The sequence below is a fragment of the Zingiber officinale genome, chromosome 1B (assembly GCF_018446385.1).
Source record: "Zingiber officinale cultivar Zhangliang chromosome 1B, Zo_v1.1, whole genome shotgun sequence".
Classification (NCBI taxonomy): Eukaryota; Viridiplantae; Streptophyta; class Magnoliopsida; order Zingiberales; family Zingiberaceae; genus Zingiber; species Zingiber officinale.
The window spans coordinates 39,578,612-39,650,700 of record NC_055986.1 but is presented as its reverse complement, the minus strand read 5'-3'; the positions used below and the strand labels follow the sequence as shown (position 1 = coordinate 39,650,700).

Genomic DNA, 72,089 nt, shown 5'->3' with positions numbered 1-72,089 from the left:
CAAGTCACGTCAGCCAACGGTAATCTTATCCCAGGAGACTATAAAAAGCCCCCTAGAGCTAGGAATTATGTAACAATCATTGTATTCACCTTTCTAGTAATTCCTGAGCTTAAGTGTGTAAGAGGCTTCTCCACCTTCAATGAATGAGTTTTTTTAGTGAGTTTTAAATTGCCTTAAATTAACAACCATCTAGGTTATAACCAAATAAACTCTAGACTTCTTACTTTCTATTTTTATGTTATTGTTTAACTAATATTGTATCCTAGCTTTGTTTAAATAGCAAGAGATTTGTCTAACTTCTTTTTTAGGTCCATTCACCTCCACCTCTAGCTGACCTAATGTAGACCTACAATATTAACATCATACAATTTACTGCCATGGATGTGTATGAAAGATGAATTTATGTTCCTTATTGTGCTTATTCCTGGTCCAACCAATCCCAAAGATAAAATAGATATTTTCTTGCAACCTCTGATTTCCAAGTTGAATGAATTATAGAATGTAAGGTCGGTGACTTATGATGTTACTAGTAAAACTAATTTTAGATTGCATGTTGTATTATTATAGATGATCAATAATTTTTCAGCATACTCAATGTTGTCGGGATGGAGTATGATTGATAAATTAGCATGCCCACATGACAGAGTCTAATACATTTTCATTACCTTGCAGTGGGAAGGTATCTTAGTTTGATAATCAAAAAAAAATTTGATAAGTTGATCACCTTTTAAGGTAAAATAAAAAAATTCTAAAGAATCTTATAATCAAAAAACTTCCCCCAACGATCCTTGCTTCAGGTGAAGAAATCATTGAACAAATAGATAGTTATGGATTTCTACCAGTATCTCAACTGATTTTGATGAGATAAATAAATACATTATTAGGATGTGCAAGTGTGGTTGGAAGAAAAGGAGTATTTTTTAGGAGCTATCATATTGGAAGTATCTACTCACTCAACATAACTTAGATGTGATGTATGTTGAGAAAAATTTCTTTAATAATATCTTTAACACTGTGATGAATGTGTTTGAAAGAATTAAAGACATTGCAAAATCATGTGAGGAATTAAAGGAACTAGTCAATAGATAAGAGTTGCATCAGAATGAAACAACCAATAAATTTCCAAAAGCTTGTTATACATTGAACAAAGATGATAAGCAACCTTTATGTAGTTAGTTGAAAGAAATCAAATTCCAAGATGAGTATGCATCAGATATAGTTGATGCATGAATATAAACAAGTTAAAGATGTTTGGAATGAAGAGTCATGACTGTTACGTGTTCATACAATGATGTATTCTAATAGTTTTTTATGATTTACTTCCCAATAATGTTTAGCAAACACTTACAGAATTGAGTATGTTTTTCAGATATTTGACAGTAAGGTGTATTATGACAGTCAATATGCTTCATCTAGAAACATACATTCCTCTTATACTATGTAAGTTAGAGCGTATATTTCTACATAATTTTTTTTGACTCAATGGAATATCTACCAGTATATTTACCATACGAGGCACAAATGCTGGTTCTGTGCAGTACAAATGGATGCATCCATTCAAATGATTTTTGAGAAAGTTAAAGAATAATGTTCATAACAAAGCTTGAGTTGGGGGGTCAATATGTAATGTTTATCTGGTTGAAGAAGTATTTTCTTTCTGCTCCTATTATTTTGCTAATAATGTAAAAACTAAACATCGCAAGTGTCCTAAAAATTCTAATGATGCTTAATTGATAGATCCATCGATGCTTTCTATTTTCAAGTTTCCTGGTAAGTCAATGGGTGCATATGTTTCTAGATCGTTAACTCAAGAAGAATACTATTCTACAAGAACATACTTACTCTTAAACTGTAATAAGGTCAAACACTACATAAAGTAAGTTGACTTCTCTAATCAAATATTTATCCCCCAGATAATTTATTTGTTTGATATCCCAATTATTTTAAAATTACTTCTTTTTTTCTAACTTGTATGAACAACAACTATATCTACAAAATCCATCAATGGGTGCAAGTGAGGTAGCTGAAAAGTTAGAGGCCAATTTTTTATTATGGTTTCAAATATATGTAAGTTAGAGAATTTTTAAAATTTTTTCGTTCATGTATATTAATTCCAGTTCTAATTTATATCATAACTACTTTTATAGGTGAAATACCATAGAATATCAAATATGCAAGATGATAGGATAATGAATCTTGCATCAGGGCCCTTCCGTAAAACACTAGTGTACTCTGGTTACTATGTTAATGACTTCAAATTCCACGTGGCACAATGAGATTCACGGAGATTAATCTATAATTCTGGTGTTTGAATCAAACGATCTATAGACAATAATAACATTGAGTTTGATTACTATGTAGACTTGACGAAATCATAGATGTTGAATATCTTGCATTATAAAAAAGTGTGTGTTGTTCAAATATTCAGTATGATCTGACTTTCAGAACAAGTATCAGAATATATCCAAACTATAATTTAGTTGAGGTTAATACAAATAAAAGGTTTAACAAATTTGAACCATTCATTTTCGGGGTACAAACGGGTCAAGTTTTTAATCTTGAAAAAGATCTAGTGAATGATTGTCTATTATTGTGAATTGTTTAGATTTTATTTGTTTTAAATGATTATGATGGTTTCTATTATGGATATTTAGATACTTTCTATTAGTTTGTTTCCATAACTTATTATGTTTGTTTGTATGGATGTTAGTTTATTTGTGTTTGTATGAATTATATGAAATATATGTATGGATTGTTAGGATGCCTGAAATGTATAGATTATGGATGTGATTGCTTAGATGTGATTATATGATTGTCATGGTTAGGATTTATGTGATTGTTTATATGTATGAAATGTCATCATTTGTGATGATTTCTTATATATATAGAAATTGTAAACAAGATAGATCTTGAATATAAATTGTTTCTTGTTATTCTTTTTATTACCGACGGAATATCAATGAAATCAGTATTCTGTCAATAAATATTGAAACCATTTATCGATAGAAATAGAGTTTCTGTCGTTGTTTATCGATGAAAACTGTCGATACTTTTACCGACAGAAATACTATTTATGTTGATATTCACTAAAAGGGTTCGCCGATACTGTTTCCATCGGGGTTTATTGACAGAAACAGTGTTTTCGTTAGAGTTTGCCTATAGAAACACTGTTTCCATCGATAAACCCTTTTAGTAAATACCGACAAAAATAGTGTTTCTATCTGTATACACTGACGAAATTTAAATTCCGTTGATAAAATCGTTTCCGATGAATTATCTCCCGATAAATAATTTTTCGTTATAATTTTATTACTAAATGACTATACTGATTAAATGATGAAATTTTCCGTCGTCGTGATTTTTTTTGGTAGTGTAAGATGATGAGGTTGCAAAAGTATTGAATATCAAATCAAGAATTATCTCTAATACTATTGGCAGCGGATAAAATACGAATTATTCTAATAAAACTTGACCTCTTTCAAAAAGAAATAAAATAATTTTTTAAAAGTTTCAATAAATTATAAAAATTAAAGACTTGGGCAAAATAATTCTAATAGAAATTAAATTCTTGACCGTTAATACTGATATCCTATTCAATTCAAGTTAGTTACCATTATATTGGAGGATCGTATGCATGTGTGGGGAGGGGAAGGGGAAATCATACATATTTTTAAAAATTATCTTTTTATCAAACTTTTAAAAATAAAGTGCACAACGAAAAATAATTAAACAAAATAAAAAATCGAAAATAAGGACACAATCAGTTTGACCAAGACTGAAGATTAAAAGAATTTAGATATCTCCATAATGGTATGATATTATCCACTTTGGGCCTAAGCCATCATGGTTTTGCTCTTGGGATGAGTCTTCCTCAAGTATCGAGTCGGCATGGGTCTTCCTCAAGCATCGAGTCATTTTTGACCTGCTCAGGGCCTCCCTTACTTCGTTCAAGGTTTTACCCACATGTTTTGATCTTGGATCATGACTCTGACTTGTGCTTCTTCCGAATGTTAGTCCATTGAAAAACGACCTCGCTCTAATACCAATTGAAGGATCAAAAGGAATTTAGATATCTCCACAATAGTATGATATTGTCCACTTTGGGCCTAAACCCTCATGATTTTACTCTTGGGCTCTACCTAAAAGGCCTCATGCCAATGAAGATATTTGTTTCTTATAAACCCATGATCTTTTTCATGTATTTTCAATGTGGGACTATGTTTGTAACCTTACAACCCCAATAAAGATCCCTTGGACCTATCGATAGTCAATTCACTAATATTCTCTACCGGTAAACTCTTATTAGAGTAATCGAGTTCAAAGAGAGGAATAGGAAAGTATGATAACTCTACACTTCCTTAAAAATAGAGTAAATGACTTTAAATTAAATCGTTACCCAACACGATATTGTTGAAGTGGAAGTACTTGTGTGTTGGTGTCGGTCTGCTGGCAATGGTTGGATGAAGTAGAGTAGTCACACGGCAGCAACACAGTAGTTTATACGAAGTCGAAGCAATTGGACCATCGATGAAGCACGTAGAAAAAGGATGATGAAGCCTTTGCTCGAAGCCTCCTTTTAAACAACATTGGAGGCACCTCCAATTGCCCAGGACACCTCCAATGGCTCCGAGCACTACAAGAAAAAAGCTTAACAACAACATTTTTTAACTCTTTTTAAGGGCTGTGTTGTTAAAGGGGGCACTTAAAGACAACAGTTAAAAAATATTGTCTTTGAAGTCAAAGACAACATTTTACAACGATGAAAAACTGTTGTCTTTTTTCAAATAAAAAATAAAATAAAATTTTCTACTATTATAAATCATTTAAAATATAAAATTCAAAAATAAAATTTAATATACAATTTTCCAATGTTCGAAATAATATTTTGAAAAAATTATATGCAACCAATGTATAATAACAAGTAATAACACTAATAAAACAAAGATAGAGTAATACAACAAAATGAGATTTTCTGCTTAGATATCGATGAAGAGACGACACTGTAACTCCCATTGCTCCTTAACCTACTAAAGTCTTCATTTTTTTTTTACTTTCCAACATTCTTTCTTTTATTATAATAATAATAATAATAATAATAATAATAATAATAATAATAATAATAATGTACTTGCAGCATTGACAAAAAGATAAAGTCAATTTGAATTATCATTGCATTACAGGTAGCTCGATAATCCATCTTTGAGTCCACTATGATGTGTCTTGCCATTTCCATCTTCACAAATTTATCAACATAAATATGGCAAATTTCATATATACATAGTATAATAAATCATATGACATGAATCTCCATTGCTTTGTAACTACAAGATTAAAGGAGTAACAAAAACACACGTATAGACTTAAGTACATACATATTCATAAATATAATCTTGAATGCTGATCCCGTTCAAAATCTGAGTCAGATGAAGGTCGGCAATGCTGTTGCTAGCGTTGACGGAAGGCGACGGAGACTTTCCACGAGGATAATGTTGCACGGGCCAGTTCCACGGACTGCTGATAGGGGGTGATGACGAGGGTCAAGAAGCGGGAGTTCCCCGCGCACACTCAGACAAGCACCCTCCACGTTAGGGATCAAGAACCAGGGAAAAAGTTCCCAGAGCAGACCCTCCGACGCTCAAGTCAGGTACTTTTTCCTCAGAAGAACAGTAAAATTGCAGAAAGTAGAAGACAGATGCAAAAAGGTGAGAGAGCGTACCTGCATAAGGGAGAGGACACCCCTTTTTATATGACAATGCGTACTTCTGGTTTCTGGCAAATGTCAGGGAATGTCGGGTGTCAGATCTTGTCTGGGGATAAGTGACGCATGGCATCCTATCATAGGTTACAGGAAGGTTCTTTTGGTAATGAGACACGAACCATTGGAATATACCCTGACACACAACGATTATTCTCTGACAGGCGGTTACGATTCTCTGACTTAATTGTCGTGTAGTGACCTACCGACTTGAAGGGAGAAGCTCTTGCTGACCAGTCGTCTTAGGACTTAGCTCTGGTATAACTGTGTACCCTGCGAGGAGATCTGTCCAGGAAATCCTTACCGATCTATCCAGACCAGCATATCCTGACCTTCATAGCCTGACCTAGAAGCCCTGTTCTATAAATCCTAACCAGCATAGCCTAACTGGTAAGTCCTGTTCTGTAAATCTTGACCGAGCATTCATCCTGAACTCTTGATCTGGGCCTTTTGCCCGAGTAACCCATCTTAGTTTATGGCCTAGGACCCACGACCCAAGGTTAGCTGGGTAACAACCCTTAAACACTACAACCTCTCAGTGAGGCAATACATCTCTTAACCTCTGACTACCACGTCGTCTTGTCTTCTGACTGCTACATCCCCTTGACTTCTGACTGCCACGTCTCCTTGACTTCTGACTGCCACGTCTCCTTGACTCCTGACCGCCACGTCTCCTTGACTCCTGACTGCCATGCCCCCTTGACTCCTGACTGCCATGCCCCCTTGACCAGATCCTACCTTTATGCACCATATCATAAGTCTCCCCCTCAAGTCTAGTTAAAGGAGGCTCAGGTCCTTCTAACTAGACCAGAATCCTGTTTCACTCAATCCTCTTACCAAGACATTAACCACTTCTCCTTTTCCCCTAGTCCTTGGGAATTTTATCACGCGATCAAGTGTTGTACAACTTCCTAGAAGTTTGGACTACTGCACTCATTATCATATCTGGGAATGCGTAACGTTTCCTTAAATGTGCCATCCTTTCCCGGAGGCATTTGCATGCCCCAAGGAAAATGCTTTGTGTTCGTCTTTTTAAGAAGAGCCAACCACCTTCTTACACTTATGCTTTCCTAGCGCTATTACACACCATGGAGCCTTCGATGGGGGCTGGCGAAACATCATCCTTATGTCACCAAATTACCCATCTGACTCAGTTACTTGCCCAAAAAGAGGAGGCTTTATTGGAGATGACTCGGAGTAGAGACCTTCAGTCTTCCCTTCTTCGAGAAATGGAAGAACTCTGGTTGGCTGCTAAGTCACAGACCTGGGCTGAATCAGCTTTGAAGCATAAGGTTTATGTAGATTTGAGAGCCAACCCCACTTTATCACATATATGAACATAAAACATGAGGCCTCTTTGACCTTTCTTCAAGAAGAAAATCGTATAAAAGATGAAACTATCGCCCAACAATGTCTCTCCCTTTAGCATATCAAGATAGAATTGATTCAAGTATGAGCTCAACTGGAGCAAGCCGGTCGGCACATAGCTCCGACCATTAGAACCCCCCCCCCCCCCCCGATCCTGTCATTTGAAAGAGGGTTCTGCGTAACTAGCACCCTTATTATGAGAGTGTGTATTCTGGAGAATGTCCTATGAACTTTATCCCATGAATGCTAATCAGACTAATCTATGAGCCTTTATTCATGCTTTTTTCGCTTGTGCTTTCCTTCCATCCATGTTATTTCTATTTTCGCCGAGGTGAGGGTTTGGAATCCCGACCAAGAGGTCATTGGGCGTGAAACCAAGCTCACCTATAATTCGCACTGAAACGAGAGTCTGGAGGCGTGAGAGCATGCTCACTTATAACTCGTCCGGGGGCAAGAGTCTGGGACCCGACCGGGAGGTCGTTGGGAGTGAGAGCAAGCTCACTTATAACTGGCACTGAGGCAAGAGTCTGGAGCCATGAGAGCATGTTCACTTATAACTTGCCTGGGGGCGAGAGTGTGGGACCTGACTGGTTGGTCGTTGGGCGTGAGAGCAAACTCACATATAACTCGCACTGAGGTGAGAGTCTGGAGGCGTGAGAGCATGCTCACTTATAACTCGCCTGGGGGTGAGAGTCTGGGACCCGACCGGGAGGTCGTTGGGAGTGAGAAAAAGTTCACTTATAACTCACACTGAGGTGAGAGTCTGGAGGCGTGAGAGCATGCTCACTTATAACTCGCCTGGGGGTGAGAGTCTGAGACCCGACCGGGAGGTCGTTGGGCCTAAGAGCAAGCTCACTTATAACTCGCAATAAAGCGAGAGTCCGGAGGCGTGAGAGCATGCTCACTTATAACTCGCCTAGGGGCAAGATTCTGGGACCCAACCGGGAGGTCATTGGGCGTGAGAGCAAACTCACTTATAACTCGCACCGAGGCGAGAGTCTGAGACCTGACCGGGAGGTCGTTGGGCGTGAGTGCAAGCTCACTTATAACTCGCACTGAGGTGAGAGTCTGGAGGCGTGAGAGCATGCTCACTTATAACTCGCACTGGGGCGAGAGTCTGGGACCCGACCGGGAGGTCGTTGGGCGTAAGAGCAAGCTCACTTATAACTCGCATTGAGGCGAGAGTCTGGGACCTGACTGGGAGGTTGTTGGGCGTGAGAGAAAAATCACTTATAACTCGCACTGAGGCGAGAGTCTAGAGACGTGAGAGCATGCTCACTTATAACTCGCACTCAGGTGAGAGTCTGGGACCCGACCGGGAGGTCGTTGGGCGTGAGAGCAAGCTCACTTATAACTCACACTGAGGCGAGAGTTTAGAGGCGTGAGAGCATGCTCACTTATAACTCGCTCGGTGGTGAGAGTCTGGGACCTGACTGGAGGTCGTTGGGCATGAGAGCAAACTCACTTATAACTCGTATTGAGGCGAGAGTCTGGAAGCGTGAGAGCATGCTCACTTATAACTTGCTTGGGGGCGAGAGTCTGGGACCCGGCCAGGAGGTCATTGGGTGTGAGAGCAAGCTCAATTATAACTCGCACTGAGGTGAGAGTTTGGGACCCGACTGGGAGGTCGTTGGGCATGAGAGTAAGCTCACTTATAACTCACACTGAGGTGAGAGTATGGAGGCGTGAGAGCATGCTCACTTATAACTCGCTAGGAGGCGAGAGTTTGGGACCCGACCGGGAGGTCGTTGAACGTGAGAGCAAGCTCACTTATAAATCGCACTGAGGCGAGAGTCTGGGGCCTGACCGGGAGGTAGTTGGGCATGAGAGCAAGCTCACTTATAACTCACACTGAGGCGAGAGTCTGGGACCCAATCGGGAGGTCATGGGGCATGAGAGCAAGCTCACTTATAACTCGCACTGAGGCGAGAGTCTAGAGGTGTGTGATAACCATGATTTAGCATATTATTTTGAATCATAATGCATGTTTAAATTGGTTTATTCATAGTTTAATCTCACATTAGCATCATATCTCAATATTGCATTTAATTTTGGACCTAATTGCAAATTAGCTAATTTTCATGGTATTTGGTGCTAATATTTGATTCTTATTTTGTAGGCATCAAAAGGGTCATGGACCTGATCAGATCAGACTGCATTTGGGCTCAAATCAAGGGCTAATCAAGTTGATCAACTCGGAGCATTATAGGCCGTTCATCAAATATTGAGCAGATCTGAGCCATCCGTTGAAGATCCGGCTCATCCAACCTAATGAGGGATATATCTGAGCCATAGATGAGGATCCAGAGGTTTTGATCCAGATCCGAAGTCATTATAGCCGTTGATCAAGCCAGAAATGACTTGGACCGTCCGATCAGATCTGAAGAGTTTAAAAGGCTTCGCGTGAGAAGCTACAGTTGGGCTCGGTCATGATTTTCTTCTACAGTGCTTCGTCTTCTTTGCAGCGATGGCCAAGTTCCCATTGCTCAAATCAGATCCGAATTCTTCTTCTTCTTCACCGACGACGACTTCCAGCGGCCGGCGTTCACTTTCCGACGTTCAGAGAGCGATCGAGGGAGGTCTCCAGATCGCAATTGGATTTTGTTTCATCGCCGCAAACCTGATCGAGGGAGGTTCCAGATCGACGTTGTTCGCTTCCACCAGAGCTTCGAGGGAGGTCTCCAGGAGCTACTGACCCTTTTCCGATTTCCATACCACAACAAACTTGGGTCGATTTGGCCGGTTGATCTGGTTTGCAAATTCACAGAATTCTTCTTTGTTTCTTCAGATTGTGAGGTTACCAGCTAGATGTGAGCTTTGAGGGAGGTTTCAAAGAGTTGTGATCATTTCCTGGTAATAGTTGGAAGCTCAGGATTTGGTTGTTGAATGCTTAAAGGGTTCTGAGAGCATTTCTGTTGTTTCATGGCAGAGAGGAGAATGTTTGAAGCTCGGTTGGGTTTGTGGAATGCTAGGGTTTTGTTTCTTTTTCTTTTTCTTTGAATCATGCTTGAACCTGCTCAGATCTAATGATCTGATAATTTTCTTTGCAATTTAGTTTTATTTGAATTCTCCTTCCTGCAATTTTCTGTTTGTAATTCTGATTTTGTTTGATATCTACAATCAAAAACCAGATTCAGATACTAACTTAGCTCTACAATCTATTTCCTATTTTTCATTCCTTATTTCAGTTTAACCCAGCTAATGCTTAGTTACTAACAAGTGTTTAGTTAGTGTTTTGTATTTAATTTTTTTAGTTACTAACTTGGATTTCTTTTATTAGTGTTGATTTGATGTTTGATCTTAGTGACTGTGAACTCGTTTAGATGTTGAATGAATCATGTGATGATCTTCATTATTTTCCTTTGTATAACTTTGCTGATTGTGGGAATGACTCGAAGATTTGGATTGAACATTTGAGTTTAATTGTCAAGTTGGATTCTAGTTGTTCATTGAAGATTCTGTTGATTGTTTACCTTGCTTTATTGATGCATTGAGTTTGAATTTAATTGCAGTTAAATTGATATTGAATTCTCCTTGATGGTGTAAGAGCATAATTTGAATCGAATTCTAGATTCAACACACATTTACTTACTAGTTGCCCTTGGAAAAATACGACTTGGGACTCCTTACTACATGTGATTACTTTAATTACAATGAGTTCTATTCTTTATTAATTTGGAGCGCCTTGTGACATGCAAAAAGGTTTGCACCAAATTTTGGTGTCGTTGCCGGGGAAACTAACTAGTAGTGTGTGTTTATTTTAGATTGATCATTGATTGATTTTATTTGTTAGCATATTGATTGGCTTGATTGCTTATTCTTTTTGTATTTTCATGTTGGTTTGTTCTTGAATTTTTAAGTGCTTTTACTATTCATGTTTTCATGAGATTGAAACTTTATGCTTTTGAATCTTCTAATTTTGATTTTTAGTGTTGTAGTGAAAAACAGGAGATTTCTTTAGCATGGATCCATATTTTCAGAATTTTAGAGGTGGAATGGAGAATTATCAGTGTTTTCAACCTGAGTATCAGTTTTACCCAAACATGGATCAACAAAATAGGTATGAATCATTTTCTAATGGTTTTAATGCTAATTGGGTGGATAATTCATGTTTCAGGTGTGAAGATGCACAAGGACCATTTGTTGAGTCATTTCCAACCTACCAGAGTTCATATGAGTTTCAAGAAGTTTCAACAAATTTTATGCCACAACCTTATCAACAGAATGCTTTCAGATGGATGAGACAATATGGAAACTCAAGGAGATTATGCAACAAATGAGTGAACATCAAGAGCAGCAATTTTCAAGGATACAGAACATACAGAATCAGTTAGATCAGATTGCATCATCCATCAATCAGCTGCAAGCACAAAATTCCAGAGGAGAGATGGAGAGTAGCGATTCTGTCAGGCCTGACCCTACTTCCATTACTTCACATGATTTTTCTAGTATTTTTTGTGATGATTATGTGATTATGCAAATTTCTGATCCTAATGATTTTGTTGTTGAAGATGTTGTTAGTGATTCAGGTTCTGAACATGTTTTTGAAGATGATTTAAGTGTAGGGGAATGCTTACTGGAAGCATTACCTCAAGAATCACCAAGAGTTGAAGATGTAAGTGTAGGGACTTGTGCTATGGAGCCAAGCACCCAAGAATCACTACATGAGGATGAACATTCAACAGAACTAGAGCTTGAGCATTTACATGATGAAGAGGAGGTAACAATCACCACTCCAGGTACTTTTCAACATGAAAAGGTGAGTTTTTCTTATGATTTATCAGAAAATTCAATAGAGGTACTATTTGTTGATTTTATTAGTTGTGATTCATTTTTTGACATATCTTCTATCAAAACTAATATTCTCCTATTTTCTTTTTACCCCACATGCATGTGGGAGGTCTTTTCTTTTAATGATGTTCTAGGAGAATACAAGCTCCCGAAGTGGATGCTTGAACTGAATCGCCTTCGTCCACCAGAAAAAGCTTTGAAAGGAAAAATGAAGAATAAAAAGAATTTTAGTGGAACCACAATTACACCTCTACCGGTGTGGATTTTGTTGCTAAATCTTCTTCGACCACCGGAATTTAAGGGGAGTTGGTTCTAATTTTGCTTTATCTTGCATTTTAATTCATGTTTTGTTAATAAAATTCTTTTTATGCATTTCTTTAGTTACATACTTTGCATTTTGCATTTTACTTCCACACATTTGCTTCATACTTTGCATTTTTGAATAAAAGTTTCCATGGGAGTTTTCTAGTAATATTTTTAAGATGATAAAAGTTTCTTAAATTTGATCATCAATTTAGGTCATGTGACATGATTGGATGCTCTACTTACATGATATTGGTTAATTTGGTGGTGGATTCCAATTTGATCAATTAGGCATGATTGCATAAAAATTACCTAGTGAGGACCACTTTAAGCCTAAACACTATTTTATTTTTGTGCGGCATGCACTCATAACAATTGAAACTCTAGAACTTGCTTAGTTTCTTTTCAAAATCATAATAGCATATGTATACATGGAAATGAACGATTGATCTCATTCTTCATCCCTCATAATTTTCAATTTCTTTCTCCATAATTTTCTTGAAATATTCTCATCTAGAATTCGAATTCTTTATTAACTTTGCTTGTCATAATTTTATTGAGAGTATTGGTTGAATTCTTGATGAGTTAGATTTTGCAAGATGACAAAGTTTTAAGTGTGGGGGAGATTTATAGAGCTTTTGAATGCATTGGAGTTCAATGTTAGATGCTATGGAGTTTACACAAGTTATAATCCAGGAAATGGTTTGAAGACAAGGGCTGATTTTGTAGAATTTTTGTGCTAACATGGTTAAGATTCTTCCTGTACAAGGAAGTGGTGAACTAAATGTTTGGCCGGAATCAACTTCTAGAAGGAGTCTAAAGTGTCCTGTAATTAGTAGTAGTAGAACTGAGCTTGCATATTTGAGGCAAAAGCTGAAAAACAGCCAATATACATTGAAGCTGGGCATCAGAACAGTGTTAAATGATATCTAATTTCAAGTTTAACTCTTCATAACTTGAATTGGAATTTCTGGTGATTTCAAATTCTGTAAATGAAGTTGTTAGAAAATCAGTTTCAGAGTTTAGCTTCATTTCTGGAATTCTTGGACATTGCTCCTGGACTTGGTTTCTGAATTTAATTAGAATTCTTCTCAAGATTTGCATACTTATGTTCAAACATATGGTTTCTGAAACTCAGTCCAAGAGACTGAAATCTATTGCTGCTGAAATTGAATGTCTGAATCTGATCAGTTCTGGAAAATTCAGAGAAGCTGGAAATTCAGAAATATAGAATGGTATTCAAGGTGTACAAAATCTGTAGAACAGATTTAAAGTTTGCTGAACTTTGTATCAAAAGTGTATCAAAAGATTAGAAGCAACATCTAAACAAGGAAGAAACTCGAGTTGAGTCCTATATGATGCAGAACAAATGAATCCTGAGACAATAAGCTGCGTTTTTGTTGATAGCTGCAAAGGATTGAGGAAGAATTGGAAGAATTCTAGGAAATAGTAGCTGTTGGACAGAAACTTAAGTTCCAAGTGGGAGTTTTGTATTAGATTTGAATCGGAATGAGACTGAAATCAAGCTCCTTTTATCTTAGTTAGCTTGGAAGTTGAACAATGAAGAAAAAAAAAGGGACATGTTACTGCAGGGACAGAAATGTACAGAGTGCAGATTCTGAAGAATAATGTGACAAATCTGTGTCAATTTGGGAAATTGATTATAACCAGCTATAGTTATCACAGCTACTGAGAATTTTAGTGAAACATTTAGCAAGGATTTTTGAGAGCTTGAGTTTACTTAAAGTTCCAAGTTTTAAACTGAAATTAGGAAACAGAATCAGTTGAAGTTGTTGATGCTGTGCTAATTGAAGCTGAATTCTGTGAACAAGACTGCTGAAGGTGTTCAATGATGATCAATTTGATTTTCTACCAATACAATAGAATTGCACGATTAAAATGCAGAACCTGCTGATATCAGATTTGAATGTAGAAGCTTGTGATTTTTGGAATTGGCTAGCTGCACTTAAGTTCCTAAATTAGTTCGAAAAAAACCTTGGAAAGTTTCAACTTTATGAACTCTTGCTAAATCTGATCTATGAACTTGAGTCAGTGATGCAGAATTGCAGTGTACAGTGAATGAGAAATTGAATTAGTATGTTTGGTTAATGAATTTACAGCTAGTAGAGTTCAAATTTGAATTAAATTTTTGTTCCATTATTCAGATTTGAATGCAGAGAATACCTTGAATCTGATTGCTTCACTGAATATCTATAGCTTTGAAGCTAAATCCAATTCCAATTATCAGCAGCAACAGATTTTTAAAACTGTAAATGATGTATCAACTTTGACATGTGGCGTGCCAAGTTATTGTGGCAAAATTCTGATAAGGGGAAGCACCAAGTGAAGTTCTTGCTTACTCAAGGATAAATGGCAATTCATTCTCCTTGAGTCTCATGTGATTAAAAATCTGATTATGGAATTTGGAAACCTAAATTCCTTGCTGTCCCTAGATTCAAATTTCAGAAGTTGTTTGAAATGGATTAAAGTTTAACTCTTGTATGGTTTAAAGAATGAGACCGAGGCAGTTTAACTTAGTGAGATAAGTGCAGAAATTTGTTTGTCTAATTTTCAAGCAAGTTGAAGTTGTGGAGCTGTGAATTGATTTTAAATGTTGTGTGTCAATTTATGGATGCAAGTTCCTTATTAGTAGGAAGTTTAGGTAGTCCTTTAGCTTCAATTCATCAACTCTGTTACTGAAGGCAATTGAATAACATTGTAATTCTAAACTTCTAAAGCTGAGTTACTGAACTTGGAATGTGAGTTGAGGCCATAAAATATATGATGGTATCACCCAATGATGATTTACTATAGCAACATGGGAACCATCTGATACTTGCAAAGAAAACTGCACTATAAGGAATTCAGATCTTGCAGTCGTTGGGATAAAAAAAAAATCTGTTTCTGATGAGAGTTAAAATTGTTGGGCAGTAGCAAATTGCTTTTGTACCATACCTTTGATCAATCAATGAAGAACCAATTTCAGACATGCTGGAAAGTCAGTTAGCTTTCATCCATTTTCAGAATCCAGCAGAATTCTCTAACATTTCTGCAAATCTGTTTGTTTTGTTTGAATCATGTTGGTGTACCTATTGGACACAAATGTTGTGATATATATACCATGTAAAAGTATATGAGAGGTGTGTTAAAAGTGGAAGAATGTTGTGTTTTAATTGTCCGAGACAGCCACTGTTTTAAATGTGGGGGAGGGATTTCTGATCCATTAGTTGATTTGAGTTGATTTGAGTTTCAAATGCTGGAATTGAAGTGGGAAAAGAGCAAAAACAGTGACAAAAAGAAAAAATTTTTGGCACATCAAGAGAGTATCAAGTGGAAGATAGAGTATCAAGATTCTTTGTTTGCATTCAAATTGAAGGAGAGGTTAGCTTGATACTTTGAAGTGGTAATGACAAATGGTATTCATCTCTTTTCACATCAAATGGTCAACTCATCAAGTATATTTCTCCAATACTCTCATCTTCTCAATTTCTTCATTAATGCCTTTTCTTTTACTACTTTATTCATTTTAATTGCTCTTTTTACTTCCATTTCAATTCTTGTTGATAAAATCCTTTTGATTCATGTATGCTATGTTTATAGTGGTGGAGAATTAGAGAATAAGCAAGCTTATGGTAGTGAAATGTTGTGAGTGACATTGAGTGAGCTCCACTAATACATGTTTTGAGTGTGAGAGCTAGAATAGGTAAATCCTTTGTGAGATTGCATCTTGCTTAATTTTTCAATTGGATTGAAACCACCATACCTACTGATTATTGTTTGGATTGTATTCATGATTGTTTGTGATTTTTAAGATGACTTTAGTTAATTACTTCTTACCATCTTCTAGGTATTGCTAGGGAATTTGTTTGAAGATGATTTTTAGTTTTCTTGACTTGAACGGGACGTCTAAGGCTAAGTGTGGGGGATTTGATAACCATGATTTAGCTATATTATTTTGAATCATAATGCATGCTTTTATTGGTTTATTCATAGTTTAATCTCACATTAGCATCATATCTCAATATTGCATTTGATTTTGGACCTAATGTAAATTAGCTAATTTTCATGGTATTTGGTGGTAATATTTGATTCTTATTTTGTAGGCATCAAAAGGGTCATGGACCCGATCAGATTAGGCTGCATTTGGGCTCAAATCAAGGGCTAATCAAGTCGATCAAGCCTCGGAGCATTATAGGTCGTTCATCCAAGATTGAGCAGATCTGAGCCATCCGTTGAAGATCCGGCTCATCCAACCTAATGAGGGACAGATCTGAGCCATAGATGAGGATCCAGAGGTTTTGATCCAGATCCGAAGTCATCACAACCGTTGATCAAGCCAGAAATGACCTGGACCGTCCGATCAGATCTGAGGAGTTTAAAAGGCTTCGCGTGAGAAGCTACAGTTGGGATCGGTCGTGATTTTCTTCTACAGTGCTTCGTCTTCTTTGCAGCGATGGCCGAGTTCCCATTGCTCAAATCAGATCCGAATTCTTCTTCTTCTTCACCGACGACGACTTCCAGCGGCCGACGTTCACTTTCCGGCGTTCAGAGAGCGATCGAGGGAGGTCTCCAGATCGCAATTGGATTTTGTTTCATCGCCGCAAACCCGATCGAGGGAGGTTCCAGATCGGCGTTGTTCGCTTCCACCAGAGCTTCGAGGGAGGTCTCCAGGAGCTATTGACCCTTTTCCGATTTCCATACCACAACAAACTTGGGTCGATTTGGCCGGTTGATCTGGTTTGCAAATTCAAAGAATTCTTCTTTGTTTCTTCGGATTGTGAGGTTACCAGCTAGATGTGAGCTTTGAGGGAGGTTTCAAAGAGTTGTGATCATTTCTTGGTAATAGTTGGAAGCTCGGGATTTGGTTGTTGAATGCTTAAAGGGTTCCGAGAGCATTTCTGTTGTTTCACGGCAGAGAGGAGAATGTTTGAAGCTCGGTTGGGTTTGTGGAATGCTAGGGTTTTGTTTCTTTTTCTTTTTCTTTGAATCATGCTTGAACCTGCTCAGATCTAATGATCTGATAATTTTCTTTGCAATTTAGTTTTATTTGAATTCTCCTTCCGGTAATTTTCTGTTTGCAATTCTGATTTTGTTTGATATCTACAATCAAAAACCAGATTTAGATACTAACTTAGCTCTGCAATCTATTTCCTATTTTTCATTCCTTATTTCTGTTTAACCCAGCTAATGTTTAGTTACTAACAAGTGTTTAGTTAGTGTTTTGTATTTAATTTTTTTAGTTACTAACTTGGATTTCTTTTATTAGTGTTGATTTGATGTTTGATCTTAGTGGCTGTGAACTCGTTTAGATGTTGAATGAATCATGTGATGATCTTTATTATTTTCCTTTGTATAACTTTACTGATTGTGGGAATGACTCGAAGATTTGGATTGAACATTTGAGTTTAATTGTCAAGTTGGATTCTAGTTGTTCATTGAAGATTCTGTTGATTGTTTACCTTGCTTCATTGATGCATTGAGTTTGAATTTAATTGCAGTTAAATTGATATTGAATTCTCCTTGATGGTGTAAGAGCATAATTTGAATCGAATTCTAGATTCAACACACATTTACTTACTAGTTGCCCTTGGAAAAATACGACTTGAAACTCCTTACTACATGTGATTACTTTAATTACAATGAGTTCTAATCTTTATTAATTTGGAGCACCTCGTGACATGCAAAAAGGTTAGCACCAGCGTGAGAGCATGCTTATTTATAACTCGCCCGGGGGCGAGAGTTTGGGATCCAACCAAGAGGTCATTGAAAAACCCCTTGGAGCTGGTCTGGAGATTGGATTGACGTCTGAGGGTTGGCCTGGGGATTATTCCCGGAACTCTTGCTCTGGTGCTGCCTTTAGAAGTCGAGCCAATTGTGCGCAACTTGTGATGTCCCCTGCAATCTCAAAATACCTTATGTAAACTTTAATTAAGCAAGCCATCTTTAAATCTTACTCTGCTTTCAAGGTAGGAAAACAAAATAAGAGCGCCAAATTCAAATTGATGCTTCCTTTCGTCTTCCTTCCCCTTTCTCGAGGTAGCCGCATGACCATCTAGATACCTGACGTATGGTCTTTCTTTCATTTTACCGAGGTAATCGAATGGCCATCCTGCGACCTGACATATGGTCTTCCTGTGCCGAAATGCTGCCATACACAAATCTCCTTCCATGATTTCCTTGTCACGTCCATCATTAATACCTTTCATCAGGGAATGACACGTGCCCCACGAACCTTTACCACTACTGTGATTGATCAGTGCTTTTTGGCACATGACCCTAGATAATTTATGCCTTTTGATCTAACGACTCAAGTTATTATAACCCCCCCCCCCTTTTGATGCTTCATAAGGGTTTTGCTTTATAAACCCTAAAGGCTGTCCGGCGTCATCTTCTCACTGCTTCAACTGCCTTCAACCCTTCGCCTTCTTCCTGCCTCAACTGCCTTTGCGCTTCCGACTTCCTCTTGCTTTCGCCAGCCAACCTGCCAAGCATTCTCTTCCGTATTTGTTCTTTGTAAGTGCTTTTCTCTTCTTCTTCCTCATTTCCACTTCTTTTATGGCAGAGGAGAGGGAGATACCCTGGTATTCTTATTTTATTTTAAACTTAGATAACAGCGGCATATCCTCGATTCATGTCAGTCTGCGCCTTACTGATGATTATCAACTTAGGTCTCTGAGACTGAATGAGCATCCATCCTCTCCTCCCAAATAATTTGTAACTTTTTTCAAAGACCAACTCCTCGGAGGCCTTCGCTTTCCCATTCATCCCTTTTTCTCTTCTCTGAGTCAGCACCTTAGCATCCCCCTTTCTCAGTTTGTGCCTAATGCTTTCCACATCATGTGTAGAATGGTGATTCTCTGTCGTTTGTATAGAATTTCCTTGACTCCCCAACTATTCCTCCATTTTTACTCCTTCAAGCGATCAGATTCAGGTGTATTTAGGTACAATCCTGGGTAGGGTATAAGTTTTTTAAGGATATGCCTTTCTCCAACAAAGGTTGGAAGTCTAGCTTTTTCTTTGTTCAGCTGCCTGAGTCAATATCGTGGCTGACCACATGGCATTATAGCCTTCCTTCTGCCTCCGAATTGCCAGAACACCAGCATCAACCCGACTGCCATACAGCTTCAGAGAAACATAGTGGAGTGCAACTTCACTTGTCTGTGATTATGCGCGAGGGTTTTTTACATACATTCGGGCTTAGCCCAGTCCTTGCGGCTATTGGAGCTCCTTTTGGTAAGACCGCGCATCTTCTTCTCCCAATTTTCGCTAATTGAGGTATTTTTTCTCCTGTTTTGTAGAGGCCTCCATGTTTCGTGCTTTCTCATCCGACTCCTTTAAGCTACCCAGCAGCATTCTGAAGAACAAAGGGGAGGAGATCGCTAAAGGTTTAGCAGCCTCTTCTATGGCCCCCCTAAGTGAACTAGTGGGGACCTCGATCCCACGCCCTGTGGAACCTGAAACCTCGGAAGTAGGTTCTATCCCTGTGGAGCCACCCGAGGAAGAACAGGCCCCTTCCCCTCCATCAGATAAGCGCCTGCGTCTGCAACGCAAGAGGAAGAGAGTCACTCCCTCTGTCCAATTATCTCCCTCTCTTCCTCCCTCTAGACGAACTTCTTCCAAGACCTCCAAGGCCAAGACAAAGACTCCTTCTAGAATGTCTCCTTCCCCTGATCCAGAAGTGGTAGATTCTGCTCCATCCCAGGCTGTGACTTTCAAGTAGGCAATCGCGGCTTCCCCTTCAGAACAAGCTGTGGCTGCCGGGCAGGCAGTCACATCCTCTATTCCCACCCAAGCTGTGGTTTTCGGGCAAGTTGGATGCCCAGTTGGAGACCAGCCTGGGGGTTCTTCCACTCCTTCGTCTCCCCTTCCTGCGACCATCTCAGATCCGGCTCCTTCTTGTATCCAGGAACGATCCAAGACTAGATACGCCTTTTCCTACTCCTTTCACTTACCCTCTATAGCTAAGCTGGATTCTGTACATATAGGTGGTCCCTCCTCACTATGTGGTCAAGTTCAGCTACATGGGACTTTAGCTACTTCTTGGCAAACAACCAATGAACAATTTTGGTCAGGCCCGTTGCTGGAGGGAATAGACCTGTTTTCTCAGCGGATATTATCAGTGAGTCCTTCTCTTTCTATTCGAGATATTTGGAGTTATTCCTAACTCATATTTATTCTGTATAGGCCTGTTCTTTGGGCTTGAATCTTTCCCACGTCGCGGCTGGTTTACAACGAGAGAACGAGTCCTTGAAGGCTTGTGTACGAGAACTGGAGATACTCATAACCCAGCAGAGTGTGCTTGATCCCACAACTCCTGGTGATCCCATGCAATCTTACCTCCATGCGGCCGGGAATCCACTCGATCTGCTTGAAACTTGGCCACTGTAGCTTCTAACAAAATAAAGACTCTGGAAAAGGCCCTGAAGAATAGTAAATTCCAACTGAAATCAGAGGTGCAACGTCATCACCAAGTCCTGGCCGACCTGGAGGAGAAGGAGGCGGAGGTAGCCACTCTTTCTGAGCAATTGAAGACCCTGCAAGAATCCTATGTCATTTTGGAAAAAGACCTGGTGATTACCAAGGTGAACTTAACTGCCAGCTGTGATCAAGAGACGACCTTCATAAGCTAATGGGAAGCTGGGAAGGATACTATCCGGTCCTTGCAATCAGATCTTCTCAAGGCTAAGGAAGAGGCTTCCAATGCTACACGGGAAATAATGCTGGCGTGGGCTGATGGGGACAATACTAAAGGAGAGCTAGCTGACTATAAGGCGGGGGAAATTGGCCGCCTGAAGGCGTACCGAATTGCCTATGTCAAGTCTACCACTTTTGGAAAGAAAATTGGCGATTTGATCGACACGATGCTATGTTATGGCTGCGTGGGCACTGCACGCCAACTGTTTGAGCAGGGCCTTGATAATCATGATTTTACTATATTATTTTGATTCATATATGCATGGTTTGATGTTGATTACATAGGCTTAAATCATGGTTACATCACATTATGTGCATTGTGTGTATTCTTGGACTTAATTACAAATTAGCCTATTATCATGGTATTTGGTGCTAATATTTGATTTTTAGTTTGTAGGCATCAAAAAGGTCATGGACTCGATCAAATCAGACCACACTTGGGTTCAAATCTAGGCTAAACAAGACGATCAAGCTTTGGAGCGTTATGGGCCGTTCATCCAAAATCAAGCAGATCTGAGTCCTCCATTGAAGATCTGACCCATCCAACCTAATGAGGAGGAAATCTCAGCCATAGATGAAGATCCAAAGATTTTGATCAAGATCTGAATTCATCCAGTTGTTAATCAAGCTTGAAGTAATCTGGACCGTCCGATCAGATTTGAAAAGGGTATAAAGGCTTTGAGAAGCTACAGTGTTTCTTCGGAGCTCGGCGATTCCGTGACATCACCACTGTTCACCCTTCTTCTTCATCCCCGTCGCAGCTTCCCATTCCATTTCTAGATCCGATTTTCATCCCTACTCATCTCCGGCGAACCTCTATTGATCAGGCGACCAGCAAACGAAGCACAGAGTAGCAATTTGAGGGCGTTCCCCGGTTGTGATTTTGCTGTCCATGAGCTTCATCTAGGCCAGATTTGAGGGTGTTCCCCGATCTGAGCAACTGCCATTCACTGTAGAGTTGTTGAGGGTGTTCCCCGGTTCTCCAGAGTACAATTCATCTTCATCTTCACCTCGCGTTTGCGGATTGGCGAGAGTGCTCTGTTTCTTCGTCGGCTGGAGCATTCGGATGAATCTGAGCTGGTTAGGGCATTCCCAGTAGCTTGGATTTCTCATGAATGAAGTTGTGAGTTTGATTCTTTGCCAGTGACTGCCCGAAGGGTGTTCCTAGAGGCAGATCTGCTTCATCGTAGAGAGGAAGGATTGAGGATACGGGTTTGGATTGTGGAATTCTTTTGTTTTGTTTAGTTTTCTTTTGATTTGTTTTTGAATTTGCTCAGATCTTCAGATCTGATTTGCTCTTTTGCAATTCCAATTTTATTTGAGTTTTACAATCCGAGTTTTGTGCAGCTACTTGATTGTTTGCAATTCTTGTTCATTTTGAATCTACAATTCTATTTACTGCTTGTTCGTAGGTTAGATTGGATTCAGTAACCATAGTTCATCTTAGCTTAATTGTTTTAATTCAAGTGTTTTGGATAATTCGTTTCCATTGAGTTTGAAATTGTTCTTAATTTTGCTTTAGTTTAATCCGTAGTACTGTTAAGTAGTTTAGTTTTTGTAGTTAAGATTTAAATTTTTCTTTAGATCGTATTCCATTTATGCCTTGCTATTTTATTCTTAGTTTAAGTGAGTGTTGATGGTTTAATTATGACGTAGAGTGATAATGTGTTATGGTTTGATCATTGGCACCTAGTTATGTTTCATTTATGCATTAGATTAGTTTTTAATTTATGTTCTTTTCATTTATTAGATTTTTATTCAAATTTTAAACCCCCATTTTCATATTAACCCCCCCCCCCCCAAAAAAAAAAAGAAATAAAATACGATCCTAAGATTACATCCTACCATTGGTTCCTCGAGGTTCGATCCTGGGCTCGTTATTATAACATGATTGTGTAGTTAAGGGGTTCAGTGGATAATAGATTTATTAATTTGATAAGCCCATTCGTGACACCAGTAATTTTAGGCTTACCAAATTTTGGCGCTGTTGCCGGGGACACATTGTAGAGGTGTTTGATAATCTTAGGATTGTTCATTATTTTGGTAAACTTAAAATTTTTTTGTTGTTGTTCTAATTGCTTTCATGCTTATATATCCATGTGTTTGATTTTATTTGTTCCTGAGTCTTATAATTTGATTTGCTAATTGTCAGTGTAAGAACAGAAAATTCTTTTGACCATGGATCCATATTATCAGCATTTTTGGGATTGGATGGAGAGTTATTACGATCATCCTCAGACTCAGTTCTTTCAGGTTGAATATCAGTACTACCCACTTGTGGAGCAGCGAAATAGGTATAAGGAAGTACAAGAACAATTTGCAGAGTCAGTTTGGAAATGTAATGAAGTTATTCATCAAATGAGAGAGCATCAAGAGCAATAATTTGCAAGGATACAGAACATACAGATTCAGTTAGATGAAATTACATCATCCAATCAGTTACAAGCATAAAACTCCAGTGGAGAGATGGAAAGTAGTTATTCTGTCAGGCCTGACCCTACTCCCATTTATTTACAAGAATTCTCTAGTTTAATTTGTGATGATGATGTAGTTGTTCAAATTTTTGATTCTACTAATAATGTTGCTTTAGATGTTGTTGAAGATGCAGGAAATGCAGATACGGATGAAGAGAATTTAAGTGTAGAGGATTGCTTACTGGAAGCATTACCCCAAGGATCACCTGAATTTGAGGATGAAAGTGTAGGGACTTGTGCTATTGAGCCAAGCACCCAAGAATCACCACATGAAGATGTACATTCACTAGGACCAGAGTCTGAGCATTTACTTGATGAGAAAAAGGTAACAATCACCACTCCATGTACCTTTTAACATGATAAGGTGAGCATTTTTTTGTGATTTTTCAGAAAATTTAATAGAGGTACCAATTGTTGATTTTATTAGATGTAATTCATTTCTCGATATATTTTCTACCCACACTAATATTCTCCTATTTTCTTTTTATCCCACATGCGTGTGGGAGGTGTTTTCTTTGATTGATGTGGTAGGAGAATATAAGCTTCCGGAGTGGATGCTTACACTGAACCGCCTCAGACCTTCAGAAAGAATGGTGAAAGGAAAAATAATTAATAAGAAGAATTTGAGAGGAACCAAGGTTACTCCACTTCCAGGGTGGATTCTACTTCTAAATCTTCTTCAACCACCGAGAATTAAAGGGGAGTTGATTCCAATTTTGCTTGCTTTTGCATTTTAATTCATGCTTTGTATCTAATAAATTCTTTATACGTTTCTTTGGTTTCATACTTTGCATTTGCACTTTGTTTTTACATTTTGCATTTTATTTTCACATTTGCTTTCATACTTTGCATTTTGTTTAGTTACATAGCATGCCATTTTTAATAAAATTCTCCATGAAGTGTTTTAGTAATACTTTTAAGATGGTAGAAGTCTCTTAAATTTGATCATCAATTTTAGGTCATATGACATGATTGAATGTTTTACTTACATGATATTGGTTAAAAAGGTGGTGGAATCCATTTTGATCAATTAAGCTTGATTGCATGAATATTACCTAGAGAGGACCACTTTAAGCCTAATCTCTATTATATTCTTTGTGTGGCATGCACTCATAGCAAATTAAACTCTAGAACTTGCTTTGCTTCTTTTCAAAGTCACAATAGCATATGTATGCATGGAAATGAAGGATATTTGTCATTTTTGTTCCATCATATTTTCCATTTCTTTCTCCACAATTTTGTTGAAACATTTTCATCTAGCATTCTAATTCTTGATCCCCTTTGCTTTGCCTTCATTTAATTGAGAGTTTTGGTTGAATTCTTGATGAGTTAGATTTTGCAAGATGACAAAAGAATTAAGCGTGGGGGAGGTGTATAGTGAGTTTGAATGTTAGGATTCATTTGTGAATGAGATTCAAGTTCAAGCCAATGATGGAGATTTGGAAGATGCAATGGTGTTTAATGCTAAAGGTTTTAAAGATGGAGTTGCTACTGTACTAGAAAAGAAAATGCTGAAAATATTTTCAAGAATGAAGTGCTCTTAAGATTGTATGCTAAATGAATCCATTTCTTGAGTTTTATCATGTTAAGAGTGTTGGTGCGGGAAGCATCCGACGATCGAACCTTAGTTTTGATAATGGCAAAGGATTCAAAGTTAAGTTAGTGTGTGATCTAACATGTTTGAATGAGTGTTTCAGGAAAGTCCTAGATGCGGTTAGGCAGGTGAAAAACCCTAAGGGGTGTTAACCTTAGGTCCTAGGGGGCGGTAACCCTAGGTGGAGGAAAACCCTAAGGGGTGGTAACCTTAGGTCCTAGGGGGTGGTAACCCTAGGTGGAGAAAAACCCTAGGGGGCGGTAACCCTAGGTCGTAGGGGGTGGTAACCCTAGGCGAAAAGTCCAGTCGGTCTGGAGGACCGGACTGGCATCAGGTAAATCTCCTGAGTGGAGTAGGTGAGGACGCGTTCCCCGTAGAGGGAACAGTAGGCGTCGGGTCGACCTAGGGTTTCCGGTTGGAAATCCGAAGTCAGACTCGGATAGTCCGAAGACTGTCAGCTCTTTTTCACTTATGAATTATCAGATTCTAACATTGTCTTGCAGGGTATGCAATTGCTCGGACTAATCTTGTTTTGCAGGAGAAGCGGCTCCTGGAAAAAGGAGGTCCGGGCGCCCGGAACAGGTCCGAGCGCCCGGGACCAACTTTTATCCCCTGCGCGACTTCGCCACGTGGAGCAACCTGGTTGGCTGGCCACGTCACACTCCAGGTGCCCGGAAAGGTCCCAGGTGCCCGGAACCTCATATAAAAGGAGGGTTGAGGTGCAGCTTTAACAACAACAACAAATTCTATGCTTTCTTCTGTGAAGTGCTGCCAACGAGACGACCTTGAAGTGCTACTACTTGACGTCGACGACCCGAAGCTCAAACTCTTCGATCTTTTGTTGTCGATATCAGTTTACTTATTGCATTAATTGTAATTCAAATTGTAATCTTTCCGATATTATAGTTGTTGCCCACCGAAAGCGGTCAAGGACCGCGGGCCTTCGAGTAGGAGTCGCCATAGGCTCCGAACGAAGTAAAACATCTGCGTCGTTTTGTTGTGTTTGCTTTTACTTTCCGCTGCATTTCTACTCTGTGTTTTAAAATCATTAAAATAGCCACGAGCGCTATTCACCCCCCCTCTAGCGCTTTCGATCCATCAATTGGTATCAGAGCGGGGTCATTTTGAATCGGTGCAACCACCATTCAAAATATTTTTTCTTGGTATTTTTTTTTCGGAGTCGATTAGAATTTAGCCTCATAGCTATATTCTAATTCTTTTTCCCTCGAATCGGTTTTTTCTTGGAATTGGTGCAACACCACCCGAGTTAGCGATCCATTTTCCTTCCGCACTACTAAGCCAGGACCAAGTCCTGGGACATTTTGTTGGTTGTTTTTCGTTTTAGGTTAATCTGAAATGGCCCTTCAAGAAGGCTACAGTACAGCCCGCCCTCCGCTATTCACCGGAGACGACTTCGGGTACTGGAAGGGTCGGATGGAGGCATATCTCCAGACTTACTTTGAAGTCTGGATGATTGTCAAAACCGGATTCCAACTACCATCTGATAGCGCCGGCAAACCACTACCGTACGAGGACTGGGATGCATCTTTGATCAAGAAGGTGGAAGCTAATGCCAAGGCAACCTGCACCCTCCAGTGTGGCCTATCAAAAGAAGAACTCAACCGCGTCGGCCCCTTCAACAGCGCCAAAGAATTGTGGGAGAAGCTAATTGAACTTCACGAAGGGACATCCGACACCAAAGTAAGTAAAAGAGACTTAATTTTTAATAAATTATTTAACATCAAATTGCAGGAAGGTGAAACAACTGCCCAACTCCATGCCCGGATTCAAGATCTGCTCAATGGTCTTCATGCAATTGGACAGAAGGTAGACAACCAGAACATCATAAGGTATTCTCTAAATGCCTTTCCAAGGAACACCTTGTGGGCATCCATGGTAGATGCCCACAAGGTCTCCAAGGACTTATCTACCATTAAATTAGATGAACTTTTTGCAGAATTCGAACTTCACGAACAGACTAATGCACGCCCGACCGAGAAAGGGTTGGCTTTGGTTGCAGGAATAGGGAGATCGCGCGAATCAAGAATCAAGCGGAGAACCGAACTTGAGTCAGAAGAAGAACCAGACTCGGAAGACGACGATGAACTTACAACCGAGATAGTCAACTAAGTAAAGAAACTCTGCAAAAAGAAGGGCTTCAACAAAAAGGATCTCAGAAAAGCCATCCAGTCTAAAGAAGTCCAACCAAGCTCGAAGGTTAAATTCGAAGTGACCTGCTACGGGTGCAATCAGAAGGGTCACATCAAGGCAAATTGCCCGAACCAGAAGGATCCAAAGAAACCCAAAAGAAAGAAGGCATTGAAGGCAACATGGGACGAGTCTTCTTCCGAGGAATCCGACGACGAAGAACTAGAGCAGACGAACTTTCTCGCATTGACAGCCCAGGACTACACCAACAGATCTGGAAGTGAGGACGAATCGGAAGTCGAGTCCGAGAGAAGCCACGGATCCGCATCCGTTTCCGAAGGACCGAACCCCTCTGTAAGTAAAAATCATTTATATAGCTTAATTAATTATTTAATGCATAAAGTAGCTAAGTCCAAGATTCGAATCAAATCACTTCTAAAAGAGGTAACACTCCTTAAATAAACACCTAACAACGAATTCTTAACTGATCAAGTTCAGACTGGAACCTCAACTCAAGTTCAAAAACTTAAGGAAGAAAATTCCAATCTGAAAAGTCAAGTAAAGGATTTGAAAACAACCCTAGAACGATTTTCCTTGGGATCCAAGAATCTTGACTTGATTCTTGGAACACAAAGGGCAATCTACAATTGAACTGGACTAGGGTATAAAAAGAAATATAAATCTTACCTATCCTTAATAAATAAACCAAATAGTAAATCAGTCCAAGCTTGGGTTGCCAAGTCCAACCTGATCAATCAAGTAGGACTTGGACATTACTGGGTTCCTAAGGATCAAATACATAACCTCGATAAACCTTATCGAGGCTATGATCCAGGGGGAGCTAGCAGAAAAACAATTAAAATTAATAATTAAATTTAAATTTTAAAATTCGTAATTAAAACTTAAAATTCAAATTCTAAATTCGTAATTATTAATTAAATTTAAAATTCAAATTCAAAATTCGTAATTAAAACTTAAAATTCAAACTCAAAATTCGTAATTAAAATTTAAAATTCAAATTCAAAATTCGTAATTAATAATTAAATTTAAATTTTAAAATTTGTAATTAAAATTTAAATACAAAATTCGTAATTAAAATTTAAAATTCAAACTCAAAATTCGTAATTAAAATTAAATTCAAATTCAAAATTCGTAATTCAAATTCAAAAATTCGAAATTAATTATTAATTAAATTTAAAACTCAAAAATCAAATAGAAGGAGGGTCTAGAATAGCTGGCAACTCCGAAATCTATTTACCCGACAGGGTAACTGAACTTAATCTACCCGAAATGGGTAAACAAGAGTAGATTACCCGGATGGGTAAATAAGGATATATTAAAAAAGGTTAAATTTTAACTGGAAATACAGTACTGGTGAAGTTTTTGGATGATAGTACGTTGGGAAAACTTGGGCATCGCATGTCTAGGAAGATATGACTTCAACCTGGTGCATTTGGCCAAGTGGAACTAACCGAAGCTACCCTTAAATGGATCCTAACTAGTTAGACCAAGGTTTAGTATTAAGTTCAATGGGTAGGACTATTTGGAAAACCTCAAAGGTTTGGTTACTTTAATGAGCTCCTTGTGACTCACCATAGCCCAGAAGTTTATCCAAAGAATGCTTACTTGTTTAACCCAAAGCTAAACCCGAATCTAACATAAAGTTAAACTAAGCCCTAAAAATTGAACTAATTCATCTCACAGAATAATAGGATCCCCTGATTGAAAACATAGATCGGGTGAGATGACTAAGCAAACTAAATTTTAAATGTTACTTAAATTAACTTAAACATTTTTTAATCAAATTAACTTAAACATTTTAAAATTAAATTAATAACATTTTTAAATTAATAAATTAAATTAATTATTTTCAAAATTAAATTAACTTAAATATTTTTAAAAATTAAATTAACTTAAATATTTTCAAAATTAAATTAACTTAAATATTTTCAAAATTAAATTAACTTAAATATTTTCAACATCAAATTAACTTAAATATTTTCAAAATCAAATTAACTTAAATATTTTCAAAATTAAATTAACTTAAACATTTTTAAAATTATTAAATTAACTTAAAAATTTTCAAAATTAATAAATTAACTTAAGTATTTTTAAAATTAAATTAACTTAAACATTTTCAAAATTAATAAATTAACTTAAGTATTTTCAAAATTAAATTAACTTAAACATTTTCAAAATTAAATTAACTTCAACATTTTTAAAATTAAATTAACTTGAACATTTTTTTAAATTAACTTAAACATTTTTAAAATTTAAATTAACTTGAACAATTTTCAAATTAACTTAAACATTTTTAAGTTAATAAATTAACTTAAACATTTTTTAAAAACTCAAAAAAAAAAAAAAACGAACAAACAGGGGTCAAAAACCAGGGGCGGGCGCCCCCGGTATTCGGACCCAGGGCGCCCGCAGAGAACCCAGGCGCCCCGCCTCACAAGACCCCGGGCGCCCAGAACAGGTTCGGGCGCCCGGACTCCCTTATAAATAGGGGGCAGGGGGCACCCCCTACCCTTGCACCACCAAGTTTTCCCTAACCCTTTCCGGCATCACTGCGAAAACTTTCAAATTAAAATTTTCCGTGGTTAATACAGAGTCTCGAATCAACCGAGGTCGTCAGTTCTAAAATTTCTTACAATGGCTCCTCGGTAAAATTTCTATCCCTTCCTAAACTTTATTCCAATTTATAATGCTTTTTTATTTCTTAGTGTAATATTAGTTTGAAATTTAGGAAGCGTTCTAAATCTGGTGCTGGGCCCTCTACACCTAGCATTGACCCTAGGTTTCCCACCGATGAACTATGTCGAGTTTCCGGACTAGAGAGGGCTATGTCGAGTCTCCAGAACGAGAACTTCGAGTTTCATCAGGACATGCGGCGAGAGGTCTCCGATCTTCGACGAGAGGTCCGACAGGAGGTCTCTGACTTACGACGAGACGTACGGCAGGAGCTCTCCGACCTGCGCCGAGATCTACGAGAGGGCGATCGGGCTCGTCACACTGAGCTCCTGACACTACTCCGGTCGCTGGGTTCCGGACCACCTCCCTCATCATCTCAGTAGCTCCGACTGTAGCTCTATTATGACTCTAGTACAGCATGTAGCAGCTCTATTATGACTCTTTTATCTATGTCGACTTTTTACTTCAGACTTGATTGATTATGCCTTAATCTAATAGATCAGTTTTTTTTATTTTAATCACATTTTTAAAATTCTAGGCAAAACTTTGATTTTTCAAAATCCCTAATTTACTAGACTTTCAAAAGTTGGATTTAGCCTAGGATTTCCCCCTAGAAATCATGTTCCCCCAGGACTCAGCCAGAGCATCTCACAAACACCTAGGTTTACCTTGATTGTGTTTGTAAAACATAGAACGGTGTGAGATGCATAGGGTACAGCCTGGACTCAAGAATGCTTATCTTTGTGCATCAATATGAGTCTGGGCGTTAAATACGTGATTAACAGTAATCAAATCAAGTCTTCCAGCCTTAGTCAACTCTAACTGGATCATTTGACTTGACTTGACTAACCAAGTGAACACTGTTGCCCTCTAGGCAATCAGCAAGTAGCTAAACGGTTAGACAGTTGGTGAAGGAAATAATAAGTTTAAGCATGTCTGTACTTAAGGGATCTGATATTTGATCAAAATAAATCTTGACTCATGCATGGACTTTAGGGCTCTGATACCTTACTATAACAAAATGGCAAGCTATTAAACAATAAGGTTATCGCTTCTCCTTTAGGTTATGCTTATTTTTCAAAAACTTTCTCCAAATTTAAAACTTTCAAGTGTCCTCTATTTTGAATTTTTTTTTGGAATTTTATTTAAGATGAAACTTTTTCAAAAATTAGTTAAATTAAATTTTTTTTTAAGTTAGAAAATTTCTTTAAGCTAATGCCAATTAACCTCTTTAAGTTAAAAATGTTTCTTGGAAATTTTCTTTAAAAACCTGAATATGTTTTTCCGGAAAATTTCTGAAATTGAAAATTTCTCAATTGATAAAATTTTGAAAAATGTTGCCTTACTCCTTGCCTAATGTTTTCTGCTAAATTCTGGCTTGAAAAGTTAAGTTTTTTCAAAAACTAGCTCATTTTTGATATATGGAAAAGGGGGAGAGTAGAGAAATTCAAAGAAAGAGTAGAGAAATTCAAATTCAAAAAAAAAAAAAGAGAAATTCAAAGAAAATAGTTTAAAGGAAGCTTGTATTAAGGGGGAGCTATGTTTATTAGTAAAAAATTCAAAGAGAATAACTTATATTAAGGGGGAGCTATGTTTATGCTTATCTTGCTAATCACGCTTATCTTGTGTCTTGTGCTTATACATAACTGCATATTTCTTTTACTTAACATTGAATTTCGATTACCATTATCAAAAAGGGGGAGATTGTTGGTGCGGGAAGCATCTGACGATCGAACCTTAGTTTTGATAATGGCAAAGGATTTAAAGTTAAGTTAGTGTGTGATCTAACATGTTTGAATGAGTGTTTCAGGAAAGTCCTAGCTGCGGTTAGGCAGGTGAAAACCCCTAAGGGGTGGTAACCTTAGGTCCTAGGGGGCGGTAACCCTAGGTGGAGGAAAACCCTAAGGGGTGGTAACCTTAGGTCCTAGGGGGTGGTAACCCTAGGTGGAGAAAAACCCTAGGGGGCGGTAACCCTAGGTCGTAGGGGGTGGTAACCCTAGGCGAAAAGTCCAGTCGGTCTGGAGGACCGGACTGGCATCAGGTAAATCTCCTGAGTGGAGTAGGTGAGGACGCGTTCCCCGTAGAGGGAACAGTAGGCGTCGGGTCGACCTAGGGTTTCCGGTTGGAAATCCGAAGTCAGACTCGGATAGTCCGAAGACTATCAGCTCTTTTTCACTTATGAATTATCAGATTCTAACATTGTCTTGCAGGGTATGCAATTGCTCGGACTAATCTTGTTTTGCAGGAGAAGCGGCTCCTGGAAAAAGGAGGTCCGGGCGCCCGGAACAGGTCCGGGCGCCCGGGACCAACTTTTATCCCCTGCGCGACTTCGCCACATGGAGCAACCTGGTTGGCTGGCTACGTCACACTCCAGGCGCCCGGAAAGGTCCCAGGCGCCCAGGACCTCATATAAAAGGAGGGTTGAGGTGCAACTTTAACAACAACAACAAATTCTAAGCTTTCTTCTGTGAAGTGCTGCCAACGAGACGACCTTGAAGTGCTACTACTTGACGTCGACGACCCGAAGCTCAAACTCTTCGATCTTTTGTTGTCGGTATCAGTTTACTTATTGCATTAATTGTAATTCAAATTGTAATCTTTCCGATATTATAGTTGTTGCCCACCGAAAGTGGTCAAGGACCGCGGGCTTTCGAGTAGGAGTCGCCATAGGCTCCGAACGAAGTAAAACATCTGCGTCGTTCTGTTGTGTTTGCTTTTACTTTCCGCTGCATTTCTACTCTGTGTTTTAAAATCGTTAAAATAGCCACGAGCGCTATTCACCCCCCCTCTAGCGCTTTCGATCCATCAAAGAGCAAGCTACAATTGCTTTGAATTTTGAGACTTGATACTATGTTGGTACATTCTAAACTCTAGAAAAAATATGAAGGAAGAAGATGATGAATTTGATTTCTGAATTGAAGTTGCTAGAAAAGGAACAGTGAAGGGGAAATTTAGAAACTGTGAAGCTGTAAAGTGAACTGGAAGCTATACGTGGTATCAATTCTGTGGGCTCTAAAGTGCAAAATAAAGGGAATTTTAAGCTAACAAGGAAACTAGAGTTAAATACAATTGAAGAAACAAATTTTGGAAGCTTTAGTGGAAGTTAGTTCAATAATGCAGTAAAAGCAGCAGCTGGAGAATAGAATTCAGATTGGAGAATTGTATCAAGTATGTGTCAATTTTCTATCACCAGCTCCCAAAACAGTGAGGAAACATAGAGAGGCTCTGCTTTCATAATGACAAATGGTGTTTAAATGCTTATCATGTTTTTACAAACTGTGTTAAACAACATGTTGAAATTATCAAAATGTTGAAAGGGAGATCTAGGAAACTGAAATGTTTGAGGCTGCTGAGGGAACTTGGAAATGAAAGTTAAATCCCTGATATCTATGTGCAGAATTTAAGATCTTCATGTTACAAATTTCTTCTATGGTATGTTTACTGAATTTCAATACAGAAGTGAACTTCAGAGAGTATGAGAGATCAAAATGCAGGGAAGAGGTGGTATTAAGCTGCTGGGGAATTCAATTGGTGGTAATTATTTCATCAACGAAGCACTTGAGTATAGCATTATTTACTATGAAAAGTTGAAGAAAAAAAAAGTGAAGCAATGGGTACTTTAAAATACTGAAAACAGAATTCAACATTTGAGTATAGCATAGTTTACATTTGTATCAAGTGTGTGCAACTTTTTGGATAGTCTGAGCTTTTTCATTTTCAGCCTTTGATGTTTTTGAGAAGTAATTGAAGCTTTTGAAATTCTAGCAGCAATTGTTGTTTACACCATGATAGCATTCTTTATAAACCTACTGGAAGAATTCTGTTAGCATCAAATTTCTGGAATTCTGAATTGCAGTAATTTTCTAATTGATGTATGAGCTGAGACAAGCTGGGAATTCAAGCTGTTATGTGATTACATGATTGTTAAGTTCATTGGGAATGATTTGTTGAAGCTTGAAGTGAGAAATTAGTAACATCAGATGAAGATATCAAGTGTAGAAATCTGAAATTCAGAATTCTGTGAGAGATGCATAATTGTGCAGTTCTGAAAAAAATTGAAAGTTGTGCAGAATTGGAATCAATGGTGTAAATTCAGAAGCAGTATCAGGGAAAGGAGAAGCTTAGATGAGTTTTTGTAACATGAAGTAACAAATGAAATTTTGACATCAATAGCTTCTACCAAGATTCATTTCAACTACTGCAAAGATGGAATAGAAATGACACTTATTAGCAATTAAAGGTTGAATTTGGTTGAATGAGAAGGATAAATGAAGTTAGTGGTGGTTGGAATTTCAGATCTGAAATGGAACAATGAAAATAAAAGAAAATATTGTTGAAATGACATAAATGAATATAGTGCAGTAATTCAAGAAGTGCAGATTTTGCAGAAAAATGTGGCAATCTTATGCCAAATTGGGAAATGGATTGTAACTATTTAGAGTTGCTTAAATCTGTAAACTTCTCCGTTATGCATTGTAAAGGGTCTTAAGAGACAAGATGAAGAAGTATTGAAATTTCTTATGGCTAGACAGTGACATATTGATACAAAGTCCAAAATTGAAGCAAGAACTGAAATCTGTATCTTTATACACAAAGTGGAGTTCAAAGTTATTTGTCCATGAATAATTTGAAATCTAGCTATTATTTGAGTGGTGATTAATGAATATTTTTCTTCTCCAGAGCTACAAGACTTTTAGACAAGAAATTTGATACCAAACAAGGAAACAAAGCTGAAAACTGAAACTGAACCAAATCTACAGATTAGGTTTTGGAATGTTATTTAGCAGGAGCTGAGTTTAGAGCTGTGTTGTGCTTTAATTCTGTTTGCTTCTTTAGCCATACAAAGATGAGTTCATTTCCCCAGCTAACGAATGACTAAGAACAGCTGCAATAGGAATGCAATCTTCAATCAGATCAAAACGGAGTGGCAGTTATCAAAGTTATCAGAATCTAAATTCTGAATTTGGATTTCTGGAATAGGAGCTGCAACTTGCTAATTTTTGTTGACAGCTTGGAATATTTGGAGCTATGTTTATTGCAGCTGGATTTAATTGTGTGCCAACAAAGATGCTACAAATTTTGCGAGTGATGTGAAGTTGTGTGTGCCAAGATTTCTGTTGCAAACCTCAGGAGAGTAAAATGTACTACTGCTGGCTCTTATCTAAAACTCTGTTCTAAAATCTGCTGCTGATTTCAGAATTACAGCTGGTTTTAGATTTTGTTGTTGGAAATAATTACATTGAATGTTATGATCCAAGTTGCTTTTCATTTTTCTGATCAATGGGATTTCAAGTGGATTCCATGATTTGAATTGATATCACCCGGAGTTGTGAATTCTTAACTGAAGTTCAGTAACCAAGATGGAATTGCATTCTGGATTCAGAAATTCAGAGATCTACAGACCCAACTGTGGTACACAAGCTGACAACCTAAGTTGATATTCTTAATAGGATTTTGATACTTTGGTTCTGATTTTGTTGACTATTGTTGCATCCGATTGACCAGCAATGTTTTTCTGCAGAAATTCAGTTCTGAATTTTAAGTATCAATTTGGTCCATTGTGTGCCGATTTCTATTTTGAGGCAGGGTGAAGATGTTGCTGCCAGTTTTTAAATTTTGTTGCTGGAAATGAAATATACTGAATCTATTATGTGACTTAGAACTGTTTGGATGGTTATGTAGGAAAATTTTGTTATCAAGGACTTAATTTGATTGTTGAAATTTCATTGAGTCAAAATTCATTGAAACTATTAGAAGTATGAAATCTATGTGATAAGTTCTCATTTGCAGTCTTGAAGTAATAAGAATTCCAAGTGAAGCTTTTGATTTATGATTATCATTTGGTATTTCTTCATTCCCAAGACCATTGCAATTTAATCTGCTCTATGGAAACAGATTATAGAATCTGACAAATTCATTGTTCAGTAACAAAATCTGTATTGACAAATGATACTCTCTCCTAAGCTAAACCTACAAGTTTTAACCTGAAGTTTTCTAAGATTTAATTTCTGGAATTGAAGCAGTGAATTGCATAACAAAATTTTATTCCGGCTGTTGAAACTGCAGGAAAGGTATTCAGCTTAGTATTCAAATTTGCAATCTCAGAATGGAAATTCTGAAACTGTAAGCACAAGAACTCAGTTCCTGATGCCAAATGAGAATTCTTTAAAAAATTGAATCCTGGAGAATTTAGTTAGATTGCTTTTAAGTTGTTGCTGATTTTCAGAATCCAGAATCTAAACTCAAATTTTCTGCAACATTTGATTCTATTTCTGCAGATATGGAACTCATGCAAAATTTATTCTGTTTCTAACCAGCTAACCCTGTTGTTGATGATCCTATCTATTTAAATTCAATGAGAATATGTGTTGGATAACAGATTCTAGAGCTGCTGCATTTGTAATGACTTGTAACTGCATAACACCACAGAATTTGCAGAATGCAGAATGAAAACAAGAAGTGTGCCTGTATGTGTTTCAAGTAGTTGTGATGTATTCTATTATCCGAGACGGACAATAATTCAAGTGTGGGGGAGGGAATTCTTCTTCATTAAGGTGATTTGAGATTTTTAGTCTTCAAGTGATGGAATTAAGTAGAAAAACAGTGAAAATTCTGGCAAATCAAGAGTATATCAAATGTGAAGATAGAGTATCAAGATTCTATTTTTGTCATCAAATTGAAGAGGAGGTTAGCTTGATATTTTAGATTGGTAACGACAAATGGTATTTATCTCTTTTCACATCAAAATGGTCAACTCATCAAGTATATTCTTCCAATACTCTCATCTTCACTTTTCATCGAATTCTTTTCTGTTGCCATTTCATTCACTTTAATTGTTCTTCTTGATTTCATCTCAATTCTTGATGATAAATTCCTTTTGATTCATGTATGCTATGTTCTATGGTGGTGGAGAAGTAGAAAATAAGCAAGCTTATGGTAGTGAAATGTTGTGTGTTACATTGAGTGAGCTCCACTTGTACATGCTTGAGTGTAAGAGTTAGAATAGGTAAATCCCTTGTGAGATTGCATCTTGCTTAATTTTTCTATTGGATTGAAACTATCATACCTACTGATTATTGTTTGGATTGTATTCATGATTGTTGTGATCTTTAAATGGTCTTAGTTAAATTCTTTTTACTATCTTCTAGGTATTACTAGGAAATTTTTTGTGGAGATGATTTTTAGTTTTCTTTACTTGCATTGGGTGTCCAAGATTAAGTGTGGGGGATTCGATAACCATGATTTTACTATATTATTTTGATTCATATATGCATGGTTTGATGTTGATTACATAAGTCTAAATCATGGTTACATCACATTTTGTGCATTGTGTGTATTCTTGAACTTAATTGGAAATTAGCCTATTATCATGGTATTTGGTGCTAATATTTGATTCTTATTTTGTAGGCATCAAAAGGGTCATGGACCCGATCAGATCAGACCACACTTGGGGTTCAAATCTAGGGCTAAACAAGACGATAAAGCTTCAAAGCGTTATGGGCCATTCATCCAAAATCAAGCAGATCTGAGTCCTCCATTGAAGATCTGACTCATCCAACCTAATGAGGAGGAGATCACAGCCATAGATGAAGATCCAGAGGTTTTGATCCAGATATGAATTTATCCAACCGTTGATCAAGCATGAATTAATCTGGACCGTCCGATCAGATTTGAAAAGGGTATAAAGGCTTTGAGAAGCTACCGTGTTTCTTCGGAGCTTGGTGATTCCGTGACACCGCCACTGTCCCCCCTTCTTCTTCATCCCCGTCGCAGCTTCCCATTCCATTTCTAGATTCGATTTTCATCCCTACTCATCTCTGGCGAACCTCTATTGATCCAGCGACCAGCAAACGAAGCACAGAGTAGCGATTTGAGGGCATTCCCAGGTTGTGATTTTGTTGTCCGTGAGCTTCATCCAAGCCAGATTTGAGGGCGTTTCCCGATATGAGCTTCTGCCATTCACTCTGGAGTTGTTGAGGGTGTTCCCCGGTTCTCTAGAGTACAATCCATCTTCATCTTCACCTCGCGTTTGCGAATTGGCGAGAGTGCTCTGTTTCTTCGTCGGCTGGAGCATTCGGATGAATCTGAGCTGGTTAGGGCATTCCCAGTAGCTTGGATTTCTCCTGAATGAACTGTGAGTTTGATTCTTTGCCAGTGACTGCCCGAAGGGTGTTCCCAAAGGCAGATTTGCTTCACGGTAGAAAGGAAGGATTGAGGATACGGGTTTGGATTGTGGAATGCTTTTGTTTTGTTTAATTTTCTTTTGATTTGTTTTTGAATTTGCTCAGATCTTCAGATCTGATATTCTCTTTTGCAATTTCAATTTTATTTGAGTTTTACAATCCGAGTTTTGTGCAGCTACTTGATTGTTTGCAATTCTTGTTCATTTTGAATCTACAATTCTGTTTATTGCTTGTTCGTAGGTTAGATTGGATTCAGTAACCATAGTTATTCTTATCTTAATTGTTTTAATTCAAGTGTTTTGGATAATTCATTTCCATTGAGTTTGAAATTATTCTTAATTCTGCTTTAGTTTAATCTGTAGCACTGTTGAGTAGTTTAGTTTTTGTAGTTTTAGTTTATGCCTTGCTATTTTATTCTTAGTTTAAGTGAGTGTTGATGGTTTAATTATGACGTAGAGTGACAATGCGTTATGGTTTGATCATTGGCACTTAGTTAGGTTTCATTTATGCATTAGATTAGTTTTTAATTTCTGTGCTTTTCATTTGTTAGATTTTGATTCAAAGTTTAAACCACCATTTTCATATTAAAACCCCCCCAAAAAAATAGAAATAAAATACGATCCTAAGATTACATCCTACCGTTGGTTCCTCGAGGTTAAATCCTGGGCTCGCTATTACAACATGATTGTGTAGTTAAGGGGTTCAGTGGATAATACATTTATTAATTTGATAAGCCCATTCGTGACACCAGCAATTTTAGGCTTACCAGGCCTCCCCCGGTCTGCTCCCCCATATAGCTTTCTGAACAGGACCCGCCTCGTAGATGAACTCCCCGCTGAAGCTTTTCCTTCCTTTTACGACGACGATGACTTTGTATTTACTTCTGTAACTTTGCAATGAACCAAGTCTGGGTGTACACGCCTTATTTGGAACATTTTCCTTATTTAATGGGTATTTCGTGTTGGCATCTATCTCAATTCACTTAAAAGACCCATCGAGCGAGTGCTTCTTCCTGGAGCACTTCATGTCTTACGCCCACTAGTTCTCCGAGGTTACAAGCAAGATCTGCCTATCCTTTGGTCGGGGTCCGGCTCGAACCTCCTTTATATCCTGACCAGTGTTGCTGATCTAGATCTTGGATGGCCTACTCTCTTGAGTATATCTTTCAATCTTTGTTGTTACAGGGCTCAAGGGAGCAATAACTGTGGTCGCGCTCTTTTCCGAGGCTACCATACCTCTTTATTACCCTCGTATTCCACACCGTTACTTTTTCTGACAACTTTCCTTGACACCTTTCTCTATGCTGATCCGACGACCTCTTTGTTTGGATGACTTGAGTTATCTGCGCTATGGACCGTTAGATGCCTGATGACAATAATGTCCCTGGGAGTGGCGTCTATAAATATACCTCCTTCTTCCTTCCTCTGAACTTTTTCACCTCCTCTTTTTCTTTGCTCCCGCCACCTGCTGTGATTAGTTGCCTGTTTACTGCTTTGGTTTTCCACATGGCTTCCCCTGCACCCGTTTATGCCCCTGGAGTTTCTACTTTCTCGTGAGAAGACCTAGATGACCTTCGTTATAATTATGAGGTTTCTAAGGAGATGCACATCATCATACCTTCAGCGATCCACCGAGCCTCTGCCCCTCCAGAGGGGTATGTTACTTTCTTTAAGGAGCAATTTGCTGCTGGTCTCCGCTTCCCTGTCCATCCCCTTTTTTCGGTGGTGAGCCGCTACTTTAGAATTCCTCTAGGTCAGCTATCTCCCAATTCCTTGAGGATCATGTGTGGGTTTGTTGTCCTCTGTGAAGTATGTGATATCTCATGGTCTCCCCGCTTGTTCCGCTACTTTTTTACCCCTCGCCGTTAGAACGAGGGCTTGTTTCACCTTCAAGCTCATATTCACACCACTTTCTTTTGTTCCATTCCTTCTTCTGACGCTGATTGGAAGAATAAATATTTTTTCCTCAACTTCCCTTTTGTCGTGGAATGACTTACTCGATGGCAGCCATCCCTTCTCGCAGCGCCTCACTTGGGGGATTTCCAGACCGATCCCCTCTTTATGGAGGCTTTTGCTCAACTGTCGTGTTAGCGCCTGAACCTGCTCACTCTGCTGGCTGAGGATCTGCTTTTTCTGTTCAGGATAAGTCGCATTCCTTCTGAACTGCCCTACTCCCTAGGTAAGTTCCCTCTGGCCTTAACTTGTATTTCTTTACTTTTTATTGCGCAGCTCTAATTCTGATGTTCCCTTCCTAGCCAATACCCTGATCATGCTTCTGAAGCCCATCCTCTGCCCTTAAGCGACCAAGAAATAAATCGCAGGGGCTGTCTTATCCTGGCTAGGAGGAATCTTCCACATTCTGCCTCCTCTCGCCCTAGGACCTCCGAGGCCCCCACTCCCCGATCGGCCCCTCAATCAACCCTCCGATCACCCCCTCGCTCAGATCCTAGATTAGCCTCTCTACCAACTTCCCGACCGACCACCCATGTACGTTTTACTCCCGGTCCAACCCAACGAACTATACCTGAATTCCCTGCTCACCAGTCTTGATCGCCTTCAGAGGATTCAAGTTTCGACGACCAACCACTCCGCCATAGACCCCGACGTAGATCCACAGGACCATATCCGGCTTCGACAGATCCTCCTGTCGCTCAGACTCCCCTTCCTCCTACTGCCACCGCTTCAGGTTCACAATTTCCGGGTGCCTTCGTTGCCCCACTAGAGATTCAAGAGGGAAACTCTCGAGGAAAGGCTCCGGTGGTTAAAGAAGAAGTTCTTTCAGAACCTTCCCCCATTCCCGCGGGCCCCTTTTTGTTAGCTAGAGCCCTAGAGCCAATCATTTGATGATTGTATTTTGGACTTGTTGTATCATATTCTATATAAATAAAGGCATTTGGTTTTTGATTATTATACTTACTTGTATTGGTGCCAAATAAACTAAGTATGATAACGTCCTCGAGTAGACGGTTCTCACCTATATCAATCGGTTAGTTGAACCGATAGTGAGATGATATAGGGAACACTACTCTCAATCATTCCTAGTCGAGTATTAACATTCAGGGATAATGTTAATGCAATAAGACTAGCATGTAGGTCAACTCGATGACTTGATCTTACAAGTCATGGATATAGAGATATCAAGTTGACACATGAGTATACATTAGAGAATGAATACTGAATGACCCACCATGAGAAAGTATCATGGATCGTTATATGAGTGTCATATACTTTCTCAAGTGGCTATTAGTATGACTACTAGTCCTTAGACCTGAAGTCACCATGGTTCCCTACATAAGGAGTTATGTACTTTGGTTTCGTCAAACGTCACCCGTAACTGGGTGGACTATAAAGGCGATTACTGGGTATGTAACAAATTATGCGGAGAGATGTGAGTGATGTAGATGGGATCTATCCCTCCTATATGACGGGAGAGACATCAGTATTCTTGATAGAGTGAGACCACGAAGTGCATGGTCATGCCCAAATGAGTCAATATAAGATATTGAGCTCATTTGATTTAGTGAGTCTACTTGGAGTTCAAGATTTAGATTGGTCAGAGGATGACACGGTCTATGCCTCACATTGATCAATCTAGATGTCTAGGATAGAAGGACACTTGTCATATATTGTGAGGAGTCACAATTAGTAATCACAAGGTGATGTTGGATCTCAACATTTCTTGTAACTTGGGTAGCAATGATGTATTGCTAGATGCCGCTCATTGCTTTTATTTTTAAAGGAGTTTAGAAACATTGCCAACGTTACAAGAACCTATTGGGTCACACACAAAGAACAAGTGGATGGAGATTAGGTTCATAGGATGAACCAATTGGATTAGGTTCATATGATGCACCAAAGATTGGATTCGGATTAATTCAAATTAGACTTATTGAGTTAGACTCAATTAGATTCAATTGTTGAATGAGTTTAATTTAAATTTGATTCATTGAGTCAATTTATATTAATGAATTGAGATTCATTAAATTGAAATTGACTTGAATCAAATATTGGATTTAACTCAACAAGGAAGAGAATTGGTTAATTTTGATTTGACCAGATGGAAGTTGAAACATCAAGTTTGACTTGATGTATTGCCACATCATGAAGGTTGACTCATCCTACATGGCATGACTAAACTTGCCACATCATTTCCACATCTTCATGGTGTGCCACCTCATGGAGATTACACATCCCATGCCATTTAATGTGGCCGGCCACATTAACGAGGGAGGTTACAACATGTGGCCGGCCACACTAATGTGGTGAGGAGGTTTTGTTTTTGTGTATTGATGTGTATTCATGTGTGGTAATTGCTTCTCCTTCTTCCTAGCTTCTTCCTCCTCTTTGCTTGCTGTTGCCGTGAGTTTTCATGGAAGGAGAAGGTGGTTGAGTGAGTTCTAAGAGAATAAGGAAGAGTGAAGATCACAAAGGAGGATACTACTTCTTGAGTGTATGAGATTCTTTTTGCATCCTCTCTTTTTCTTCCTTTCAAATCCTATCCGAGAGCCCTAGAAAGTGCTAGCACACTTGGGGTGCTCTCTTCTCCATCCTTGAGTGTTAGAGAACACATCTTGTTCGTGTGGATATCACTAGAGAGTTGTCTACGTTGACAACTTCGAGATCCGACGTACCTTGGACGAGCGGGATACGCAAAGGGCACGCATCGAAGGTATAAAATGTTTTTCCTTTGTAGATCTACTGTAGATCATTGTTTGAAACTCGTAATCATAATTTTGAAAATTTTCTTCGCACGGATCCGTTGACTTTGGGGCTTTCAGGGTTTCCGCGACGCGAAAACGCGATTTTCGCGGCCCGAAAAACCCAACAGTGGTATCAGAGCCACGTGCGAAGATGATTACGAGTTTATTTTGTGTTTTATGAAAACTTTTTAGTTCTGTAATATTCTGTAAATTTATAATTTTTATAGTTTTTATGGGTATTTTTCTCGTAGAAGCGAAGCATAAGTGTTTCGACACTTGTAGGCTTCGACTACCGAGAAGAATTTTCCAAAACGGCCAAGTTTCGCCCCAAAACTTTTTGGGACAGTGGGCTAAGGCGCTGTTAGATTGCAATGGAACCCTCGCGATGGTTAGATCGCGGGTAGGGGCGCTACCCCTGGCCCCGCAAGGGGATTCGTTCCGCGATTGCGCCCGAAAACCGCTAAAAGGAACCGCTGGGAAATTATACTCCTAAAAATTGTAAAAATTATAGAAAAATTACAAAAAATTATAGAAATATATAATTTTGAATTATATATTATTTTTGTGATAGTCATGGCCCAAAGACCCAATTCGATTGGACAATTTGTGTTGTAATTCATAATACGGCCTGAGCGCCGTGATGTGATGTGCGTGTTGTACTTTTATTTTTTTCGCGACCTGCGCGTCGTGCCTTTATTTTTATTCTTGTTGTAAATTAGATTTAGACTCAAAGGTAACTCAAGTTTTAAAAATGTAATGTAAATTTTGAAGCGGTGGAAGGTCCACTCGAGACGGAGTTACGAGGAGGGCGCGAGCAACACAAGGTGGTCAAAGGAAGGAGCTTGAGAAGTTGTTGACCTTAGGTTGACCATCTGATCTTCTCATTGGCTTGAGAAGATCGTAGTAGGGCCATGACATAATCACAAAATTATTTAATTAATCGCTTTTGTGTGTATGTGATGCATGCTAGTTAATTAAGTAATTAATTAGTGCCTAACGATTAGATTAGATCTGAGTCGTGCACATGATGCACCCTTCGATTAGATTAGATCTATCTAGTATATGATACGTATCATCGTTTAGATTAGATCTAAAACGCGTCAACTCGTAATGCCTACCATGCCGTGATACCTACCACTACCTCGATCGCATGTTGTTGTTGAATCTGACAAAGCAGAGCAACACATACTATCTTGGTAGGGTACGGAGGGACAATCTTGGTCCCGCCTATCAACGCATGGGTGAGTACAACTCAATTAGATTGAGTAACTAGTTAACTCAATTGGATCGAGTTTAACTATAGGCATTATCCAATGGTTGGTAGATAGGTCAAAATCACGTTTATATTAACTCTTGGGCGTATTAGCCAAAGCTAACTCGAGTTTTAATATAAATGCGGATTTTGATCCTATAAACAAGAGTTGCATAGAGATGTAATTGGTAATCGTTACCTACCGATCATACTAAGTCTTGGACGTATTAGCCAAAACTAACTCAAGGGTTAGTATGATGTGGATCTTGTCTCACATGAATTATAGAATTCAGTGGGAGCATCATTTAGTTAAAGGCTTAATTAAATGATTAAGAATATGATACTTATTTCTGCATTTATTTCTGTTGTAGAATTTCCATGACGTCAAACACGAACAACTTCTCTCTGTGTTCTGTCCTTAAGAAGGACAAGCTCAACGGAGCAAATTTCCTGGACTGGTACAGGAACCTGAGAATAGTTCTCACTCAAGAACGTAAACTGTACGTTCTGGAGCAGCCCATTCCGGAGGCTCCTCTTGCCACTGCCACGCGAGCAGACCGTGATGCTTACAAGAAGTATCAAGATGACGCATTAGATGTGTCCTGTCTTATGCTCGCGACCATGAACTCTGAGCTTCAGAAGCAACATGAGTTGATGGGCGCTTACGATATAGTTGAACATTTTTGTCACCTATATCAAGGACAAGCAAGGCACTGGAAGAGGAACTCCAAAGAATACCTGGAAGATCTTAAGAAGAAGAGAAATAAGATTTCTACTTCAGGTATACATGTTATAGAAGTCAACCTCTCTATTTCTTCATCGTGGGTATTAGATACTGGATGTGCTTCGCACATTTGTACTAATGTACAAGCGCTGAGAAATAGCAGGGCATTGACGAAGGGTGAGATAGACCTACGAGTAGGTAATGGAGCACGGGTTGCTGCTATTGCTGTAGGAACTTACCATCTATCTCTACCCTCTGGGCTTGTACTAGAATTAGATGATTGTTGTTATGTGCCTGCTTTAACTAAGAACATTATATCTGTTTCTTGTTTGGACAAGAAAGGTTTTTCATTTATAATAAAGAACAAATGTTGTTCCGTTTATTTAAACGAAATGTTCTATTGTAGTGCACCTCTGATAAATGGACTCTATATTCTAGACCTTGAAAGCCTTATCTATAACATAAATACCAAGAGGTTCAAGTCAAATGACCTGAACCAAACCTATCTCTGGCACTGTCGCTTAGGTCATATAAATGACAAGTGCTTATCCCAGCTCTATAAGGATGGTTTGCTGGACTCATTTGATTTTGAATCTTATGAGACGTGTGAGTCATGCCTACTAGGCAAGATGACCAAGACTCCTTTTAGTGGGCACAACGAAAGAGCGACTGATTTGTTAGGACTCATACATAGTGATGTATGTGGCCCTTTCAATGTCGCTGCTAGAGGCGGTTATAGGTACTTCATCGCATTTACTGATGATTTCAGTAGATATGGTTATGTGTACTTGATGACACATAAGTCTGAATCCTTTGAAAAGTTCAAAGAATTCAAGAATGAAGTACAGAACCAGCTTGGCAAGAGTATTAAGATACTTCGATCCGATCGAGGTGGAGAATACCTTAGCCATGAGTTCCGTGACTATCTAGCTGAGTGTGGGATTCTATCCCAACTCACTCCTCCTGGAACACCACAGTGGAATGGTGTATCTGAAAGGAGGAATCGTACCTTATTAGATATGGTACGATCGATGATGAGTCACACAGATCTTCCGACATACCTTTGGGGCTATGCTCTAGACACGACAGCTTTTATACTTAACCGAGTTCCATCCAAGGCCGTGATAAAGACACCATATAGGATATGGACTGGGAGAGATGCCCAGGTGTCTTTCATGAGGATTTGGAGTTGTGAGGCTTATGTTAGACGTCAAGTCTCAGACAAATTAGGACCCAAATCCGACAAGTGCTACTTTATTGGATATCCCAAGGAAACTAAGGGATATTACTTCTACATTCCCAGTCAGCACAAGGTAGTTGTGGCAAAGACTGGAGTCTTTCTAGAAAGGGACTTTGTTTCTAGAAAGACTAGTGGGAGCGCGTTCGATCTTGAAGAAGTTCAAGATGCGAACAATAGCACTGATGCCTCGATGGAAATTGGACTGGAACCACAAAGTGTTGTGGATGATGTTGTTCCACAAGGAGTTGAGGAAAAACAACCAGTTCAAGTAGACATACCTCTTCGCAGGTCTGATAGGGTACGTCGTCAGCTTGAGAGATACTCATTTCTCTTGTCTGACCATGATGACATTGTGCTCATAGAGGATGAGCCTACCACCTATCAGGAAGTTGTGATGAGACCAGATTCCGAGAAAAGACTAGAGGCCATGAGATCCGAAATAGAATCCATGTACACCAACCAAGTATGGACTTTGGTTGATCCACCTGAAGGGGTAAAACCCATTGGGTGTAAGTGGGTCTTTACACTACAACAAAATCCTTATTCAACAACACTGAAACGACAACGGTTTTATGCCAAACCGTTGTTGTTTTGACTTTTAACAACGGTTTTAACAAAAACCGTTGTCTTTTAGCATTTTTTTTAGCCTACGACAACGGTTTTTAAAAACCGTTGTCTATTTATGTTTTTTTGGGGCTACGACAACGGTTTTTAAAGGATACGACAACAGTTTTTAAAAACTGTTGTTTTTATGCGCTTTTTTTGGAGTTACGACAACGGTTTTTGAAAACCGTTGTCTATTAAGTGATATTGAATACCGGTATTTTTTTTCCTTCACCGTTTTTTCCCCTTCGCCATTTTTTACCGCTGTTTTTTTTCTTTCCCTCTCCCCGAAATTTGTTTGCCGCCGCATTCCCCTCTTACCTTCTCTATCCCTAAGCATTTTTGTCCCTCTTTTCTCACAATCTCTGGCAGTCTCGCTCACTGGAGCCGCGTAGGAGCAGCAACAGCCGGGAAAAGAGCGATCGCATTTGTCCCCTCCCTCTCTCTCCGACTTTCTCTGCTCCTCCACTACGGCCATCGCGGTGCCACCAGCGGCGGAGCACAAGGCGCGTCAGCCTTTTCCGGCGATTCGGATCTACATCCCCATTGCCGATGGTATCGTCGCTCTCGTTCAGATCGCTTATTGCGTTGCCGGCGATGTTGCTGTACGCGATGCTGGGGAGGCGGAGGCGCCGCTGGGGCGGAGTCTGACCTTTGCCGAGGACATCTGGTTCCGCTACACCACACGGATGCCTGACTACCTCCTATGTTACCATAACATCATCTTCCTCTTCGTCATTTTCTCCCTCGCGCCGCTCCCACTCGCCCTCATCGAACTCGGCTTCCCTGCCTCAGTCTCCTCTTTCAAGATCTAGCCCAAGATCCGCCTCCCGCCGACCTCCTTCTTCCAGTGCTATAAGGAAATCATGCGGGTGTTCCTCCTCATCGTCGGCCCGCTTCAACTCTCCTCCTACCCCACCATCAAGGTCCCTTCTTGATTCCTTAGGGTTGCACTGCAGTTTGATCTATTTTCTGGGCAGAAAAAACCTCTTTATTAGTTCAATAACAAGTACCTCACTTTTTTTTTTTTTTTGCATTATTCAATTTGTAATATTTTTTGTTGATCTACTTTTTAATTACGTAGCCGAATAAAAGCATCATTGTTTTTCTTTCCACCCACTTTCTTGAAGATTTTTGTTCTATCTTTACTAAAAGAGTTATTTGTAGTTTGTGGGGATAAGGACTGGGCTTCCCCTTCCCTCACTGTGGGAAGTGACTTTGCAACTGTTGGTTTACTTCGTGGTGGAGGACTATGGCAACTACTAGATTCACCGACTAATGCACTGCAAATGGGGGTACGAGAAGATACACCGTGTCCACCATGAATTCACAACGACTATTGGCTTTGCAGCACCCTATGCTCATTGGGCGGAGGTGCTGCTCCTTGGGATCCCCTCCTTTGCAGGGCCCGCTATGGTTCCTTGCCACATGATCACCTTCTGGCTTTGGATTGCCCTCCGCCAGCTTGAACTAATTGAGACCCACAACGGGTATGGTTCTCATCACACATCTTTCCTGTAATGAATTAAGATTGTCTACTACATTTTCGACCTGGCTCTGATCCATTGGATCTGTGTAACTATGCTGTAAGATTTCACAGTAGAACAAGAGACATGTGAGAAGGTGATTTCTTTGACTCAGTTAATTAGATCTAGTCCTTTATTTGCTAATACTTCCCCATACTGATTTTTTTTAAGCATGTCAGAATTGTCAAGAATTTATAATTTCGTGATAGGATTATCTGCACATCTACAGGGCAATTCTACATTCCCTTCTAATGTTAATGGATCTTAACATTGCTTACCTCCTTTTGATACATTAGACTGAACTGTCTATTGATAATTATGTGCTTGATGATTACTGTTGGTCAAATCTTCTACTTGTTCACTTGTTCATTAGAGCATCATATAATTTTAATTTTTCAATGTTCAATCATGCAGCAAACACACTTTTATATAGTACTTTATTCTTGTAATTTTCAGCCCAGGTTCGTTGTTACTTGGTTCATCATTTTTTTTTATTCTTGTAATGTTTCCTTTGAATTACATCTTAGTATCAACCAATTTTATATGGCATCCTATTGTTCATGATACCAACTATTGTTGATGGTATTCACTTTTTTTATGCATGAACTTGGATTGCTATCTGAATACTATAAAAGAGGTTGTTTTACCTTGATTGCTATTTTAATTACTACCGCTAGAAATATGACTCATCTCATCCTAAGCAAATCCATCTTTCTTATTGATCTTCCTGATTAGTCACCATTGGGTTTCCTAAAATAACAACATTACATGTTATCCATCTAGATTTTATCACTTGTAGTTATGATTGCGGATTTTTTCACACTGTTGAGTTATTCAAAGTTATGTCCTGTAGTTAGTTAAATTATTACTGATGGTATGTATTTTAAGGGTCTTACATATCTACAATGTGTACAGAGGCTGGTCCAAAGATATACAAGTGCTAGATTTGGCTCATATTCGGCTGGCGAGGAATTAATCGAGGAGGAATCCAAATTGTTGACTGGTATGTAGACAGTTATTCAATCAAAAAGGTTTTACAAATTGATCCTTTGCTTGCATTATTCTCGGTTGGAATTATTTTTGTTTGCTTTTGAAGATTATGTGTACCATACTTTAGCTGCTAAGGCAAGTGGAGAATTGTGTTTAAAGTATATATTTTCCTTTGGAGCATTTGCTAGGAAGCCTCTTCTTGAAAGGTCAGTATTGAATTATTTACTCCTTTTTCCAATTTCGATAAACTTGTAAGTCGACCATTCTCTAACTTCTCAACCGTCCGAAGCTTTTGAGTATGGTTTTAAAATTAATCCAATAGCTGCCAGAACAGCAATAGTGGGGTTGATAATGTTATTGTTAAAGTTATACCTTCATTCTATTTGAGATGGGTAAAATTTGACTCCTTTTGTATTTCTTTTGTTTTTTTTTTCATTTTAATCATTCTTTAGTGCTCGTGCTTCCATCTAAAAGTATTGACCAAGATAATTCTATTCTGCCGAAGTTGCAGGCCTTTTCTGCATCAGTTACTATAACATAATTGTAGTTATTTACATGAAAACATGCCAAGATGTTCCAAAAATATCCACCATGAATGACGATATTGCATCCATCTACATCTTTCAAATGCACAATACTGCAGAGCAAAACAAACTAAGATGTTGATTTGAAAAAAATTGAAGCAAATAGTGTTTGCATGTTGGCCTATCTCCTCCTTTCCTGGTGAATTCAAATTATGTAGATCCGCTGAAAAATAAACAATTTTTTGGTCACAAAATGCAAATCAGGTTCTTCTGTTCTGTAGACTTTAGTCATCTTTCCATTTGGTATGGTTGTTTTACCTATCAGAGTAGAATATTTCACTAATAACCCTTTTTATTTTTTATTTTTTATCATGTTAGATTTCCTCTTGAATTGTTGTCAATCAATAAAATAATGATATAGTATTTTTGTCAATATAAACAAAAATACGTATTTTTGTTGGTACTGAGTTTTAGGTTGAAACTATATATGAGATTGTAAAAAGAATAATTTTTTTATTACATGTTAGAGATGATGATCTTTATTACTGATCTTTCCTTGTTTTTCTTGTTCAGATTATATTTGTGTCTGATTTTATTTCATTTACAAATTTCATTTGCAGGTCTCGGATAAACCTTCCTGAAACTTTCTCCTTGTATCAAAAATTGTATATGGTCAAGAGTTACTAGTGCTTCAGATAAAGATGAACTCTTCTAATATATGTTTATATTTTGCAGGTTCTATTGACAAAGTTTTATGTTGTGGTTTTATTTGCCGACATGAATGGGGTACTTGAAGAGTATATGATTTATCAAATATGTTATTGTGGTTGTAGCAACTACATTTCTCCAAATTTCAGCTATCAACCCTGTTTTACATCTTCTACAGGTATTACATTCTTCCCTTTTATTTTTGGTGCTTTGCTCACATACTTTGATTCACAAAAATCCAGAATGTTGGAAAAGGTTGGCATGGAAGAATCAGCAAGTGAGAAAGAGGAGTCCAGTGAAATTCTACAAGTTGAAGATTTTGATGGGACTTGAGTTGACAATAATTACTTGCAATCCTACATGGCATGATGAACCACCATCACAAGTTTCTAGTCTTTTGACAATTGTTCATTAGTTGTAAATGAAGTTTATTTGTTTATTTGTATTGGGATAAATTTTATTTGAATATTAGACATGTTTTTTCTTTGTGATTGTAATATAATTCTTGTATAAGTAACATTTTGAATGACATTGATATGAGAAATATTCTTTCTTTTGTGATTATGATTCTTTATTATATATTTATATTGAAATATGATATATTGGTATTAAAATATAATAATTTAAAAAATAATGATCTAAAACTGTTGTTGTTGTCTATCACCCTCAAAGACAACGGTTAAAAACCGTTGTCGAAGCCCTAAAAACGGTTGTAAACTAGCATTGTTAATAAAAAATGCTCTAAACAACAACGGTTTTAAACCGTTGTCTTTTCATTCAAAGACAACGGTTTAAAACCGTTGTAAAACTGTTGTCTTTTCATTCAAAGACAACGATTTAAAACCGTTGTCGTAGCCCCCACTTTTAACAACACTGCCAATTACAACGGTTTTAAAGGGCCTACGACAACGGTTTTTAACCGTTGTCTTTTAATATTTTTGTTGTAGTGTTAAGAGAAAGACTGACATGGATGGACTTATCTATAAGGGTCGCTTGGTAGCTAAAGGTTTCAAGCAGATTCATGGTATTGACTATGATGAAACCTTTTCTCCAGTAGCGATGTTTAAGTCCATTCGGATCATGCTTGCTATTGCAGCTTACCACGATTACAAGATCTGGCAGATGGACGTCAAAACCGTGTTTCTGAATGGAAACCTACTCGAGGATGTGTGGATGACACAACCTGAGGGTTTTGTAGATCCACAGCATACTAGCAGAGTATGCAAGCTGCATAGGTCCATTTATGGACTAAAGCAAGCTTCTCGAAGCTGGAATCTTTGATTCGATGATGTAATCAAACAGTTTGGTTTCATCAAGAACGAAGATGAACCTTGTGTCTACAAGAAGGTTGTAGGGGACATAGTTGTCTTCCTCATATTGTATGTGGATGACATACTACTCATTGGGAAGGACATCCCTTTGCTTCAGTCTGTCAAGACCTGGCTAGGGAGTTGCTTCTCAATGAAGGACTTAAATGAGGCATCCCAGATTTTAGAGTTACAGATCTATAGAGATAGATCTAAGAGATTGCTTAGCCTAAGTCAGAGTACATACATTGACAAGGTACTCATTCGGTTTGACATGCAGAACTCCAAGAAGGGATTTTTGCCGATGTCACATGGCGTGAGTCTTTCGAAGACTCAAGGTCTCTCTTCTAGAGAGGAGAGAGACCGCATGGATCAGATCCCTTATGCCTCAGCCATAGGATCGATCATGTACGCCATGCTATGTACTCGACCTGATGTCTTGTATGCTTTGAGCATGACGAGCAGATACCAGTCAGATCCAGGTGAAAGTCACTGGATAGCGGTCAAGAACATTCTTAAGTACTTAAGAAGGACTAAAGAATATTTCTTGATATATGGAGGCAATGATGAGCTAGCTGTAAAGGGTTACAGTGATGCTAGCTTCCAGATCGACCAGGATGACTATAGATCACAGTCGGGGTTCGTGTTTTGCATTAATGGTGGTGCTGTGAGCTGGAAGAGTTCGAAGCAGGACACAGTAGTTGATTCTACGACAGAGGCCGAGTATATTGCTGCATCAGAGGCAGCAAAGGAGGTAATTTGGATTCGTAAGTTCATCACTGAACTTAGGGTGGTTCCTAGAATTGCTGACCCTATTGAGCTCTATTGTGACAACAATGAAGCTATAGCACAGGCGAAGGAACCTTGCTCATACCAGCGAACCAAACACATACTACGGCGCTTTCATCTCATTCGAGAGATCATCGAGAGAGGAGATGTGAAGATTTGTAGAGTACCTACAGAGGCTAACATCGCAGATCCCTTGACCAAGGCTTTGACACAGAGGAAGCATGATGGTCACACTAGGTCATTTGGGCTTAGAGCCTACACTGATTGGCACTAGTGCTAGTGGGAGATTGTTAGCTAGAGCCCTAGAGCCCTAGAGCCAATCATTTGATGATTGTATTTTGGACTTGTTGTATCATATTCTATATAAATAAAGGCATTTGGTTTTTGGTTATTATACTTACTTGTATTGGTGCCAAATAAACTAAGTATGATAACGTCCTTGAGTAGACGGTTCTCACCAATATCAATCGTTAGTTGAACCGATAGTGAGATGATATAGGGAACACTACTCTTAATCATTCCTAGTCGAGTATTAACATTCAGGGACAATGTTAATGCAATAAGACTAACATGGAGGTCAACTCGATGACTTGATCTCACAAGTCATGGATATAGAGATATCAAGTTGACACATGGGTATACATTAGAGAATGAATACTGAATGACCCGCCATGAGAAAGTATCATGGATCGTTATATGAGTGTCATATACTTTCTCATGTGGCTATTAGTATGACTACTAGTCCTTAGACCTGAAGTCACCATGGTTCCCTACATAAGGAGTTATGTACTTTGGTTTCATCAAATGTCACCCGTAACTGGGTGGACTATAAAGGCGATTACTGGGTATGTAACAAATTATGCGGAGGGATGTGAGTGATGTAGATGGGATCTATCCCTCCTATATGACGGGAGAGACATCAGTATTCTTGATAGAGTGAGACCACGAAGTGCATGACCATGCCCAAATGAGTCAATATAAGATATTGAGCTCATTTGATTTAGTGAGTCTACTTGGAGTTCAAGATTTAGATTGGTCAGAGGATGACACGGTCTATGCCTCACATTGATCAATCTAGATGTCTAAGATAGAAGGACACTTGTCATATATTGTGAGGAGTCACAATTAGTAGTCACAAGGTGATGTTGGATCTCAACATTTCTTGTAACTTGGGTAGCAATGATGTATTGCTAGATGCCGCTCATTGCTTATAAGAACCTATTGGGTCACATACAAAGAACAAGTGGATGGAGATTAGGTTCATAGGATGAACCAATTGGATTAGGTTCATATGATGCACCAAAGATTGGATTCGGATTAATTCAAATTAGACTTATTGAGTTAGACTCAATTAGATTCAATTGTTGAATGAGTCTAATTTAAATTTGATTCATTGAGTCAATTTATATTAATGAATTGAGATTCATTAAATTGAAATTGACTTGAATCAAAGGTTGGATTTAACTCAACAAGGAAGAGAATTGGTTAATTTTGATTTGACCAAATGGAAGTTGAAACATCAAGTTTGACTTGATGTATTGCCACATCATGAAGGTTGACTCATCCTACATGGCATGACTAACCTTGCCACATCATCTCCACATCTTCATGGTGTGCCACCTCATGGAGGTTACACATCCCATGCCATTTAATGTGGCCGGCCACATTAATGAGGGAGGTTACAACATGTGGCCGGCCACACTAATGTGGTGAGGAGGTTTTGTTTTTGTGTATTGATGTGTATTCATGTGTGGTAATTGCTTCTCCTTCTTCCTAGCTTCTTCCTCCTCTTTGCTTGCTGTTGCCGTGAGTTTTCATGGAAGGAGAAGGTGGTTGAGTGAGTTCCAAGAGAATAAGGAAGAGTGAAGATCACAAAGGAGGATACTACTTCTTGAGTGTATGAGATTCTTTTTGCATCCTCTCTTTTTCTTCCTTTCAAATCCTACCCGAGAGCCCTAGAAAGTGCTAGCACACTTGGGGTGCTCTCTTCTCCATCCTTGAGTGTTAGAGAACACATCTTGTTCGTGTGGATATCACTAGAGAGTTGTCTACGTTGACAACTTCGAGATCCGGCGTACCTTGGACGAGCGGGATACGTGAAGGGCACGCATCGAAGGTATAAAATGTTTTTCCTTTGTAGATCTACTATAGATCATCGTTTGAAACTCGTAATCGTAATTTCAAAATTTTTCTTCGCACGGATCCGTTGGCTTTGGGGCTTTCGGGGTTTCCGCGACGCGAAAATGCGGTTTTCGCGGCCCGAAAAACCCAACACTTTTCAGTACACGGACCCCGCCCTACTTCGGCAACTCCTTCCCAACTTGTCGCTTCCCCACCCTCAGCCTCTGTTCACTCTGAGTTTCAGGGCACAACAGTAGGGCCTTCGACACAACCCACTCATGATGAGACCCAGGCTGGACCCTCCCGCTCACAGCGTTCTTCCTACTCCTATTTCAGGGCTGCCATGCCCTCTGAATGGCACTTACGATGTCAATTGGATGCTCCCACCAGTCACCTTACTTTAAGAGGGCAGTTGTCGACTCACTGGAAAGAAAGCTTACAGCAGATGCATGCCCTTCCTGTCCCTGTTTAACTGGACCTTTTCTTTGAAGGGATCGTTTCTGTAAGTCTCCTCCTATACTTTCCCTCATTATTTCCCTTTCTATTTGATGGACATCTATCGTATGTTCAGGGCTTCATCAAGTCCTTGGTGTTAAGTCAAACACTCTCCTTTCTGTATCAAGAGAACAAATCTTTGAAAGATAAGGTAGTTGAGTTGGAAACCCAACTGAATGGCCCAGCTATAGACGACTATCAGTTAAGGGGTGAAATAGCATCTTTGTAGAGAACAAATGCCCTCCACCGACAATCCTTGAGAGAAGATGATCAGGAAATCAAGCAACTTCGTGAGGAAAAGAGCAAGCTTGAGGCTTTTTTATAAACAAGAACTGGATCAACAAACTCAAGAGTTGCATTCAAAATGGGTACTTCTAATGAATCAGAGCAGGGATTTGGAAACTCAAGCCAAAGAATTACAAATGCTACAGGTCGAGTTAACCCAATCCCGTTCCATTTCCTCGGAGATTGCCTCAACTATGGCCATGTATAAGGCAGGGGAGAATGAGCGATGTAGGCTGAGCAAGGGAGGCGCATTTGCATTCCCCAGAGTTTGACACTCAAGTAGCCGATCGTTTTGTCACTGCAGTAGCCTACGGGGCAGCAAGGGCGCTCAGACAATTATATGAAAAAGGGTATTTATCGTCTGCTCCGCCTGAAGATTTCCTAGACCACTGACGGATCTTAAGAGAAATTCCTGACGATATTTTTGGCGAATTTAAATGACCTTGTATGCAGGTTAAACCTCCTGTGTTTATAATATGTAAATTTGGATGTTGATTATAATTGTTCCTGTCTGATATTCTATTATGACGAAACTTACATAAGCTATTCCTAGTTTGAGGCAACTAGTGGAATCTATGGTTACTAGGAACCAAATGCTCCGGACCAAGTAGACATTCCTGGTCGGGAAATCATCCTGGACATAACTTGTTATACTCAATCAACCCTATTTTCTATCTTTACAAAAAGACGAGCTAGCTAAGTGCAATAGGGTTGTAAGTAATTAGCACTCCAAGGCCTATCTAGCTTCTTACCACGAGCGTCTTGCAAGTAATAGGCCCCCGACGCCAATTTCTTAATGATTTTATAGGGCCTATCCCACTGAGGTGCTACCTTGGTTACTTCCCCTACTAGCTTGGTTTGCTTCCATACCAGATCTCCCTCTTCAAAGAATCGAGGGATTACTCTTCTGTTATAATTTTGTCGCATTCTTTGTCGGTAAGCTTCCAATCTGGCTGCTGCGCGCTCGCGGATTTCACTGATGAGATCCAGCTCTATTAGCCGCCGCTTGGTATTTCCTTCATCATCCAATATTCGTCTAATGGAAGGTACCCCGATCTCTATAGGCACCACCACCTCATTACCATAGACCAAATGAAATGGAGTATGCCCGGCGCTCTCTCGAGGGGTCATTCAGTATACCCATAGGATATTAGGTAATTCTTCCACCCAATTACCTCCCACATGATCCAGCTTAACCTTCAATCCTCGCACTATTTCCGTGTTGATAGCTTCCGTTTGCCCATTGCTTTGAGGATGTTCCACAGATGTAAAGACCTGACTGATACCAAACCCATGACACCAATCCCGGAGCTTGCGGCCTTGAAATTGCCTCCCATTGTCAGACACTAATTTATGTGGTATCCCGAATCTGCAAAGGATATTCCTCCATAAGAACTGAATGACCGCTTCCTCTGTGATCCTGGCCAGGGCTTCTGCCTCTACCCATTTGGAGAAGTAATCTACAACTACCATTAAGAATCGCCTTTGACCAGGTGCCATGGGGAATGGGCCAACTATATCCATTCTCCATTGGTCGAAAGGACAAGAAACTATGGATGTCTTCAGCATGGCGGTGGGTCTATGTGTCAGATTCTGATGCTTCTGACAGGATAAGCAAGTGCTCACCAACCTCTGAGCATCTTTCTGTAAGGAGGGCCAGAAGTACCCGACCAGTAATACCTTTTGGGCCAGTATTCTACCTCCAGCATGATTTCCACAGTAAACCAAGTATATTTCTTGCAAAACATGCTTCGCCTCCATGCCTAAGCATTTGAGGAGTGGTCTAGAGAAGGCTCGCTTGTACAATTGATCTCCAATCATAACATAAGCATGGGCTCTTTTCCAGACCAACCGTGCTTCCTCTGAATCTGTTGGCAGGATGTTTTGTTGAAGATAATTAATCATTGGTACCCTCCAATCGATTAACTCCTTCATATTATTTTGTAGATCTATTTGGGCTATCAAGAAGGTCTGCGTAATTGACCGATCTAGCACCCAAGTGGTCAGAGAGCTGGTCATTTTGGCTAATTCATCAGCTCAGCTATTCTTAGCTTTGGGGCTCTTGGTTACCGTAACATCCTTGAATTCCTCCTTTATTTTCTCATATGCCTCTCGATATACCTGTAACTTGTCACTGTTAACCTCGAAATTGTCTGCTACTTGCTGAGCCACCAATTGAGAATCTGAGTAAACAATCACCCTGGTAGCTCCTACATGCCTAGCAGCCTGCAACCCTGCTAATAAAGCCTCATATTATGCTTCATTATTGGTAGCTCTAAAATTTAATCGAATAGCTAATTGCAATATATCTTCTTGAGGAGATATAAGAAGGATCCCTACGCCACTGCCCTGCTGAGTAGCCGATCCATCCACATAAACTTTCCAAGTTTCCTCTGAATATGCTTGATGGACTTCTGTCAAGAAATCCACCAGGGCTTGTGCTTTAATAGTAGTGCGAGGCTAGTATTGTATATCGTATTCTCTCAACTTAGTAGCCCATTTGATGAGGCGGCTTGCAACTTCCACATTAGTGAGAGCTTTCCCCATGGTGCTGTTAGTTAACATGATGATGGGATATGCCAAAAAATAAGGTCTTAAGTGACGAGCCATGAGTACCAATTCGTAAACTAATTTTTCCAGGGCTATGTACCTGGTTTCAGCTCCCTTCAGTAAGTGACTAAAAAAGTACACTGGCCATTGTACATGGTCTTGTTCCTTCACCAACATCGCCCCCACGGCCTCAGGGGTGGCTGAGAGGTATACCCAGAGTGTTTCCCTGGTCACGGGCTTGAACAAGGAAGGCAAGGCCTCTAGATACTTCTTTAGCTCTTCGAAGGCTTGATTACACTCCTCATCCCATTGGAATTTGGCAGCTTTCCTGAGAATTTTAAAGAAGGGTGCCGCTCGATCCGCTGATCTGGAAATAAATCTAGACAGAGCTGTTATTCTGCCGACTAACTTCTGGCCTCTTTCAGATTTTGCGGAGCTTTCATGGCTCAGAGTGCCTGAACTTTCTCGGGATTAGCCTCAATTCCCCGCTCGATCACAAGATACCTCAGAAACTTTCCTCCCCAAGCTCTGAACAAACATTTAAATGGATTTAACTTTAATCCATATTTTCTGAGGGTGCGGCATGTTTCTTCCACATTGATAATCAAGTTTATGGCTAAATTGGACTTGATGAGAATGACATCCACATAGACCTCCACATTTCTCCCGATATGCTCCCGAAAGATCTTGTCTATCATCCTTTGATATGTAGCTCCTGCATTTCATAGCCCAAAAGGCATGACCGTATAACAGAACGTGCCATCTGCTGTGACGAAGCTAACTTTTTCTTGATACTCCGAGGCTAAGGGAATCTAATGATACCCTTGGTAAGCATCCAACATGGATATTCTTTCACAACTAGCCGTGGAGTCTACCAATTGATCAATTCTTGGCAATGAATAACAATCTTTAGGGTTGGCGCGATTGAGATCCCAAAAGTCAATGCAAACTCTCCACTTATTGTTGGGCTTGGCCACAAGAACTACGTTAGAAAGCCAAGACGGGAATTGTACTTCTCTAATATGCCCGGCTTTCCTGAGCTGATCCACTTCTGCTCGGATGATTTTATTCTGTTCGACTGAAAAGTTCCTCTTCTTCTGTTTGACAGGTCGGGAATCAGGTAGGAGATGTAACTTATGCTCTGCCACTTCAGGTTTGACCCCTAGCAACTCCTCTGGGGACCAAGCGAAAAAATCTTTGTTGCGCGTCAGAAATTGGATCAAATCACCTTGAGATCGATGGGTAGGTCACTTGCTATGCGGGTGAGGCTTTCCGAGCGATCGGGATGAAGCTGGACCTCCTCCCAAGGAATGGGCTCCTCCGCGATAGAGAGAGGCTCTTCTTGGATGGCGTGGACGCCGCCATCCTGAGTTTGGTGTGCTTTGCGGGCCTCCACTCTAACCATATCGATATAACACTGACAGGAGACCCGCTCTCTCCTTTAACTTCCCCGACCTGGTCTCCCACGGAGAACTTGATTTTTTAGTGAAAGGTGGAGACTGTCACTCGAAATTCATGCAATGCCGGTCTGCCCAGAATGACATTGTAGGATGAGGGTGAATCTACCATGATGAAGGTGCTTCTCCTTGTTTTCACCAGGGGCTCACTGCCCAGAGATATGACCAACTTGATCTGACCCATGGGCTTTACTTCATTGTGTTAGAATGTATACTAAAAGCCTAGTTTTTTGTATAAACATTTATTTTGAAATAAGAATCACATTGGTCAAATGTCTGTATTTAGTTAAATGTAGTTGTCCATTTAATTTATATTATAGATAACATGGTGTGTGGTGTCACACATAAGATCATGTTATCAGTTCCTTATAAATTATAAATAGTAACTCACAACCAAGATGAATTGGGACAAACCATTGGAATGGTTGTAATGTAATTTGATATTAGTTTATATTGACTATAAAATTACACTAGTACACTATGTGTGTATTGAGCAGGACCATTTGAGGTTGTTCCTTTTATACTGACTACATAAAAGAATATAACTTCTGTTATTATGGATGTACATACTCTTAATCCCGATATAATAATAAGCACATGTACTTAGTATTTATTTCTTTAATTTATCAAAGGGTGAGATTTAATCATTAAATCAATAGGCCTGATAAGTTGGGAAATGATGTTATTTATATGGTGTGTTGTTGATTATAAAAGGAAACTGTGTCCTAGTTATCTAGGTTGATGATGTCCCCTTGAGGAGCTCATAAGGATTGTCATGTAAACCCTGCAGATGGACTTAGTCTGACATGACAATGAAGTTGAGTGGTACTACTTTTAGAGCTAGATATTAATTAAGTGAGTTGTTAGTAACTCATTTAATTAATGGATATTGATATCTTAAATACAAGGAGATTAACGTAGTCATGATAAGAAGGAGCCCATAATGTAATATGGGATTGGTGCGGTAGTTCAATAATAACTCTTTAGTGGTATGAGTTATTATTGATGAACTCGAGTTGGGTGTTCGGGTCGAACACAGGAAGCTCAAGCTCATCAAGAGGTCAAAACCAATTCCTCCTCTTGGTCCCTGCTATAGCCTCTATAAAGCCTCGCATTCACCCGTTTTGATTTTCCTTCCTACCCAAGAAAGGGGCCGGCAACATCCTTACTTGGTGCCCAAGCAAGGGGCCGACCAAGCCTTGCTTGGTGCCCAAGCAAGGGGCCGACCAAGCCTTGCTTGGTGTCCAAGCAAGAGGCCGGCCATACCATAATAGAAGAGAAAAGGAAGTTTTTATTTAAAACAAAATTTTATTAAAATCTTTCCTTTTTTGTGGTTATCTACAATGGTTTAAAAGGAAGATTTTAATTTTGTTAAAATCATTCCTTTTTTGTACCAATCATTTAGGGGTGACAATTTTTGACCTGACATGAAAACACAACCCGAACCGAACACGAAAAAATCAGGTTAGGGTTGGGTAGTTTCGGGTTCGGGTCGAAATCGGGTCGACCCAATTAACCCAATTAATAAATAGGTCGGGTTCGGGTCAACCTAAAATGACCTAATTATAACCCGTGAACCCGTTTATAATTATAAATTTAAAAAAGTTAAAAACCCTAAACATAGAGATGTGCTATTGATTGCAATATTGCTATGATTTATCATTTATAATATGGATTTTCAATTTATGTAGATAAATATTATTTTAAAATTTAAATTTAATATACAAATTTTTTTTATTGAATTCAGGTCATGTTCGGGTCAAACGGGTGAAACAGGTCAAACGGGTTAAACGGGTCAACGGGTTAAACGGGTCAAACGAGTCGGGTTCAGGTCAAGTGCAAATAAACAGATCAGGTTCAGGTTGAATAGTTTGACCCGAATTCATAATCAGGTCGGGTTCAGGTTGTCATTTTTCAACCCGCCAACCTGCCAATCCGAACCCGTCAACCTGAACCCGAACCAAATTGCCACCCTTACAATCATTATAGGAATAAAAGGAAGATTTTGTTAAAACAAAGTTTTGTTATAATCTTTCTTTTTATAGCTATTTACAATGATTTAAAAGAGAGATTTTAATTTTGTTAAAATCTTTCCTTTTTTTAAAACCATCCACAATAGCAAATAAAAGGAAAATTTTGTTAACACTTTCCTTTTTAGCCGCTAGCAAAGGATATAAAAGAGGAGGGTGGTGCCCAAAAACATAACCTAAGTTATCTCTCTTTTATTCTCTTTGGTGGTCGACCTCATCTTCTCTCTATCTCTCTTTAAGTCAGTGCCCCACTGCTTCCCTTTCTTCCCTCTAGGGCCAGTGCCCATCTCACCTTGGTGGTCACGGCTTGAAGGAGAGGAAGAAGAAGAGAAGAAGCATTTGGTGGTCGGTTGCTTGGAGGAGAAGAAGAAGAAGGAGGTGCCTCTTCACTTTACATTCTTTGGTGGCCGAAAGTTTGGAAAGGAAGGAGAAGGTCGGGTGTCTTTGTCTTGGTAGATCGTCGTCCACACGACGTCCAAGAGGAGGAGAGGAATACAGCAGAAGATCAAGATGTCTTTGTCTACAAAGAAAGGTACAACTTGTTTTTTATTCCACAGCGAAACTAGTTTAGTTTTTCTTTGTATGGATCATAAAATACTAACACAAGAGGCTATCGATTTTGTGCTTCAATTGAGTTTCCTGTAGTTAAACATAGGGTCTACTATAAGGAGTTTAAATATTCAATTTCTTTGAATGGTTTTGTCTAGGAAGTGGTGGATGATCCCATAACCAAGAAGGTCGAGTGCCTCGCCAACGACCTGGAAGCCAATCCTTGAAATAGATATTTAATCAACTTCTGTAATATGATTTAACTTCTGAAGAACACATGAGTTGAACTTGGATTAAGAATATTAAGTTTCGTTTGCAATCCAAGTTTAACTTTTGAAGAATACATGGGTTGCTAGGAAAAATTTTGTACTTGTACAAATTTTTGTACAGGGGAAACAGAACGAAATTTCGAGTAGCGCCAACACATTGCCCGTGAAGTCATATAGAGAGGCCAACTAGTTGAAGCTCGCGGGCATCTATTTGCATTTCTTCAAATGCAGTTTTAAATAGCACGTTGACAGAGCTCCTGGTGTCGACAAAAACCCGAGATATGCGACTATTGGCGATGCTAGCTTTGATGATGAGATCATCATCATGGGGCAACTCCAACCCTTCTAAATCTTGTGGTCCAAAGCTGATGACAAGACTTGCCACTTGCTCTTGGCTGTATCCAACAGCATGAATTTCAAACATCGCTCATGAGACTTCCTTGCCCTGCCTGAATCTCCATCTGGTGGCCCTCCCGAAATCATGCATATCTCTCGAATGGCCGCATTGCCTCGATTCTCCTCCTCTCGAACTTCTCCTTGCTTCCGGGCACCTCCCTGCTGCTGACCATTTGCCCTCACTCGGTCTGATCAGGGCCTACTAGCTTGACCTGCTACGATACGCTGGTCATCTATCGTCTTCTGCACTTGGGGAGCCAACTCAGGCGTCGGTAAGCCTAACTCAGCAGCACGTTAAGAATCACGGGCGAATTGGAAACAATCATTGGTGGCGTGTGTATGTGATTGATGGTAGGTATAGTAATGAGGGCCCCATGGACCAGGTCTGGGAGCATGGACTGCGACCACCCTGGGGACCGACCGGGAATCCTGACCAGGCAGAAAGGGTGGTCGGGTTTCCCGAGTGCACGGAAGACATTGAGCAGGTGGCTGGGGCGTTCTTTTCTCCAGCTTGTTGACGGAGGAGGGTGTTCTATCAGCCTTCCTTCTTGCTGCCTGTGCTTCCTCTACATTGATATAACTGGCAGCCTTCTCCAACATCTCATCAAAGTTCTTTACAGGATTTCTGATGAGGTCTCTGAAGAATTCTCCCTCTACCAATCCATGAGAGAAGCGCACATCAATATTTCTGAGGTGGTAGAGGGAACATCCTGGGCCACTTGATTAAAGCGCTTGATATAACTCCTTAGAGGCTCGACAGGTCCCTGCTTGAGGGCAAAGAAGCAGTGGTCAGTTTTTTGATATTTCCTGCTACTAGCGAAATGACGCAGGAAAGCGGTTTTGAAGTCCTGAAAACAAGTGATGGACCCGTGTGGCAATCCATCGAACCATTTTTGTGCTAAGCTAGATAAAGTATTCAGGAATACCTAGCACTTGACAACATCACTATATTGATGCAACAGTGCCGCATTCCTGAATTTGCGAAGATGATCCTCAAGGTCCTTGCTACCATCGTATTCCCCGATTGGGGGGGGGGTCCTTGTACCCTTTAGGTACCTTTTCTTCTAGTACCCTTAGGGAGAAGGGCACTTGTTCTTCAGGTTCTATCCTGGGCTCCTCCCTAAGGACAATGACTTTTCCCTTCTTAGAGTCCCTAGGCGGGGAACTCTCGGCTATGGAAGCTTGTGGTTGCTCCTTCTTTTGATTGTAGTCCCCGGGGTCCCGCTGATAGAAACCCAGACCGAGCTCTCGGTAGAAGGCCGAGGGAAACTCCTCAGGCTGCTTTCTTTTAGATCCTTGATCAGAAATATTTGTTGGATCTTTGGAAACTTCATGCATCTTGTGTGGTCGGGAAACGGTGGTTTGTTTTGCCGAAGCTGCACGCCTTTTGGCCTCTCTGAATAGCTCATATTCTCCAGCGGTCATAGTCACGTTGATTTTACCAGTCTCGTCCATCTTCACATTCTAGAACAGGTAAATGTGTTCCCACAGATAGCGCCAAATTGTTCCCGTCCGGAATCTAAGTCAGATGGAGGCCGGCTATGCTGTCGCTAGCATTGACGGAAGGCGACGGAGACTTTCCACGAGGACAATGTTGCACGGGCCAGTTCCACAGACTACTGACATGGGGTGATGATGAGGGTCAAGAAGTGGGAGTTCCCTACACACACTCAGACGAGCACCCTCCATGTTAGAGACCAAGAACTAGGGAAAAAGTCCCCGGAGCAGGCCCTCCGACGCTTAAGTCAGGTACTTTTTCCCCAGAAGAACAGTAAAATTGCAGAAAGAAAGGAAGAGGACACCCCTTTTTATATGACAATACGTACTTCTGATTTCTGACAAATGTCAGGGAATGTCGGGTGTCAGACCTTGTTTGGGGATAAGTGACGCGTGACATCCTATCATAGGTTACAGGAAGATTCTTCTGGTAATGAGTCACGGACCATTAGAATATACCTTGACACATAGCGGTTATTCTTTGACAGGAAGTTACGATTCTCTGGCTTAATTGTCGTGTAATGACCTACCGACCTGAAGGGAGAAGCTCTTGCTGACCAGCCATCTAAGGACTTAGCTCTGGTATAACTGTGTACCCTGCGAGGAGATCTGTCCAGGAAATCCTTACCGATCTATCCAGACCAGCATATCCTGATCTGTAAGTCTTGGTTTGTAAATCCTGACCTGCATAGCCTGACCCGGAAGTCCTGTTCTATAAATCCTGACCCGCATAGCCTGACTGGTAAGTCCTGTTTTGTAAATCCTGACCAAGCATTCATCCTGAACTCCTGATCTGGGCCTTTTGCCCGAGTAACCCATCTTAGTTTCTGGCCTGGGACACACGACCCAAGGTTAGCTGGGTAATGACCCTTAAACACTACAACCTCTCAATGAGGCGATACATCTCTTAACCTCTGATTGTCACGTCCCCTTGACTTCTGACTGTCACATCTCCTTGACTTCTGACTGTCACGTCTCCTTGACTCCTGACTGCCATGTCTCCCTAACTCCTGACTGCCACGTCTCCTTGACTCCTGACTGCCACGCCCTCTTGACTTCTGACTACCATGTCTCCTTGACCAGATCCTACCTTTATGCACCGTATCGTATGCATTCGGCTATCTCGGAGTACACTTCATTAATTTCTTTTTGAGAGTACTCGGCTTTTGTTAAACATAGGTAGGGTTTTTCTTCATGTCCTCAAGCATAGCTATATATCATCATGAACAAAAAAAAATTAGACAACTAGATCAAGTGGGCTCACAAATAAATTGTATTCTTCTATCATGGGTGAATATCTTAATTATTTAGGCAAACAGTGCATATCTTAGAGTTGGAATCCGATATCAACTAATTTTTTCTAGCATTATGTAAAAATCTCAATGATTAAACCACTATCAATCCTAATCAAGAAAAGACTAGCTCTTGCTGCCCACCTTGTGACGGACATCAACTACTAAAACACAAAATTTGAACAAATAAAGAACTTGAAGGAATATCATGAGTGACTTCCATTGGCAAATGCTGACATGCAGAACAAAGGAACTTCAATGATGGAATATTTCAAAAGTAATTATGTTACACATAAATGGTAGTTCTACATAGTCACCAACCTAGAAGAACCACCTAGATATCCCCAAGCTACTACTCAACAAATTCTTAACAAACACCAATTCAGGTGAACCCTCATCGAGAATCTTCTTCATGTATGCTTTTTTCACTGTAATAAAAATCTAGCTGATGTCAACCAACCACATCTCAGGAATGATACAAGCAAGTGGGCATAGAATACATCATGCAAATATTGGACCAGTTCTATTTCCCATACAATAACTAATTGAGGGGTAAGAATAAGTAGACCAGTACTATAACACAAGTTTATCTAATGAAATTCAAGTTGGCTGAACATCCAATACACACAACTACAAATTGGCTGAGAATCTCACTTGGAAAGATAATACCAATGCGAACTATACAACATTATCAACCAGATATAATAAAAAGAATATTCCTAAAGTAAAATTAGTTAAAGCACATAGGAAGATATCTCCCCTAAGGACTCTACCTCTCAACAAATCCATTGCAAAGGGGAAACAGAAAATAAATTCCACTTTAGATCCACAGATTACAACAAGAGTTGACTGTGGTATCTTCTGCAACCAATAACAGTTCCATAAATAGATGACAAGGGACCACACACACCAATTGTCCGACGTGCTCAGCAAACCTATTGCAAAGGGGAAATAGAAAACAAATTCCACTTTAGATCCACAGATAAGAATAACAGCAAGGGTTGAGAATGATATCTTCTGAAACTAATAACAGTTCCATAAATAGATGACAAGGGATCACACACACCTATTTTCCGACGTCCTTAGAAACTTGGCATCAAATGGGGCGAAGGTATGGGGATGCGCTGCGGCGATGCCCAAGCCATGCTGGAGCTCAATAAAGAGCCATCAGATAGTCATGCTCATCTGCTCAATGTTGGATATTGGGGCCTTAAATGGACCAAAACGATTTTGAGGAAGGAAGCCATCAATTGTTAAAAGTCGTAATTGACTTCAAAATTGAAATCTACGATTCGCGTAGATAGATTTAGACTATTAATTTGCTCAAAACCGATTAAGGGTGAATGAGAAATTAATGTTTAAAGTCGGCCCAAAATAACATTTATTATTCATTAATAAAGTGCATGGGAGAATAGTCCCACATATGAAATTCTCGATGTGTATTCTCTACTTATTAATGAAGATGTGTTAATGGAGTTAACACAAAGGACAGGTGCTCCCTTAGCCCAGGGCGAGCAGGTGCTCGCACCTGTGAGCCCGCCACGTGCGCAATGGGCGCTTTGTAGGCGCACTTTGTACGCATCGTCGCGAGGAGCATTGAGGAGCTTAAATTTATGCTCCAGGTGACATTGCAGTGCCTACGTGGCACTCGGGTGACGTGTCAGGCTCGTACCTGACGTGGCAGTACATATGCGGCATCCTCGTGGGCAAAGGGAGATGACTGGACAGTTGACTTAGGGAATGGATGGCTACCGTTGATCAACGTTGATCAAATAGGTATGATGGATCGCTTGTGATGCGATCTAGAGCGTTGGATCTCAAAGAGTAACTATCTGATAGCTTGGGATGAGACTTGATTTGAAGCATCGAATCAATGGATCCAGATCCGATGGCCGATGACAATAGGCGGGATCTGAGGGTCACAACTCCTCAGATCTGATGGATGAGATTGAAGTGGGCTTGGTGAAGGGTTACAACCCTTCAGAATGGATGATCTAGATCGATCCAGCCCAAGGAACACATCCACTCACCCAAAGGACACTCAACCTCTTCTTTCAGTATAAATAGAACCCTCCAGATGATGGAATATTCACTCAATCCTCTCTTCTCTTCCTCAAGCATCATCTCATCTTATGCATTCAAGAGTCCAAGAAGTCTACTAGAAGGTTCGCTGGTCTCGGAAATCAGAGTGCTACGATTCCGAGACGTTCGTCGTCGTTGTATCTTGGGAACGAATTGCAACAATCCATTAAGCACCGTAGCGGAGCAATATCGTTTACGGAGATAGTGTCGAACACTAGCCTCGACGATCAGTTTGCATACTCCAGAAGCTACCCGGGATTTACAGTCGTAAACGATATTGCGTGCAAACTGATATGGCTACCAACGACATTCCGACGGCCGTTCCGACCGTCATTCCGACCGCCATTCCGACAACCATTCCGCACGGAGAAAAGCCGGAGAAATTCACCGGAATCGACTTCAAAAGATGGCAGCAGAAGATGTTATTTTATCTAACAACGCTAAACCTTGTACAATTTTTGCACGAAGACACGCCAGCCGCTACGGAAGGTAGTAAGGCTGCTAGCGATGCGTGGTCTCACGGAGATTTTCTGTGCCGCAATTATATACTCAACGCCTTGGACAACACGTTATATAACGTATATTATTCTCTGGAGACGGCAAAATCTTTGTGGGAATCCCTTGAGAAGAAATACAAGACCGAAAATGCTGGATTGAAGAAATTCATCGTCGGTCGGTTTCTGGATTTCAAGATGGTGGACTCAAAAAGCGTCTCATCTCAAGTCCAAGATATGCAATTAATACTGCATGATCTAGACGCCGAAGGCATGAAGCTGAACGAGACATTCGCAGTTGCTGCGGTAATTGAGAAGCTCCCTCCGTCATGGAAGGATTTCAAGAATTACCTAAAGCACAAGCAAAAGGAGATAGGGCTGCAAGACCTGATCCTGAGGCTACGAATAGAGGAGGATAATCGAAAGTTATCCGACTCCAGAGGAACCAAGCGGACTATAGATGAAATGTCCAACCTGGTCGAGCCGAACGCTAAAAAGCCGAAGCAGTTCAAAAAGAAGGCTCAAGCAAAGAAGTTCAAAGGCTCCTGCTACAACTGTGGAAAGGCAGGACACCTGTCCAAGGACTGCAGACGCCCAAAGAAGCCAACCAAGGGGTCAAAGGATGCTGCGAATCATGTCGCAACCTCTCTTGAGGACTTGGATCTCACTGCGGTTGTATTTGAAGCCAACTTGGTGGATACCAACCCGAAGTAGTGGTTCATTGATACTGGAGCAACTCGTCATATCTGTTCCGATAAGGCGATGTTCTCCAAGTATACTCCGATAAATGGCAGGAAGCTCTATATGGGTAATTCCACGACGTCGCCAATTGTGGGACTCGGAAAGGTTGTTCTGAAGATGACGTCCGGAAAGGAGCTAACACTCATTGATGTACTCCATGTTCCCGACATCAGTAAGAACCTAGTTTCTGGAGCGGCATTAGTCAAGGCCGGATTTAGGCTAGTGTTCCAGTCAGACAACTTTGTACTTACGAAGAATGGTGTCTTCGTAGGAAAGGGGTACCTAGAAAAGGGTCTATTCAAAATGGTTGTAATGCCTGTACTCCGAAATTTTGATGGTAATAAAATAAATGCTTCAACTATGTTGTTGAGTGTTTTAATTTATGGCATGATCGACTCGGACATGTGCATAATAATACTCTCAAACGTCTCATCAAATTAAATTTATTACCAAACGTCAATGTTGACGGAACACACAAATGTGAAGTGTGCGTGGAAGTGAAAATGACGAAACTACCTTTTCATTCGGTGGAAAGGACAACAACTCCTCTAGAGTTAATACATAGTGATCTATGTGACTTGAAATTTGTGCAAACTAGAGGAGGTAAAAAATATTTTATTACTTTTATCGATGACTGCACAAAGTTCTGTTATGTCTTTCTTTTAAGAAGTAAGGACGAAGCCCTAGAGGCGTTCAGAACCTATAAACAGAAGTTGAAAACCAACTTGACAAACGAATTAAAATAATTCGAAGCGATAGAGGTGGAGAATATGGTGCACCGTTTGATGAATTTTGTACAGAATCTGGCATTATCCATCAAACAACGGCGCCTTACTCACCTCAATCAAACGGTGTTGCCGAACGTAAAAATCAGACACTAAAAGAAATGATGAATGCCTTGTTGATAAATTCAGGCTTACCTCAAAACTTGTGGGGGGGAGCAATATTATCGGCAAATCACATTCTCAACAGAATCCCTCATAAGAAAAAAGATAAAACTCCATATGAACTATGGAAAGGCCGCGAGCCATCGTACAAATACTTGAAAGTATGGGGGTGCTTGGCAAAGGTCGAAGTACCTAAACCAAAGCAAGTAAAGATCGGACCTAAAACGTTCGATGCGGTATTTGTCGGATATGCCCATAATAGTAGTGCATATCGTTTCCTAGTTCACAAATCAGACATTCCTGATATACATGTGGGAACAACCATAGAATCTCAGAATGCGATATTCTTTGAAAACGTATTCCCAAATAAAAAGGGAAACGTTGAAAGTGATAACAATGGAAGTTCAAACAAAAATGATGTTACCGAACTTAGCTGTTATAAAAGGACTATTGACGATCAAAGTGAAGAGCCACGTCGTAGCAAATGGGCTAGAGTTGAGAAATCGTTCGGGCCAGATTTCATGACTTTCATGTCAGAAATGGAACCAAGAACATTAAGTGAAGCTCTCTCTAGACCCGATGCTCCAATGTGGAAAGAAGCTGTCAATAGTGAAATTGAGTCTATCATGAATAATCATACTTGGGAATTAGTAGACCTTCCTTCTGGTAATAAACCATTAGGTTGTAAGTGGATACTAAAATGTAAGTATAAAGCTGATGGATCAATTGACAAGTATAAGGCCAGACTTGTAGTCAAGGGGTACAAGCAAGAGGAAGGCTTTAATTACTTCGATACATACTCACCGGTGACAAGGATTCCGTCCATACGAGTGCTAATAGCCATTGCAGCACTGTATGACCTTGAAATACATCAAATGGATGTTAAGACTGCGTTCTTAAATGGTGAGTTGGAAGAAGAAATTTATATGGAGCAACCCGAAGGGTTCATGGCTCCTGGAAATGAGAAAAAGGTGTGTCGACTTGTTAAGTCGTTGTACGGACTTAAGCAAGCGCCTAAACAATGGCACGAAAAATTTGACAAAGTAATGCTGTCAAACGAATTCAGAATAAATGAATGTGACAAATGCATTTATGTCAAAAACACACCTGAAGGCTATGTAATTGTCTGTCTATACGTAGACGACATGCTAATAATGGGCAGTAATCATGATGTAATCATGACTACAAAGAAAATGTTGACCATAAATTTTGATATGAAAGATATGGGTCAAGCAGATGTTATATTGGGAATTAAAATTCTCAGGACATCAGAAGGGATAGTTTTAACACAATCCCATTATGTAGAATCTGTATTGAAAAAATTCAATGCGTACGATCTCTCTACAGTGAAAACACCTATGGATCTAAGTCAACACTTAGCGAAAAACCATGGTGAGACCATATCGCAGTTGGAATATTCTCGGATAATAGGCAGTTTGATGTATCTCACAAACTGCACACATCCGGATATTGCCTGTACGGTCAACAAACTGAGTCGTTTTACGAGTAATCCAAACGACACCCATTGGAAAGCATTGATGCGAGTTCTCAGATATTTGAAATATACTATGAACTATGGATTACATTATGGAAAATATCCCGCTGTGTTGGAAGGATATTGTGATGCTAATTGGATATCAGATACAAAAGACTCCAAATCCACTAGTGGATATGTATTCACGATCGGTGGGGGAGCAGTATCTTGGAAATCTACTAAGCAGACTTGCATTGCTCGGTCAACTATGGAATCCGAGTTTATAGCACTAGACAAAGCAGCTGAGGAAGCTGAATGGCTGCGGAATTTCTTGGAAGATATTCCGAGCTGGATGAAACCTGTGCCTGCCGTACTAATTCACTGTGATAGTCAATCGGCGATTGGAATGGCACAGAGTAATATGTATAATGGGAAGTCACGACATATACGTCATAGACATAATACCATTAGGCAGTTGATCTCGAATGGAGTGATTGCAATCGACTATGTTAAGTCCAAAGATAATTTGGCAGATCCTCTAACGAAGGGGTTGAGTCGAGATCAAGTATACTGCTCATCAAGAGGAATGAGATTAAAAATCTATAACTGAAAAAGACTGTAGCGGTAACCCAACCTTGTTGACCGGAGATCCCAAGATCTTGGTTCAATGGGACAACGAAGTTACAGAAGTTGTGGTCCAGCACATTAGATAGTTTATCTCTATCCCAATCCTAGGATGAATTTGTGCTGTCCTACCTCATGTAGTGAGGTTAAGCTTATGCTTTTAGTGACTTCTATACCTGATAAGGTGGAGTATGGTAGGATACTCTTGATAGAAGTGTCACCTATGTGAGTGTGAAGACAGGCCGCTTCAATGAAACACTCATGAATCCAAGATGGTATCCATGGCCGAAACGAAACCAACCATGAGAACCTAAAGTAGGTGAGATAGATCTCTGTGTGGGTGTTATTGTCTAAGTATACACCAACAGCTGAGCAGTTCAAGGCATCACGTTCACTGCGCAGCCTAGTATACTCGATAGCATTTCACTACGGAAGGTTCAAAGCCACAAGCAACCTCTCCCGATGCAGTGACTTATCGAT

The 72,089-nt window shown here is 39.6% G+C and overlaps 1 pseudogene; it reads left to right on the top strand.

Annotated features, from left to right (window-relative positions):
* The first annotated feature begins 20,934 nt into the window (after nucleotides 1-20,934).
* LOC122037963 lies at nucleotides 20,935-48,043 on the top strand (annotated as a pseudogene).
* Nucleotides 48,044-72,089: the final 24,046 nt, after the last annotated feature.